Here is a 72089-nt window from a genome sequence, read left to right as displayed (position 1 = left end):
CTTTCAATTATTATATATATAACCAGCTACTATATGTAGTGTACAACTTTTTATTACAAGTTTCATTAAAATATTTCTGATTACTATTTTGGAACACTACTTTACTTAGATATTGAATTCAATAAAGTATGGCATAGCATAAGCTGAAGTTCCTATTACAATAGCATTTCAACACCCTCAGAGGCATCTTCCAAGCACAATTGTGTATAAAGTTATGTATGCTTAATTATGTAGATAGATTTGCATATATCCACATTTGGACGGATATTGGATTCCAAGAAATAGAAAAGCGCTGCAGGACCAAGCAAGAGAAGATAAATATTTATGCATAATTAGGTACTAAATTGTCCACACTTCGCAGCGTTGTCTTGTCCCATCTGATCTTTTTCTTCATGCTGTTGTACTTTTATGTCAAGGGTATGTAATAACCATTCATTTATTGCTGTTTACTTTCATGAGTCGTTAGGCATTAACGATGTGAAAAAGTCACTGACAGTGTTTAATTTGCTTGTGGGTTTTTTATTACTGAGTCAATTGATGTGATTCGGACATTTGATTTTATCATTTATTAAGTCATTTATTAAAGACGTAACCAAATCATGAATTCTCTAATTGTGGCAATAATTGGCCATAGATAAGAATTTAATTTAATTAGAAAATAAAATTTATCTTCGAAAAAATAAAATTAAATAAATTAAATTAAACATAATTAAATAGAGATGGCCTTCATACTGTTGTCTTCTGTGCCTGGGAAAACGTAGAGGAGTGGATGCATTCGAATCCCACAAAGTGTTGACTTTTAAAAATTCATTGCATGTTTTACGGTTTGTGGCTGACAACAACAAAGTATTGGTGCTAAAATATTACTTCCACAGGGACACTACACAACAGTTTTATTTTTTTCCTACGAGACTGAGAGGATCAAAATCGCATGAATTTCACGCTTGTTGAACATAAAACAATAACAAGAACAATGAAGGTGAGCAACGAGCCGAAATAGCATTCAGAAGCTTATTTTTGAAAGCGTTTTTTCTTTGTGGAGAGGTTTTAACGTTGTCGCATGTATATAGTGCTCACTGCTGCGGTTTTCACAAACAAATATTGAAAGCCACCACACATGTTTGGTTAAACAGCTGTTGCTTTATTGGCCATCTTTAGATATAATTGTATTTACTTATTGTCATTCGACAGATTGTAAATAAATGGATGTAATATAATAAAAAAAAGAAGCTTATGACAATATTGTTGAGTGGTTAGTGGTGAAATTATATACTGGTTGTTTGCTTTCTCACACAGATACATTTCAATATGCTTTCCGATGAATAAATATGAAATTGTTAGTTAGTTAATGTGGTGTTCCTTTCACACTGTGTATATACAATATAAATAGAAAAGAAATACGTATGAAATTTCTCAAATATCCTCGTATTTACCAATATATTCTGCCATAAAAAACTATAAATTTGACATATTTTTGTGCTAAGCTGCAATAAGTAATAAAAAAGTATTTTGTTGCTATGAAACTGTCATAAAATTTTAAATATTGTTGATATGTAAGTAAGTATGTCTATATCAAAATATTAGAGCCTTAACGAGTGCATTCGCGTTAGTGGTGCAAAGAGGGCTTATAGGATTCCATGTTTGGTCTAATATATTTGTGATTGACTTTCAGCTTCCAGCTATCGCTGTCATATGTGCAGCATTCATAAATATAAATTTTCGTCTATTTTGTAAAGCGCTATATACATATCCCCCTACATTTTTGCAATAAGCTGGGAAATGTTAATCTTTGGTAGGCGAGTGGGACCATAACAATGCTTCAAATATATGGAGCAAGAAAGCTCGCATGCATCACTTATAGCTTTTTTAATTGATCAATTAACCGGCCTCTGCTCGATTAAAACATACATACATTATTAATTGAATTTTAATAGACTTGAAAATGAAAGGCATCTCTGCGACAAAGATCGTATTTGTAATTATATATATGTACGTTCTTTGTCTGCGATTGGCTGCTAAAAATATCAATCAGCTGATGAAACTTACGAACTTCTTATGAAAAACAAAAACAACAAGTAAGGAAAGGCTAAGTTCGGGTGCAACCGAACATTTTATACACTCGCAATTTATTGCTATATTTTTATTAAGATAACACACAATTTTACCCATACATAAAGTCCAATAGAGAAACGAAAATTATCATATATGGTATACAAGGGCTGAGGTAATCCCTGAACCGATTAAACTCGTGTTCATCACATCAACATACCATATATCTGTGTTCATTTAATTTGGCTAAGATATTTCATATATTACCCAATTTATAAGCTATTAAGCCCCTTCGCATTTTTGAAAATCCTATAATTAGCCATATGAGAGCCAGGGGAAGTTATGACCTGATTTTAAGAATTTCTGATACAGAGACACACTATTAGAAGAATATTAGAAGAAAGGAAATCGCATTTGAATTAAATTGAGATATCTGAGAGATTTACCGATATTTCCGGTGAAAAATTACCATAAGGCACTGAGTTCTTCATATTCGATATCCCGGCCATTAAAAAGTTAACGTCCGATTTCGACAATTGTTTTCACAAAGGAAGCCAGAGATGAAATGCACTATTTGTGTAAAGTTTTATTCCGCTATCTACATTGGTTCTTTATGTATATCTTAAAAAGTGAAGGAATCAGATGGAATTCAAAATTGAGTTATAGGGGACGTTGTCGTGGTTGTGAACCGATTTCATCCATTTTCCACGCATGTCATCAGGGTGACACCCTGAAAATATTATATACGGAATTTTATAGAAATCTGTCGAGTAGTTCCTGAGATATGGTTTTTGACCCATAAGTGAGCGATGCCACGCCCATTTCCATTTTGTAAAAAAATCGGATTGCAACTTCTTTCTGCTATTTCTTCTGTAAAATTTAGTGTTTCTGACGTTTTTGATTTGATTAGATTTTGTAACCACGGTTTTTAAACTGAATTTGATCACCTCCCCTGAGTATTTAGGTCACACTATAAACCTCTCCTTTTTTCTTTAGTATGAGAACTGAATTTAATTAAAAATTTCTAATTTTGCATTCAACCAGGTGCAGAACTTGAGCTCAATATGCAAACTATTATGGGACAAAAAATAAGTAAAATATGTTTTGTTAATCAAAACTTAATGAATACCCAAAATAAAATATAAATTTTCGTTAAATATTTGTTTGTGCAAAAATGAACTTGCACTTAGATCACACTCATGCACGTAGAATATAATAATAAATAAATAAAATTGTGCAAATATTTGCTTCCAAAAGGTAATCTAATGCTGATATTCCTGGTTTTTGATGCTGCTGGTGCTTGGGGACATACTACTATGTATAATATCATAAATAACATATTCTTAACAGTGCATGAAGCATGAGTGTTGCTGAGATAAGTGAGGATTGGCGTGTGTGGCTGGCATTTGCATCATTTTCATTTTCTCAGTATTTTTTCTATGCTGCGAAAATTTTCATACGAATTTTTGTAATTTCCATTGAAATAAATTTTCATATGTGGCGAAGATCGTATAAAATCAAAGTAGAGTTATTGTTGAAAAATAAATTGTTTACCGTAGTATGATGTGTAAATATTTTGAATACTTTAGCAACTTCATATAAGATACAGACCAAAATATAATTGAAATACCCAGAGGCTTATATTAATAACATATCAACCTGCTGTGACAATTATTATTTTATTTTTATTTTACTTTATTTTTGCCTTGTTAGTTTTACTAGTGTAATATGCGTTTTATGCACATTTTATTTGCATTTTACCACTTTCAAATGTATATTACTGATACGATATTGCAAAGGAAACTCTGAAAATGAAAAGACTTTTTTACAAATATACAGTTGTGCAAGAATATTACTCAGCATCAGTTATTATACACAATAACACTTTGCACAAATACTTCTTGTGGCATCGCCTTTCTAAAAAATTCCTGAAATCGGACCATAAGTATTCAAGGCCCCATATATCGGACAGGAAGACATCAGAGCTTCAAATAAATTTTTTACCGAAAATATAGGTAAGTCTCTCAGATATTTTGAAGAAATTCAGAGGGAATATATTTATTATTAGTGAAATCGGGTCATAACTTCCCCTAGCTCCCATATTCCTAATATTAGTTTTTTCAAACTTTCAATGGACTTCATATCATATATGTATATGACGAATATGTAAGTTAAATAGTTTGTTATTTTAATAAAAGTAAATAAATAAATTGCGAGAGTATAAAATGTTCGGATACACCCAAACTTAGCCCTTCCTTAATTGTTGTATATGTAAACAACTTTTACAGTGAAAATTAACCAATTTTTAGTTAATGCACAATTTAAAAGTGTGAATGAATTTTCAGATATTAGATAATCCAATTATGTTATTAGTCTACGTCCAGTTCTTCATAAGCATACCTGCTGGCAACTTTCAATTAAACAGCAATAACATGTTAACACGTATTATGTGGTATATTCCCGGGTGCGGCATCATGTGCTAGGCACGCGTCAATATCCAACTGTTGTCTGCTAGTCATATTTGTACGATAACAAGTGGTACTTGTACGCTTATACATGTGTATGTGTGTATTCGTATATGTGGTACCCGTAAAAATACAACAAAAAAGGAAAAATATGTAGAAATAAACTAATGGGTTGAAGTGGAAGCATGTTTTATTTTGGTTTAAGAAATTTCTATGCTTTTACTATTAATATTTTATTTACTCCATTGACTTTAATGCATTTTTGTTCGAATTTCGTTTTTGCCGTAATGGCGACTAGGTTAAAATGTCTAAGTTATACGTCGTTCTCAGTATGCCAAATTTAAATAATTAAATTTTTACTTCAACTTTAAGCTAGACATCTATGTATTACCGCAATAAAAACTGCGCTGATTAAGTGAATGAATACATAATAAATAAAGGGGTCCATATGTGTAAGTAACACCTTATATTGAGATTGGCGATATTGAATAAATGTTCGCATTCAATCCGGCTCTCTTTTTCTATCCTATTGTTACCAATTCATACATACTAAGGATTAAATTTCGTTGTAAATTTCGTTGTAATGCGATAAATCGAATTGGATAATGTTCCAACCAACTATAAACTGCATTCAATTGAAAAGCTCTTATCGGCTTTACATATTTGCAGGCAGCTTAACACTTCATCAAATTCAATCCACAACTATATAATTTCTTGGGAATTTGCAAAAAAATAATACGTTTCGGCTTTGCACATGCGGTGTTTCCAACAGCAAAAAACAGGTAATTTTTTCAGACGCAAATTAATGTTCCGGCCAACATGTTTGAGTGAGTTTAAATTGGCCTGCCACCGGGTTTCTCTATTTCCACGCACATATACATATGCATAAGCCTGTGGGCAGTTCAGTGCTAAATTGCTGAATTTAATTGCTTTGTGTAAAGTTTATGCGACAAATGTTTAACGGAATTAACTTATTTTACTAACACCCGGTTTCGCGAAATTTTTTAATTGAAAATTAAGTTCCATTTGATTTTAATTTTTATTTTTATTTAACTTTTCACTTAAGTTTCCTGCGTTTCACCATTATTGACATTTGGCATCCAAAAAATTAAGAGGCAGGGATGCTAGTAAGAATAACAGCTGATTTATGTAAACAAATAAATTGTATTTCTTTGTCAAAATGGTAAACAAATTGGAATTCAGATGATATAAAAGCGTAACCATGGTAACATATGACAGTATTTAAATAATATTTAAATGGCAAAGCGTGACCATTTAAATAAAAATAAAGTCAAATGGTGAAACTGAAATTAACTCTTACTTAAGCGCATCGAAAAAATCACACAATTAGGCGCATGGGGTCTTGAGTGACCCCAAACAAATATTAGGAAATGAGTGTTAAAAGGAAATAAAATGAAATTAATTTTATAGTAATTAATAAAGTTTTTTATTATTAGTAACTTACTACTAATAAAAATTAAAAAACCTAACTTCTCTTAAAACTATTTTTTGGCATTGTCGAGATCAAATTAAAAAAAAACTAAAAAACTAAAAAGTCAGTCTCATCAGCGGATTCTTCTGTTCTGCATCCGACACAGTAAGCCCTCGAGTGTTGCAATATACTTATATAAACGAAAAGAAAACTACTGTGTTTACTTCTTCCAAAAAATTTTACGTAACTGGTCGCATGGGGTCAGCGCTTTAGAGAGCAGCGATACGTGCGTACGCGTTGGTGGTCTGGACGCGACTAATTCGCGTACCCCGCGCGGAAATAAATTTATTACTAATAAATTTCCGATTTTAATTCTGTAAAATCAGATGTACCAAGTTTCATTAATATATCTGAAGTTTTACTCAAGTTATCACTTGCAAGGTCTACCGGACAGCCAGACGGACAGTCATCCGTTATTAAATTTAAGCGTTCTATAATGTTTCGTGTCAAGTTTTATGTCTCTTGCAGAGTAATATAAAATTAAAGCTCTTCCTTCACCTTACAAGTTTAATTTGCCTTGGGACAAACACTTAAACCACAATGCGCAGTAAAACGAGCAGCGGAAAATAAAAAAGAACCAATGCAAAAGAAAAATGTACAACATGTGGTAAAGGCATCGAGATGCATTGCAGTAAAATTTTGCTTCATGCGAGTATCCTACAATGGAACGATTTGCCTACCAATTGAACCCAGTCAGCCAACAACACTGTTAAATCTCTTGCAACAACCACACCAAGGGACCCTAGGAAGGTTGAAAGGTCGGACATTAAGTTATCGATTTGCTTGTAGCTCAGGCGTGTGGCAAAAGAATTTCAGAAAAAAAAAAAAACAAAAAATATAATTGAATCTACGTACAGCATCTGCAGATATATTATACCATCCGAAAAGTGAATGGACAATCAACTTTCGTTATTATCCGTTCGCTCTTGAATGAATGAAGTAGCCTTAAACTTAACAATTTATTATACCATCTTCCATGGAATCTAAAATCGGCTTTGAGAGAATAAATATAGATAACCATAAGATAGTTGGATCTATGGCTTTGATGTACAATATAATACTTCATTTTTTATTGTAACACCAAGTTAAACTTTAAAGCATATAAAGTTTTAATAAGTATACAGAAACAAAAAAATAAGTTCGTAAAATAAAAGAAGTCCAAAAATTCAAAGCGAACTGATAAGATTTATTATCAAGAGGATCAAAATTTTACGTATTTCGATTTTTTTGCGGCAAATGTAAAGATTTACATTTCATACCTGTTGGGCGTCTCAACGTATGCACAGCGCATAAATAATTTGATATTTTGGCTGAAAAATAAAGGACGGGAATGATGAGTGACTTGTAGAGTTTGATTTTGGTCAATCAAACAAAAGACTGTGCCTAAATGTTTAAAAATTTGTGTGTATGTATTGTTTTTAAATCTGGTCAAATAGTTTGCGGATTATAGTGGTGCAAAACCTTCAATCAGTAAATTCCTAGCAGAATTACCGGAAGTGAAAATAAACAAGTCAGGAAAGGCTAAGTTCGGGTGCAACCGAACATTTTATACTCTCGCAATTTATTGCTATATTTTTATTAAGATCACACACAATTTGACCCATATATTCGGTATAAAGTCCAATAGAAAAACGAAAATCATCATATATGGTATGATAGGCTGAGGTAATTCCTGGACTGATTTCACTCATTTTCACCACCAAGGTATAATATATCTAAGATTATATACTATATTTAATTTGGCTAAGGTATATCAAATATTAACCGATTTATAAGCTATTAAGCCCCTTCGTATTTTTGAAAATCCTAAAATTAACTATATGAGAGCTCGGGGAAGTTATGACCCAATTTATCCATTTCTGATACAGAGACACACTATTGGAAGAAAAAGATTTCCGCTTAATTAAATTAAGATATCTGAGAGATCTACCGATATTTTCGGTGAAAAATTATTTTCGGTGAGTTCTTCAAATTCGATATCCGGGGCCTTGAAAAGTTATAGTCCGATTTCGACAATTTTTAAACAAGTGATGTCACGGAACATATACAGTATTTATGTAAACTTTTATTTCGCTATCTTCATTGGTTAAAGGTTAGGTATAGATTAGGACCTAACCTTTGTATGGGAGGTGGGCGTGGTTATTATCCGCTTTCTTTAATTTTTGGACTGTATTAAGAAGTGGCTAAAAAAGACGACTGCAGAAAGCTTGGTTTATATAGCTCTATTGGTTTGCGAGATATGTACAAAAAACCTATTTGGGGGCGGGGCCGCGCCCACTTCCCCAAAAAATTACATCCAAATATGCCCTTTCATAGGGCGATCTTTTATATCAAATTTTATTTCCATAGCTTTATTTATGGCTTAGTTATGGCACTTTATGTGTTTTCGGTTTTCGCCATTATTAAATTCGTTGAAGTTTGTGTGTAGGATAGCTCCTTGTATGAACACCTATTAGAAAAAAGAGATAATGGGAAAATGGACCCATCTGGTATGTATTATTTTTTTCAAAGTACATGGTAGTTGCTCTTTGTTATGAATAATATCTAAAAAATCTGTTATTTAAGAATTTTCAGGGAAAAATTCATTCATTTATTCTGTGGTTTAAATCTCGTGATAGAACAACAAACACTGTGCTCCTTAATGTCTTATCCATTGCTAAAACTGCTTCCACTGATTGTTGTAATTTGTTTTATCAGCTTTATATTTTTTATTTCCACGTCCTCACCTGCGCTTAAGGGGATTAATGCTTAAGCCAATTGTCTGCGGTGTGGCGTTGGATGTGCGCTGTGGATTCATGATAAAATATATTAAGACAATTTTATTGCAATGCTCATTTATGCGCGCAATTTGTACACAAATTTGGTGCTAATTAGCGTGATTAAGTATGTGAAATAAGAATTGGCAGATGAAGAAGAAAAGAACATACTACCTGCTCCGTCCTTGATAATTTAAAGCGAACTAAGCACCAAATAGTACCGGAATAATATTCACCAATTTCAATTGCTCATACATTAAAACGCTTTAAATAAATAAAGATAAATTTCTTCAGTATTCCCACTAGAGATGGCATGTGGAACCGTACAGTTTTGTAAGCGTACGAAGAAGATTACGTTTTTCTGAGTGAATATGAATATTCCTGTTTATCAAATTGTTTGCAATTTTAGAACAACAATTTTTTTGAAACTGTTATTATTATTGTTTAACTATTGCATTATGCGGAGGCTATAATTAGATTGAAAGCATATAGATTATCATACTCAACGAATCAATTCTAAGATTATAGTTTGAATCTTCACTTTAGTGAATATTTCAAGGAACGCATTGGGATAAACTACACAAACCAATGAATACATTATATGTTATATGTACATATCAATTGGTAGACATTTTATTTTTATATTTCTACACTAGCAGCTTACCTACAGTAATACTTAAGCGAATTTGTGTCTAAAAGCTAAAATCAGTTTACAGTAAGCAGCAAAACACAGATAAAGGCAAACGAAGGCAAACTTGCTGTATAGTTCTACCAAATTTTATTCGAGTATTCAGCATGTATTCGATAATTTTGTGTTTTAGGGTGACGCGTGCAATTGAATCACTTGTAGCCTCAGATGATTCTGTGAATATGAATGCATAAAATTACAGGATAGGGTATTTTGCCGCTTTGCCAAGTATAGTTGGCGGACAAGTGAAATCGTTGTGAGCAATGAGCCGTGAAGCAGTGCTGCAAGGGCACACAAACACATACAAATATTTGCACTCACAGCTGCATGTGATTCCATGTAAAAGCGAAGGAGGGTTACCTAATGTCTACGACTGTGGTAATATTGGTAAATGTGCTAGATGTTGAATATCGAAGAAGTGTCGACTATCGGAAATAAAAAAAAGTTAACAAAAACCTACTTGAAACGATGAAAGGATTTCGATGCTTTAGTTAATTGCTGAGACAGTTGCCTGTGTTACTCGTCAGGCAAGGAAATGGTGACAGACACAAACATTGCCAGGGCGGTTCGTAACAGATAAAAGAACTAGGCAGATGAAAGGGTTAACACAAATTTTAATCAAAGAAGTTAGAATGTGGCGAGTGTTAGCAGATTAGTGATTAATGCTTAGCGATTTTCCTACGAGGTTAAGGGGTACCCTTATTCCGACATAAAAATAGTATGTTACATATTGTTCCCAGTAGTTTAATATTATGTGAACATAATAAGTTTCTAATCTTCCATGGATCTTTGAAGGGCCTATCTTTTACCAATTCCCGAAAGGCTTCAGCATTTTGCCTGCTACACTTAGCGTTATCGTTTTCAGCATCGCCACTGGAGTAAGCTTTGTTGTGGTTTCAGCTGTTTGTGACATTTCCTCAATGAGATTTTTTCGCAGTTGATAAGTTGATACTTTAAGAATTAAATAACGATGAGCCAAAAAAAAACTGAGATGTCATTATACTTTATGTATATTGGTTTAGATCGCATGAACTAATGCTGTTGTCTGTGCAATTGTTGTTTTTTTTCGAGTTTGCGGTTCTGACATTTATTGGCATTGTAACCCAAAAATGCTTTACTGGGCGTTCGATCATCGTGAGAGCTCATTTGCTGATTGATACTGCAAGCACAACACAATAAACGATAAAAAAAAACTGTTTTTGGTTTTTAATAGTGAAAACTTGCTGCAAAGCATACTTTATTGGCAAATTAAAAGTTATTAACTCTTCTAAATTTCATATATGAAATATATAGAAAACTTATTGACCGGATTTTTTATTTCTACAACATTTTAAAATTAAAATTTTTGTAGGAATTTAAATTTACTTCACTTTAAAGAAAAGATTATATACTGTTTGAATTCCTCATTCTCTAAAATGGGTCCTTGGAGGATGATAAATGTTCCTAATAAATAAGTTCGAAAATGATGCAGATACCCAAAAAGCTTCACGGGTTTTGAATACCGACATTATAATCATGGCGCAACACAACAACAAGAATTTTACAAATATAAAGCAACATGAGCTATGATTTTGAAGCTTTCGAGCTTTCACCTTTTTTAGCAAAGTTATAGGTAATTTGAGCGAAACACAGAAAAGATATGAATAGTATTAAAAGTTTATTAAGTAGTCTTTAAAAATATGCTAACGAAAAAAATAGCATAATAAAATGTTAATATGCTAGATTAAATCAAAAGATTTAAGATTAATTAAGTAAATATATACTAAGATAGAATTTATATTTCTCTATAGGTAGAAGTTTGTTAGAATAAAGAGCGTACTATTTCCGCGTATTATGCTCTTTTGATTTTCATAAGCTTGGTATGGCAGCTATATATGTATATGAACATTATGGTCTGAAGATGACGATGAAATATCGTCGACATTAGATTTATTGGTACTGTAGTATCTTATGCTTAACCCCTATTTAGTAATCCATAGTACTTTTCAAGTACCTCACCCGCTTAAGTGTCACTTAAGTGGACTCCAACAATAAAGTGGAACAAAAGTAGCATTGCAATGGAATAATAAATAAGGCAAGTGGATGCATTAAACGGTTGAAGGAGTTACTCAGGTAAGTTAAGTACTGACAGAGTGGAAGAATGAATGTTAACCGAAGAGTAAAGAGTAAAGACTTTTACGTTTTACACCTACTTACGTAAAATGCAGCTAAATACGTTGTTGCAGACATAAATATATCAAAAGGCTTGTTGTGAGGAGGAGAGCATACGAGGAGTTTAGGAGCAAGTAAAATCAACTTAAATGTCAAAAATATATATTTAGATAATTAAAGACCGTGAGTATTTAACAAGAAAAGCACAGCTTTTATTATTATTTTCATATTATCTAAAACGCTCTGTTGGAGTTCATTGAAATTGCTTAAAACTGCATTATATTTAATATATTTATTTAATTGCCTTAAGCAGCCACTCATATTATCCAATTAGAATTTTGGTTTCACATGTTGCCTTACAGAAAACATGTTGCCCTAATTTTCAAAACTCAATTCTCTAATTAACCAAAAATGCCAATGCAGATTTAAATGCTCTAATTGGTAATCCTAGTTCAGCTAGTTTTGACCATAATGTAACCGTGAATATTCATAATATACATATGTATATGTGTAGATACGAGTGCACGTCAAGCAATTAAATTCAATTATTCGCAAACCGAAATCTTTCGATTTAATGTCTAACGCCAACTTAATAATTAGCACAAGATTTCAATTTACAAACTCACCAGCCACAACAATAACTTGACTTTTGACCTAAGTGATTTCGGGCCTTAAGACATTTTCGGACATAAGACATTTACCAAAAACCACAACTATGTTTGTAGTTACTGGTAAGCAATCACATTGTAACTTCTCCATTTTTTAATTGTTTATACGAGTACGTACAATGTAGAAGGCCAGAAAAAGTCTGAAATTGTCTGTACAAATGTTTAAACAGTATATATGTACAAAGGGTAGTCTGAAACTGTCTGCTTATATTTGCACTTCCACTATTGCGTACTCACTATGTCATCATCATGTTTGATATATTGGCCTTTAATAAAAATGTATACTCCCAAGACAATATTTAATGAGTGTTTGTTAAACTTTTGTTCCGATATCTACATTGGTTCTTTATGTATGTATGTCTTGTGAAGTCAAAGAATCAGATGGAATTCAAAATTGTGGTATCCATATGTATATGTACGAGAGTATAAACCGTTCGGTTACGTACGAACTTACCACATGAAAACGTTCTTCATATATATTTGCAATGCTTTAAACTTATTGACAACGTCATATTTTGGCATGTTACCTTAAATTGTGCCATATTTGCAGCATGACCGTCACCGTCTAGACACCAGGGCAACATGCAACCAGTACCATGGTGGAAGAGTGAACATGCGTAAATATGTACACTGCTACTGTTCGATGTGTGCATGGTCATGAAAGTATGGTTAGCGTAAATTAAATTTTTTATGTCATGTCATGTGCGTCACATGACCTACTAGTCTTTGAACAATATATATTTATGCAGAGTCATGTACACATAAATTATGGAATCTGCTGAAGGTATGGTTATATTATATCTGCAATAAATTGTAAATTGAAAACACGCTTCGCTTTAAAATGCGAATGAAGAAAAAATACCATTTTGCAATCGATAATGCATGCAGGTAGTATGTAGTACGTATAGTAATGTTTAAAAGGCGATGTACAATTTCAGAACAAAAAATTATTAAAGTGAAAGCGTCACGTATGCAAGCGTATGCGCAATTTATACAAAAATCACATTGTGACCGAAATGCAAAGGTTACGTATACAACGTGGTGCATCATAATGTGGGTTTAATTCAAAACAGACTTTCTAAATTTAATAAAGTTATTTATTTTAAAACTTGAATATATATTATATTTATTGAAAAATCTCGAGGAATACAAATATACAGCATTTAAATTTCAAATTTAACTATATTTCAATGAGTACACGAATTTCACTACATCCTACTGTACATAGTATTTCAGGAAAATGTACTTGTGAACATATTTACCATCTCATTTCTCTTCATTGTTAATTCTACTGCTTTTTTAATTTATCATAATATTTTCATCATAATTTTCCTTTCTCTTTCTATTCTCCAATATTTACATTTCGCTTTATTTGAAAAATATTTACAACTAAAACTTTAAACTCGTTAGCGAACAGTTAGAAAACTGCAATAAAATCCTAATTAAATTTATTAGGGCTGAATATGGAATTTCTGCTTGCAAAATTTAATGAAATAAAGCACACATTTATTCTTAATGCAAAACAGTTATGCATATATACAGCATTTATGTAGTTAGTGAAATCATCCAATATTTTATGTACTAATAATTAACCTCATTTAATTGAGAAAGTTTATAAATATCAGAACTGAGATAAAATTGTTATTAGTTGTTAAAAATTAAATAATGAAATAATATTTACCAATGAATAACGAGCATATCATCTCTATTGCCTCAAATAATAAAATATAAAAGACTAACCGATTAGCAGACATTTTGTAAGTATTGAAGTATATTTTACCTTACAGAGAGGACTTTTCTTTTCAATTGTAAATATATGCAGTCCAAAGTAGCACCTGTTGGCAAGTACGACTTCGAAGTTATGACTGTCAACAGTGACGTGGAAGCCAGGGCGCAAATGCGCTGACTATCTGTTTGATGACAGGAGATATTTCGACTTGTGCTCATTCATCACCAGACCCAATTTGTTATAATTGTAAAATTTTTAGAAATTCATCAGCGTTGAGTGTACGTACATAGGTCTCCCATAGGCTGAGACGTGTCAACCCGTTACACACAACCCATTCATTTTCACATTACCAAATGGTACGTTGGGCCAAAATTAATCCATACATTTCTGGATTTGAAAAACAATAACTATCCCGTCAATTGCGTCAGGCGGTTCAACATATCATTCGCGAAAATTATATGATTGAATATGCGTAAAAGCTGGCCGCTGTTTAGGTGTTTGCCTCCGAGGACCTTTCAGCTGCGCTATCTTCGTTTAAAGTTTGAAAATAAAAAAAAAACACAGATCATCACTACATCGATGTGTTGTTAAGTTCAGAAAACCGTCTTTTGAGATCCGTACTGTCTCATTAATTTTACTCACCCTCAATCGGCGATGTGCCAACACGACATTTTTATATATAATCCCCACATACGCGCACTTCCATGCAAATATTAAACAAAACTACGAGAGTACGATTAAATTTCTCTTTCGATAGTAACGCCATTGGATGATGAAACTAAATACTAATCGGAGAGGTCTCGTGCATGCACGTAATCCATCGTGTAATGCTAAGCAGTTGTGAAATTTTGCACATGTTGTGTACACATGAACCGTTTAAAAATCAGAAATGCTTTATACCCCTTAAATTAAATACAAAAAATACATTTCAATCGAAAGAAGTGCCACTACAAGAAGAGTTGTGACTAAACTTAATAACACCAAAAATAAGTGGAAAAGCTTAAATATAATGTCGTAGGTTAGTGAATGTATTTTGGTATTTTGGAAAAGCAAACTAAACAATCGCTGCATTCATACTTTATTATTTCTTTTTTTCCACACATTCGTTTCTCATAATCATTTGCCGTTTGCAGCTGTGTGGAGCAAATCCTTTTTGGTTTTTGTGCATCTTAAATGTGATATTTTTACTGTTTGTTGTAGCTTTGATATTGTTGCATACATATAATTCTGGGTACATTCTGGTCACTTGTGGTTTCATAAAATTAATAGCACACTTGTGTTGCTGTATTTATATATTTCTTCACAACGCTATTATAATATATGCCACAATTTTAATTTGCATAATAGCGCACACTTGCTTGACAAGGACATTTGTATATTATAAATATACCCGGATAGGAAGAATATTACTTTAATTTTACATGGGAGGGTCGTGTACCACAGCTTAGAATCTAAGGTTCCAACGTTACTTGTTATATTATTAGAAGATCCAAATGAGAAAATCGATTCATGCTGGAGCTATTTTAATGGGTTAACATAGTTTTTGAATGATAATATGACGCTGTATACAGGCACAGTAATTAAATTACCAACAGACGAATATACAATTTTCAAGCATGGAAAGCTTAAGTCAGTATATTTTTTTCCTACATTTACATAACGTGCCAAGCATACTTTAAGTTACAAAATACGTAAATTTCCGTGTTTATAAGTGAAACCCTACATATACCATAAATAAAATAATACAATATATGAGGTGAAATAGCTCTCGACTTATATAATTTATTAAATCGATATAGTGTTTCATGCCATTTAAATGCTTATTTTTTAAAGCTATTGAAACTTCAATGTCTATTAGAATAAAATAAAGCTCAGAAGTAAATCCTCTGGTGACATTTAAATCCGATTTAATTTTATTTATCCGAAACAATTTTAATTTGAACACGAAATCAATCACTAGCACTGTCAGTATAACAATTGCACTAATTCAATGAGCGATAAATGCGTGCGATAAATAAAGCGCAGAGAGAAAAATTGATAAATTCAATATGCAATGAGTGTTCAAATGCAATGAACAGTAGTGCAGTAATAATATTATTTGCAAATTGGCTAATCGCCTAAAAGCATGCTAGGTTTCTATTAGTGTCATTACAGATCAATGCAAACAACTCGCCAGGGATATAAAAAGATAAAATATAAATTTTAAATATGTAAAATTACAACAAATAAAGAAGATAGATTGTTGTATAATTTACCCTTGTTAATAATCAAGATTTTGCAAACAAAATTTACGTATATGTATAAATATTTGTACCACATGTATGATAGGCAATGGACCAGAGATATATTTGACTGCAATCGTATGTAATTTATCGAAAACACTTGACTATGGCATTCATATAGCAGCTGCAGCGTAAAATACGTGTTTAAAAAATTAAAATATCTAAAAAAAATTTAACATACATTTTATCAGTATATTGCCTGAAATTTATTGCATTTATTAATACAATCCTACCAATTTTACCCACCTGAACTTCGAAAACATTGCTAAATCTCTCAAATGTTTTATAAATTCGGAAAAAATCTTCGCCTTCTAATAATGTGTCTCTGTGCCAAAAATGGGTGAAATTCAAAACTTGTCTTAGCGCCAATACACTTAATTTAATGATTTTCAAACATTCGGTGGTCTTTATACCGTAATATTGATTAATATGTGAGATTCGCAAGAGTGAATATATAAGGTCCCGTTACACGTGTATAAACAATTACCATGACCTACTTAAAACAATAGAATGTTTCATTATTCCTCTAAATGTAGTTTTTCGAAAAAGTAAAATTAATTTAACTAAAATGCTTCTAAATTTATTTCAAAGTTTAGGTCTTGCCAGATAACACTACACGAGTCTCATAATATTATTGTTTTTAACCCTTCTGCACAAATTGGGTCAAAATGACCCAATTTTAAGAAACAAACGCGTATTACCATGCCTTAGGATGGCTAATTGCTTATAAAACCATTTTGATATCCTCAGTCTGAGTCTTACGATGAGTTGAACGTACACATTTTTTTTCCAGGACGAGCCAGTTTTTTTACATAATTTTTTCGTACGCGTATACAATTTGTGGGTCATTTGGACCACCAAGAAAATTTATGCTCAAATGTGACTAAACAGAAAAAGCGTGCTAGTGCTTCATCATTCGGCAGAGACTAGGAATGATCAGAAAAAGAAATCAGAAATAATACATCACTATAATGCGAGTAAAGCAGGTGTTGATGCGCTGGACCAATTACAGCAGCAACGTACACATGTGAACGCCAAACGAAACGATGGCCAGTTGCACTCTTTTACAATATGGTCGATGTTTCGGGACATAACGCATTTGTTATATGTACCGAACTTAATCCCGAATGGAACAGAACTAAAAACTTTAAGCGGCGATTATTTTTAGTATACTTGGCCACATCTTTGGTAACACCGCACATTGCACGCCGAAAGCGAATGCCCTATGGTCCTTCTGCAAAAAGAGTTGTGGAAAACATCCAGGAAGCAGTCGCAGCAGACACTCCCAGTTTATCCACGGTCGTGCAGCCTCAAGATTATCCTTTATGCTTCTTGGGTAAGAGACAAAGGTGTTTTTATTGTCCACATACTAAAAACTCCAACAAGCATTCAGTTTGTTGCGATAAATGCTTGAAATTTATATGCAAACAACATAGTGTAAAGGCAGTTATGTGTATAAATTGTCAGAATTGATGTATTTTTTACTGACTCCTATTGAAAACAATTTTGAATTTGTTAATTTTATGTTTGAATAATAAAAAAAAGAGTTTGCCATAATAATTATAATTTGTTTGCTGTACCCTAAATGGGAAATTACAAAAAGGATTCTGCAGAGTAAACATGTATACCAATGTCTTGTGTTCAGCGCTATACATACCACAAAACGAGCAAAGCAGAAAATAGGCGAAAGTGAACACATGTTGCTGCAACCAGACAAACAAGCAAAGCAAATGCCGACGCAAAACAACAGGACAGAAATACTTAAAAGGAAATGGCAAATATCGAAAAACGTGTGGTTAAACTGTGTATCGATGTTTGTGTTTTGCAACAACGAGTGGAACTTTCCACAAATACGTCACGATAGTTTCGATGAACAATCGTTGCTATTTGGCAGGTGATAGCGGTATATACGTAAGTCGCACTTGGATTATACAAGTATGCTTTAATTTCCCGTTTGTTTTATATCACTTTCAATGACGCAATCTCATGCTCACTTTAGGTTGAACATTATTTTTTTTATATATGAAAGATATGAATGCAACTTTGTACTTTTTTGGCATTTAAGACTTCCTGCCAGCCTTTCACAGATCGAGTGTGCAGAATACAGTTTAAATATTTCTGGCTAAGACAAGTTTTTTCTCCGCACTACTAAACGAAGTTTGCACGCCCAAATGCAGTGATCATCGTTATCATCTCAAAGTATTTTTCTATGGAATTGTTGTAAGTAAATTAAAAAAATAATATTATTATACTATATAAAATAATATAATGTGCTTCAAGCGTCATATGTTTAATGTTAAATTTTGGTTTAATCTGTTGATTGTTTACTATTTGCCAGTTTTTTTCCTTTACATTTAACTTTTCTCCACACTTTTGATTTTTGTTTTCACTTGCCGTTTGCCGCTCTGTTGCGCACATCGCACAGTGTTTTGTTTTTCCTTTATGTGGTCGTTATATTCCTTTTGTTATGAGTTTGCGATTGTTTTGTTGAATTTTTTCGTTATGTTGCAGCACTTGTACTACATTGTTACTAATGTTGCTAAAACTAACACACTTGTGCTGCTCCATATAAATTATATTTTATATTCGACTTCGAATTTCGAAATTTAGCTTTCTGGAAATGCCATTATTAATTATACTATGTAAATTACCAAAAAAGTAAAAATATGGGTATTATCTAAAATTCCTTTTTATTCAATTGGTATATACCATTTTTCGATGAAGCTTATATGACAGATTATATAAGCGGTCAAAGTTGGATCTTTGAAAAAAAGTTTTAAAATTATAAATTTACAAATATACTGGCACTTTTTGAAGATTTGGTATGTTACTGTTTTGTTTGTATGCATATTTCTTCTAATTCAAAGATGTATACATTTTCATTTAAATGTTTTTTCCTGGAAGATTTATATTGAAATTAACTAAATACGCATACCAGAAGAAATGTTGCTTAACGACATTTACAACCGTACAAAATTAAAAAAAAAAAAATGTACGAATGTATGTACGAATTCGATGCATGCGTTGAATGCTCATATGCAGTGAAGCGAAGTGCAGTAATAATTTTATTTCCGAATTGCCTAATCGCTTAAATGCATGCTATGTTTTTATTAGAGTAACTACAGATCAACGCAAACAAATCGATAGGAAAAGTATATAGAAAATACAATATTTTGTTTTTGTAACAATAGTGTTTTACCATATTGATGTTGGTATTTGTGTTAACAAAAATAATTGACGTTTTTGTGTATAAAAGTTTGTACTGCTTGTATATACTTAAGTTAGGCAATAATACAGAAAATAATTCGAATACAATTTAATAAAAATATTCGACTAGATGGCATTTATATAATAGTCACGAGCGTATGTGTGAGCAAATAACGTATGTATCGGGAATTTGGTGATCGTACATCAAATTGTAAAATGCCGACAGATATGCGGTCATAGAAAATATCTATATGCATCGTAAAATCAATAATAATGTGTTATTGAGCACATACGTAAAAAGCCGTGGAAGCTAAACAAATCTCAAAGCGATAATACATAATATAGCATTTAAATTTTATTCAAATTTAGGTAGGTGCAATAAAACACTCCTTACGCCAACTTGGCGCATACCTAATCATAACACATTATTAATCATATGTACTCGTTCGTGATTAAATATCTCAGAATTCAAAATTTAGCAATTTGGAGTTCAACAATTATTTTGCACGCTTCTCCAAAAATAAAAATAATTGAAATAATTCAATTTAGACTTTTCATTTCCGATTTCACCTCTTTGACACTTCAAAGACTTTATTTTAACAATAAATCGTAACAAAAAGCGATAGTAAATAATTTCGGAACACAAATAATCTACATACAACGTGGTTAGTACAGAATCCAATTCATCATTATTTAAAATGGTAATAAAACGATTTTCGTGCACTATGTTCTACGTAGTACTTAAGATTTACCTAACTTAGGGTAGCTTTCTTCAGAATTCAGTATCTGTAACAGGGCTATATATACTTAAACTCTAGATTATTGGGCCATGAAAAAGATCTATAAAAATAATTGATACGAATTATAATACTTTACAAAATCATTTATTTCACTTTATAGATTTATTTATAAATTATAATAAGTTTTAAAGAAAAATTTAAATATTAAAAAATGCATTTAAACCACATTTTATTTATGTAAGTTGCTCTACTTTATTTTGCTAAGAAAAACTTTCTCTTTTCCACACAAGTGGAGCCAATTTAATGAATGATGATCTTCAATTTGCACTGTTGTTTGCTGAAATAAAAATTAAAAGGAACTATCGGGTAAGGAAAATACGAAGCTTGGTTGAACAGCTATAAAAACAATCGTAAGTACGCCATGAAGCGAATGAAGGTTATTAAAGAGTGCCAGATAAAATGAGCTAAGGCGTTGGTGTGCCAATGAAAACGGCAATGCTATGAATGCGCAGTCAGCGAATTGATGCTGGAACTGTGAAAATAGTGAATGCCATACATATACACACATAAAGTACGACAACACAGAAGCAGAAAATAGAGCAAAAGTAATAGAACTAACACGCGTGATGTTAAAAAAAATAGATATTGTAAAATAGAGCTGCTAAGACGGATGATAAGGGTACCAATTTTACCCACCTGAACTTCGAAAACATTGCTAAATCTCTCAAATGTTTTATAAATTCGGAAAAAATCTTCGCCTTCTAATAATGTGTCTCTGTGCCAAAAATGGGTGAAATTCAAAACTTGTCTTAGCGCCAATACACTTAATTTAATGATTTTCAAACATTCGGTGGTCTTTATACCGTAATATTGATTAATATGTGAGATTCGCAAGAGTGAATATATAAGGTCCCGTTACACGTGTATAAACAATTACCATGACCTACTTAAAACAATAGAATGTTTCATTATTCCTCTAAATGTAGTTTTTCGAAAAAGTAAAATTAATTTAACTAAAATGCTTCTAAATTTATTTCAAAGTTTAGGTCTTGCCAGATAACACTACACGAGTCTCATAATATTATTGTTTTTAACCCTTCTGCACAAATTGGGTCAAAATGACCCAATTTTAAGAAACAAACGCGTATTACCATGCCTTAGGATGGCTAATTGCTTATAAAACCATTTTGATATCCTCAGTCTGAGTCTTACGATGAGTTGAACGTACACATTTTTTTTCCAGGACGAGCCAGTTTTTTTACATAATTTTTTCGTACGCGTATACAATTTGTGGGTCATTTGGACCACCAAGAAAATTTATGCTCAAATGTGACTAAACAGAAAAAGCGTGCTAGTGCTTCATCATTCGGCAGAGACTAGGAATGATCAGAAAAAGAAATCAGAAATAATACATCACTATAATGCGAGTAAAGCAGGTGTTGATGCGCTGGACCAATTACAGCAGCAACGTACACATGTGAACGCCAAACGAAACGATGGCCAGTTGCACTCTTTTACAATATGGTCGATGTTTCGGGACATAACGCATTTGTTATATGTACCGAACTTAATCCCGAATGGAACAGAACTAAAAACTTTAAGCGGCGATTATTTTTAGTATACTTGGCCACATCTTTGGTAACACCGCACATTGCACGCCGAAAGCGAATGCCCTATGGTCCTTCTGCAAAAAGAGTTGTGGAAAACATCCAGGAAGCAGTCGCAGCAGACACTCCCAGTTTATCCACGGTCGTGCAGCCTCAAGATTATCCTTTATGCTTCTTGGGTAAGAGACAAAGGTGTTTTTATTGTCCACATACTAAAAACTCCAACAAGCATTCAGTTTGTTGCGATAAATGCTTGAAATTTATATGCAAACAACATAGTGTAAAGGCAGTTATGTGTATAAATTGTCAGAATTGATGTATTTTTTACTGACTCCTATTGAAAACAATTTTGAATTTGTTAATTTTATGTTTGAATAATAAAAAAAAGAGTTTGCCATAATAATTATAATTTGTTTGCTGTACCCTAAATGGGAAATTACAAAAAGGATTCTGCAGAGTAAACATGTATACCAATGTCTTGTGTTCAGCGCTATACATACCACAAAACGAGCAAAGCAGAAAATAGGCGAAAGTGAACACATGTTGCTGCAACCAGACAAACAAGCAAAGCAAATGCCGACGCAAAACAACAGGACAGAAATACTTAAAAGGAAATGGCAAATATCGAAAAACGTGTGGTTAAACTGTGTATCGATGTTTGTGTTTTGCAACAACGAGTGGAACTTTCCACAAATACGTCACGATAGTTTCGATGAACAATCGTTGCTATTTGGCAGGTGATAGCGGTATATACGTAAGTCGCACTTGGATTATACAAGTATGCTTTAATTTCCCGTTTGTTTTATATCACTTTCAATGACGCAATCTCATGCTCACTTTAGGTTGAACATTATTTTTTTTATATATGAAAGATATGAATGCAACTTTGTACTTTTTTGGCATTTAAGACTTCCTGCCAGCCTTTCACAGATCGAGTGTGCAGAATACAGTTTAAATATTTCTGGCTAAGACAAGTTTTTTCTCCGCACTACTAAACGAAGTTTGCACGCCCAAATGCAGTGATCATCGTTATCATCTCAAAGTATTTTTCTATGGAATTGTTGTAAGTAAATTAAAAAAATAATATTATTATACTATATAAAATAATATAATGTGCTTCAAGCGTCATATGTTTAATGTTAAATTTTGGTTTAATCTGTTGATTGTTTACTATTTGCCAGTTTTTTTCCTTTACATTTAACTTTTCTCCACACTTTTGATTTTTGTTTTCACTTGCCGTTTGCCGCTCTGTTGCGCACATCGCACAGTGTTTTGTTTTTCCTTTATGTGGTCGTTATATTCCTTTTGTTATGAGTTTGCGATTGTTTTGTTGAATTTTTTCGTTATGTTGCAGCACTTGTACTACATTGTTACTAATGTTGCTAAAACTAACACACTTGTGCTGCTCCATATAAATTATATTTTATATTCGACTTCGAATTTCGAAATTTAGCTTTCTGGAAATGCCATTATTAATTATACTATGTAAATTACCAAAAAAGTAAAAATATGGGTATTATCTAAAATTCCTTTTTATTCAATTGGTATATACCATTTTTCGATGAAGCTTATATGACAGATTATATAAGCGGTCAAAGTTGGATCTTTGAAAAAAAGTTTTAAAATTATAAATTTACAAATATACTGGCACTTTTTGAAGATTTGGTATGTTACTGTTTTGTTTGTATGCATATTTCTTCTAATTCAAAGATGTATACATTTTCATTTAAATGTTTTTTCCTGGAAGATTTATATTGAAATTAACTAAATACGCATACCAGAAGAAATGTTGCTTAACGACATTTACAACCGTACAAAATTAAAAAAAAAAAAATGTACGAATGTATGTACGAATTCGATGCATGCGTTGAATGCTCATATGCAGTGAAGCGAAGTGCAGTAATAATTTTATTTCCGAATTGCCTAATCGCTTAAATGCATGCTATGTTTTTATTAGAGTAACTACAGATCAACGCAAACAAATCGATAGGAAAAGTATATAGAAAATACAATATTTTGTTTTTGTAACAATAGTGTTTTACCATATTGATGTTGGTATTTGTGTTAACAAAAATAATTGACGTTTTTGTGTATAAAAGTTTGTACTGCTTGTATATACTTAAGTTAGGCAATAATACAGAAAATAATTCGAATACAATTTAATAAAAATATTCGACTAGATGGCATTTATATAATAGTCACGAGCGTATGTGTGAGCAAATAACGTATGTATCGGGAATTTGGTGATCGTACATCAAATTGTAAAATGCCGACAGATATGCGGTCATAGAAAATATCTATATGCATCGTAAAATCAATAATAATGTGTTATTGAGCACATACGTAAAAAGCCGTGGAAGCTAAACAAATCTCAAAGCGATAATACATAATATAGCATTTAAATTTTATTCAAATTTAGGTAGGTGCAATAAAACACTCCTTACGCCAACTTGGCGCATACCTAATCATAACACATTATTAATCATATGTACTCGTTCGTGATTAAATATCTCAGAATTCAAAATTTAGCAATTTGGAGTTCAACAATTATTTTGCACGCTTCTCCAAAAATAAAAATAATTGAAATAATTCAATTTAGACTTTTCATTTCCGATTTCACCTCTTTGACACTTCAAAGACTTTATTTTAACAATAAATCGTAACAAAAAGCGATAGTAAATAATTTCGGAACACAAATAATCTACATACAACGTGGTTAGTACAGAATCCAATTCATCATTATTTAAAATGGTAATAAAACGATTTTCGTGCACTATGTTCTACGTAGTACTTAAGATTTACCTAACTTAGGGTAGCTTTCTTCAGAATTCAGTATCTGTAACAGGGCTATATATACTTAAACTCTAGATTATTGGGCCATGAAAAAGATCTATAAAAATAATTGATACGAATTATAATACTTTACAAAATCATTTATTTCACTTTATAGATTTATTTATAAATTATAATAAGTTTTAAAGAAAAATTTAAATATTAAAAAATGCATTTAAACCACATTTTATTTATGTAAGTTGCTCTACTTTATTTTGCTAAGAAAAACTTTCTCTTTTCCACACAAGTGGAGCCAATTTAATGAATGATGATCTTCAATTTGCACTGTTGTTTGCTGAAATAAAAATTAAAAGGAACTATCGGGTAAGGAAAATACGAAGCTTGGTTGAACAGCTATAAAAACAATCGTAAGTACGCCATGAAGCGAATGAAGGTTATTAAAGAGTGCCAGATAAAATGAGCTAAGGCGTTGGTGTGCCAATGAAAACGGCAATGCTATGAATGCGCAGTCAGCGAATTGATGCTGGAACTGTGAAAATAGTGAATGCCATACATATACACACATAAAGTACGACAACACAGAAGCAGAAAATAGAGCAAAAGTAATAGAACTAACACGCGTGATGTTAAAAAAAATAGATATTGTAAAATAGAGCTGCTAAGACGGATGATAAGGGTAGCAATTCATTGCACTCATATAACTTCAGCTGCACTTGTACTTCACTGTATGGTTAGTGTAAAATTAAGGACGCTAAAGGGTGAATAATACGTATGCAATTTTTTAAAGTCTTCCGATATAGAGACCGAATTGAATGAATTTAGTAGAAAATTTAATATATTACACTATACAACACTCGAGTGGGTATTGGACCAAACATTTTTTTCTGGGAGATTGAGTCATAATTAAAAAAGTGTATTCTTCAATTTTCGAAGTTAGCATCCAAAATCGAAATATTTGGATTCGAAGTTCGAAAAAATTTCTTTTTAAATAAATTATTATTAATTACCGGACATAGTCAATAAAAAATCTAAAAAAAAATTTCAATCTAAGTTTTCTTCTTAATTCAATGATGTATAAAATGTTTCCGACAGATTTATTTATTCGAAAAAAAATAAAAGCTGTATATTTCGAAAAATACTGAACCATTTTTTTAATCTGGTACGATTGTAAATGTCGTTAAGCGACCTTTAAATGGTATGTACAACATTTTCGTCAAGCTTATGTGACAGATGTTGTAAGGGGTGCAGTATATTTCGATATATAAAAGTTAAATTTTTGTTGAATATCAAACTTTGATCCCTCATAACATCTATACCGATATATATATCTATATATATATTATATTATGTATATATATATAATATAATATAATATATATAAATATTGATATAATATACATATCTTTTCGTTTTAAGATAGCATTGCGTACAGTTCTGATAAATTTCCACTTGTATAGGTGAACAATGAAAACATCGTCATCCACGGCGTATACGTAACGTACAATTATATAATACCAAATATCTGTGTATTAGTTAATCAAGGCCACTTCAGATTTATACATAATTTTATACTTTATTTTTTTGTTGTTGTAGATGCTTTATCTTAGATTTGAGCCAAACACAATAAATATGTTTTTGCCGTTGCACTCGTTGGTAAATATACACCTTTTCAAATACTTAACTTGTGTATTTGGAAGTGATTACTCCTACAACTGCAGGTCGTCTTTCATTTGTACACTTAAATATGTATTGAATTTATTACAATAACTAGAATCAGCTACAAAGAAATGACCGCGCATATATATCAAGACCAAGCGTTCGAACGTTTAAAAGCATAAATTTGTTTATAATTTTATATTCGCATACGCACAATTATATAAACATTAGATGCAAGAGTGCATACTGATACTTTCGCTTGGCCTTATATTGGTCTCTAAACGATTAGACACAATTAGTTTCCCAAATTCTACAAGTAAGTAAATTCGTGTAGGTTAAAGCTTTAATTTGAACCAACAAACGTTAGGAACTTACATTACTCACAATTATGTAAAGCAATATGTAAGTTTTGATACAAATATATATATCCTTGTAATATTAAATATTTAATTTTAATATTTAACCAGCTTAGTATTTACATAGTATTTATATGTACACTAGGGTGGCCCTTAGTTGTATGGAGGATAAAAAAAGTTTCTGGATTCTCGATCGCACCCCCTAGAAATATGCGAATAGCCCAAAAACTAGTATATACAAAGTTTTGGGTCAATCAAAAAAGGTTTAGAGGTTGCGCAAGGAGCTTGAAATCTTGAAAAATTAAGAATTTTTGCCATTTTTATGTCTCAGACTTCCATATTTCAAAGTCACACTATCTGGTTTCAACACCGTAATAAGATCTGCATTTTATTAGCTTTCCAAAATTGCCAAAATCTTAAAAATCGGTCGATTGATGATTGAGTTACAGAAATACAAATGTGAAAGTAAATTCAATGTGTTGCACGTGCATTCTCAAGCGTCGCATGCTTGTGATATACCGTTATAACTGTTCTACTGTTATTCTTATTATCTTATTACGGTATGGAAAACCAGTAAGGGATAGTGGGGCTTTGAAATATGGAAGTCTGAGACATAAGAATAGCAAAAATTCTTAATTTTTCAGGATTTCAAGCTCCTCGCGCAACCTCTAAATCTTTTTTTATTGACCTAAAACTTTGTATAAACTAGTTTTTTTGCTATTCTCATATTTCTAGGGGATGCGATCGGGAATCGGAATACTTTGAAAAATAAGGGCCACCCTAATGTACACGTTCATTCACATATATACGCAACTATACTATCGTTATTCGCAAATTCGTCTGCTTCAACGCTGATATATTCATTCTAAACAGAATTCTCATCTCCATCTTCGCTGTGTAAACTTTCGACATGTCATGACGCATTACAATGCTTATGCAGTTACTTGACCTTTGCCCATGCAAGAAAGTTCTTTTCCGCCAACGCTTTGCTAGTATTTTCCGCTTGTCAGCCACTGGTCGATATTTTGAGTTTACAGTAACTCTTCATTTCATCGTAGTAGACAAATATTTTAGTTTTTATCACATTTTTACATCCGCGGAGACTATAACACACATATACATACTAACAAAACTAAAGCGGTGTGTGAATATTGCAATTTTGTTATTTTTGTTATTTCGAATTTGTAACTGTAATAATTTATTTTTTCACTTTTTCACTTTTGTATGGCTAAATATTCTTGCGGTTTAATTGTGATTAGGCTGCTGTGAACTGGCGCAAAACTAAAACAAACTAATGAAAACTTCAAAATAGTCGCATGAAAATTTAAATTCGGGACAAATGGCAAAAAGTGTGTTGGCACTATATGTATATTCCTTTTTTTGTTTTGTCTGCAATAGAGAATATAAAATAAAATAATTTTAAAATGTTAACGGAAATGCTTGCCAAAAGGATATCCGGTATCACATAGCAAAACGCTGGGCTCATGAATAACACAAATAACCGCCACATATAATTTTGTTAGGCAACATACAAACATAATTGCTTACAACTAAACCTATTTGTGTATAGATGTGCATTTGAGAATATTTGGAGTGTTAATAGTGATTGTGATAAATTTATAATTTAATTTTGGGGAAATAAACTCACCAAAATGATGGGTGATATGATCGCGCTCCTTTGACTCCTCAGGCATACCAATAGCATCACCTTCATGACCAAAGTCATGCATTTCCATATTTTCTACACTCCTACCATCGCCGGCCAGCGACCTTCGTCGTAGTGTAGAGCGGGACGCATTTCGATAGTGAATGTGTGTCTGGTGGCACCACCAGCTTGGCGGTCATATGCTCGCAGTAGGTGAATGGCAGTGGAATACCACCAGCACCTCTGTCATCGCTAGGCCACTGCCGGGAAGCTGTTAATCCAAATTGATGCAAGTAGCAATGAAATTTTTCCGTCATTTTCATTATGTGCGTTGGCGGAGCTACCATATTGGCTTTTGCTTTCGCCTTTGTTGTTCTTGTCCTTCTCGCCGTTGCTCTCTCGGTTTTTTGTTCTGAAGACTAGAGTTGAGTAGAGTTAAATATATAATACATTAAGAAACTCGTTGACAGTAGCTAATTCATGCAATACCAAACGAATGATACAAAAGGACAAGTAAATAGAAAATATGGAGATAAGAAAATTGTGGTAAACAACAAACGTAGTAAAGGTTAAAACATGGAAACAAAGACATTTTAGTAAATTTTGTAAAGACTTGGTTGCACTTTTACAGAATTGTTGTTACAAAAATTGTATAAACTAACAAACAAAATAGGAGCGTAATAAGCTGAAATGTAAAGTTAAAATGTTCACGAAAGCATTTAACAAGGCGAAGCGTCAACATGTCATTATGTTCGTGTTTCCGTATGCATTGACAGTAGTAAAGAATGGAAGAAGAGTGGGTTCAATTAAGACCAAAAACATGTCATAACGATAAAGAGGAAGTAATTGTTGCCTATCGTGCAGTATTAAGATGTGGAGCTGTATGTGTGTGTGTGTCTGAATATGTATAAAAGTGCGCAAGAGTGAATGGTTCCGAAATTTTACCACGGAAACACTGAGAAATGGATAAAGTAAGAAATTAAATGAGAAGGATAATAACCAATAAAGACATTGAGTATGTCGAAAGTGGTGAAGAAAATAAATAGTAATAAATTCGAAGAAGATGAATACATCAATCAGAAGCAATGCCTAAAAAACGAAATCTATACATTTTAAGCGGTATTTCATTCGACGAGCCACTTAGTGGCTTACATTGTGGCTACTTATGTTTTCATTATTAATGGAGCTACTTTTATCTTCACTGATGTTGTCCTTTTGGTGCAAGTAGAAATCCTTAAATTTAAAGTGTATCCATAGTATCCACCATATTACTGCATTTTTTCCAATTCCATATTGAAAATAATACTAAAATTTAATATTTACTATATACCGTTCTTTACATTCAATTCATTCATATATTGTAATTAATTAAATCTACAAATAACCCAGATGTTTTTAGAAGCTCCACATTTATATTTTTTTAATAATAACATTTTTATACTCTCGCAACAAAGTTGCTAAAGAGAGTATTATAGTTTTGTTCACATAACGGTTGTTTGTAACACCCAAAACTAAACGAGTTAGATATAGGGTTATATATACCCAAGTGAACAGGGTGAAGAGTGGAGTTCAAATCCGAATGTCTGTCCGTCCGTCCGTCCGTCTGTGCAAGCTGTACAGTCCAAAAATGCAAGAAATCAGATGATAACCACGCTCACCTCCCATACAAATGTTAGGTTGAAAATTTTTTACGAAAAACGTCAAAAACACTAAATTTCACATAAGAAATGGCAGATCGAAGCTGCACTCAGTTTTGAAATGGAAAATGAGCGTGGCGTCGCCCACTTATGGGTCAAAAACCATATATCAGGAACTACTCGACCGATTTCAATGAAACTTGGTTTGTAATAGTTTACTCACATCCCAATGATTTGATGTGAAAATCACTTCACAACCACGCCTACTTCCTATATAACAGAACTTTGAAGACGATCTGAATCGTTTACTTTACAATATACAAGGTAAGCACTAGTGAAGATATCGGGGTAGAACTTTGCACAAATACTATGTTTATAATGTGGCACCCCATTCTAAAAATCGCCGAAATCGGACCATAGCGGGTTTATATAAGGCCCCATATATCGAACACGAGGACCTCGGTGCTTCTAACCTAATATTATGGTTTCCAACTTTCAATGGACTTTATACAATATACATATATGACGAATATGTGGGTCAAATTGTGTATTATATAATATAAATAAAGTTAAATAAATAAATTGCGATAGTATAAAATGTTCGGTTACACCCGAACTTAGCCCTTCCTTACTTGTTTTTATTTAAACCTTGTTAATAACTTCATTTTTCATCAAATGAAACTATATACCTTTCACCTTTCTTATCTCTTCCCTTTCATATATCCGTTCAACAATAAACAAAATCACTTTTCTGATTGTCATTTTACGGTTCTTGGTCTTCGTTTTGTTAATATTCGCTTGCCTGTCAATAGCACGATTAAATGAGACAACAATGCAGAAAGAGAGAGAGTGAAAGAGAGGAATACCAAGAAACAGTCATTTACTACTAAGAAAACAAAGTTGTACACATTAAAAATTATCTGTCAATGCGGCTGATTTGCAACTAGGAGATACCCAAATACAGAAGGCAGGCAAATTAATACAAAAAAAATATTTTAAATGTTTGAAGAAAAGCGGTACAAATTCTAACAAAAATTCGTAATTTTTTTTATAAACTTTTTCTTGATCATAACAACTCAAACTGACAACCTCCAATTATATTGTCTAACCAAAACGATGGTGACCAAAGTGTTTGTCATAATATTATCTTAATTCCTACTAAACATCAGCACTACATATAACTGCAAAAGATATAAGAAATCTTGATATACCATACACTGCCATCAACATTAACACCAACCGGCACAAATTTATATGTATATATACATAAATATATGTACACATGTAAGTATATTTCCATAATATCTGAGTAGTTGCACACCTTTAGCAACTCAAAATTTTCCCTTCACTCTGATAAGTAAAAGGCAAGCAAAATCAAAACACTTAACTTGGCACCGTAAGCTAACCAAGTAAAGCAAACAAGAAAAGCCGCACCAAACCAAATTGAGTAACTAACCGACCAAACCGAACTATCAAAACCAGAAATGCCAACAAAATTCTGACTACAAGACGAAGTAATAATAATTATACTTATCGCTGAAGCTGAGGTCTGGAGCAACAGTAAGCAATAATTGCGGTGAAGGAGTGAGGGAGAGATGAGAATTCGGAAAGGTAATAGAAACAATGAAATTGGTATTCGACACTATAACCACTATAGTAGGTGAATGGGCATACATGTATGTAAATATATGAGATTTTGTGTATATGCATGTGTGAATATTATTATAGTGTTGTAAATGACCACAACACAACACCGAGACTATAGCATAATACTAGGCGTTAGAAATATGTATAGCAAAATATTTGTGTAGTGCTAAGAATGTGATGGTACCATGAGCATACATATACAAAAGGAAAAAGTAAAATCATGAAACTAGAAAAGTTATTAACATAAGTTCGTATTAATAATCTCTCCCCCCTTACGGTCGCCAAATGCAACAATTATCATTATACACAGATTTGTGGCCCCTTATACAAACCATATAAATCTTTCAGCTTATTCTTTCGTCTACATTACTGTCGTCGTTTTCTAATTGTCGAGGACTATGTTCGATATTATGCACTTATGCCAAAAATAAATTGACAATTCTCTAAATCTAACATTGGTCTCAAATTCCACTTATTGTTTAACATGACTTGTATTTCTGTCATTTCCTTTTTTCCTGCTCATACTGATCTGACACATCATCTCTAGAGCAACGGCAATCGATTCGTAATAATCCGCTGAAAATTTACACTATTAGTCTCACAGGTCGTATGAGTAACAGTTGCTTTAACAATCTTCAGCATTTAAAGCGTGAAAAAAATAGTAACAATCAATAAAAAAAATCAAGTAATTATAAAACCAATAGATTAAGTAACTGCAGCATATAATACCTAGAAGAGATAATATTCTGTATCAGTATAAAATAACTAATATTATATTTTGTAATTTCTTCGCAATGTCGTTACTTCCTGGTGCTATTCAGTATCAAGTTTAGGTACTCTACTATTAATATGAAATATGATAAAGTATGTAAAAGTAGCAAACCATTTTATGCAATCTGCGCCGTTCAGCCATTTATATTCACTTTTATGAACTTAAGCCCAGACGTATGAATATGCACCAAGCTGTAGCCAACAGAGGCAAATAAGCAAGAGTGTAAGAGTGTAAAATGCCAATATGAAGACCGTTTTGGTAACTATTACATTATAAAGGCATTCCCGAGAGTGTGGTGTGCCGTAATCACTACCACGTAATGTGTGTAAAACTTCGCTAAAATTTTGAGTGGTACTTCTTTTTTCATACTATAAATGAGTTCCTGGCAAACACAGCAAAAAGTTTCTCAATTTGCCACTCAAACAGCTTTACTGTTTAATTTGATAGCAATGTACAGCAACAAAAGTATTACATAAACCAACTAAAATGCTAAATGAGCTTTTTCTGCTTGAATATGTATATCAGTGCGTGATCCTTTGCATATTAAGAGCTTTCATATCTTTATAGCCAAGTTCAAAGCATATGCGATATACGTATATAATCAGAACGGAACAGAAAAAAGGTGCGAGTGTAGGTGTAAATAAATTGTTACATAGATACTAAAATTTATAAAACTATTTCGAGACAATGTTAATACAAAAATTTCCAATCAATTCCTGGCCTTGTATCTCCAGAAGAGTCAATTATTCAATGAAAATGTTACTCACCTCTCTCCAATTTCAATTGAAACTCAAATATTTAGGAAATTGTTATTTCTTTTAATCACGCAGTACAAAAATAAATGCATATTTTATTGAACAAATTAAATTTTGTAAACATATTAATTTATAATGAATATACAATTATATTATTATTCAGCAAACTTAACTTCATCTTTTAGCATATTCCAATAGTACCATATAAAATTATAAGCTCTGTCCTATGAGTTGTTAATTAATGATTCTTCTCTGTCTCATAGGAAAGACGTGTCAAACATTTGATTTAATATCTCGTGATTAGCAAATACACCCAAACGCCGGTTGAAAACCAATGCGACATAATGTTACATATAACACTCCAGGTAGTGCTGCAGGATATAATATGATTTTAATTTGAAATAAACTCGGAACTCTTCATTCTCAAATCTTTTCCAACTAGTTAATAAGTAATATCTCACTGATATTTCCTTATATTATTCTCAAAAGGTACGCTTTCTAATAACAGCACTACTAGTCTCCGTTAGATATGTAAAACAGAGCACTTAGCTTTGTTTTTGTGTGATTTGTGGCAGTTGTTGCTGCAGTTTTCATGTTGGAGAACCACCAATTCAAACTAGATTTTATCTCCTGTATCCATCTATACAAATATTTTCCATTATTAATACGACCGAGATTCATAGAATCTTTCGCTCAGATACTGTACGAAGTGGTCATAGTTTGTGATACCGCTGTTGCAAATGCAATCCCTGTGCGTGAAGCGGCAATTAAATCTTATATAGGTGTGCGTGGTTACTGGAAAAGAAACCGATTGAAGGATCCATTGAAGTTGAACAATGAAAATCCACATAAGCCAAAATTATGGTGGAACATATATACATATAATTATGTATGTAGCTTTATAGAAGGGTGTCGATATTGTTTTTGGTTCTTTCGTTGTCTATACTACGAGTACTATTATAAAATGGAAATATTTGTAATGAATAAACTCAAAAACTACTGTGCCGATTTCAAAAATTCTTTCACCATTGGAAAGCTACATTCACACCGAGTAACATAGGCTATATTTTTTGCTAGAATTTCAACTCTCTGGAAATAATTCTCAGGTGAGGGTATCAATAAGACTCCGTGATGGAGAATCGTAAACTGAAACTGAAAATCGTCTTGTAAGTCATTCTCTTCGCATCGCAATCGCGTGCCAAGGACTAGAGGTCATAATCAAGTTATGGCTCATTGCAAATAAAATATAATTTCATGTTTGAATTTTCCTCACTTTACTTTTTTAAAATGTACCCACGCAATAAACGGGAAAGTACATACATATGTATGGGAGAGTGTGTACAAGTGTGTAAAAACTTATAACTTGTGAAATGTTTGTTTAAACCCGTGCGAAGCCGGAGCGGCCTGCTAGTATATTTATAAATAAAATTTTTAATCTGACTAAATATGTCATATCAAAAGTAACAGGACAAATAGTCAACTAACGAAGGAAAGGTTCAATTAGTGTTTTACTACTGTCCATATTTAAGAGTTTCCCAGTTTACTATAGGCCTCATCATCACTATGGCATCCTGAAAATATGAGAGTCTACTAAGTTCCAATAATAGCCTATTAAAGAAAGACTTGTTACTGCAATATTTCTATTAGCAAATGTTAACTGGCAACTCAACTTTTAAATGCAGGAGAGTAAACTTGCAACGTTACCGTTAGCTGACAGCGAGTTGCCACACGCTTTCTATTTCTTTTTGAGTTGTGCAATAATTTCCCGTCAACATAATAAAGAAGTATTGCATTTTAACTTTTTCCTTTTGCGCAAGGCAAATAAATTTTAAATTTCAATTTAAACTAATGCAAAGGAGCTAATTAAAACAGCAGAATAAGGTCCATAGAGGCAACATATATTTGTATAATTGTATACACGAGTACATTTAGAAGCATGAGTGAAAAGTGTTACAGATGGAACAATTGTATACAACGATGAATGAAATATGTATGTACTTGTGGGTAAGTAATATAAACGCAATTAAGGAATCGAAAGCAAAGTGGAAATTTAATTAAAACTGAATTAAAAAGTGAACTTTGTTTATGACACATAATGTGAAAAAGTATAAATATATTAACTTACAGTACACAATTAACATTACGCGCTTGCTGACAGAGGGTGGTATGCCATTCGAAGCGATGCATAAATGTGGGCCCATATTGAGGCGTTGTACCTTAGTGATCGTTAGATAGGAATCATTGTAGGCAATTACTACAAAGATAAAATTATAAAATAGATATGTTAAAAAATTATAGCAATTATATATATAGAAAAGTGACAGAATTTTTAAATGCATATTTCAAGTATCAAAGAAATTAGTGAGGTTATGTGATTATATGTTATTAGCGCCTCAACAATTATGAATTGAAAACTTAATTTAATAAAAATAAAAGGAAAAACATTGCATTTAAATGGGATACAATTAAATCGATTATAAAATAAGATAGCGCATTTTGAGAAGAACGGTTGGCAGTTGGAACCTCATGCAATGACTAAGGATAGAAAGCTTTCTAAATAGTCGTATCTTCAAATGTTACTGAAATAGTGGAAAAAAATAATCTATATACCTAATATATATATATATTTGGCGTAGGAACCGCTTTAAGCGATTATAGCCGAATCCACCAGAGCGCGCCACTCATTCCTCCTTTTTGCTTTTTGGCGCCAACTGGAAACACCAAGTGAAGCCAGGTCACTTTGCACTTGGTCTTTCCACCGGAGTGGAGGTCGTCCTCTTCCGCGGCTTCCTCCAGCGGGTACTGCATCGAATACTTTCAGAGCTGGAGTGTTTTCTTCCATCCGTACAACATGACCTAGCCAGCGTAGCCGCTGTCTTTTTATTCGCTGAACTATGTCAATGTCGTCGTATAAATCGTACAGCTCATCGTTCCATCGTCTGCGGTATTCGCCGTTGCCAATGTTTAGAGGACCATAAATCTTGCGCAAAACCTTTCTCTCGAAAACCCCAAGAGTCGTCTCATCGGATGTTGTCATCGTCCACGCTTCAGCGCCATACATCAGGACGGGAATAATGAGCGACTTATAGAGTTTGATTTTGGTTCGTCGAGAGAGGACTTTACTTTTCAATTGCCTACTCAGTCCAAAGTAGCAGCTGTTGGCAAGAGTGATTCTGCGTTGGATTTCAAGGCTGACACTGTTGGTGTTGTTAATGCTGGTTCCCAGATAAACGAAATTATCTACAACTTCAAAGTTATGACTGTCAACAGTGACGTGGGAGCCAAGACGCGAGTGCGCTGACTGTTTGTTTGATGACAGGAGATATTTCGTCTTGTCCTCATTCACCACCAGACCCATACGCTTCGCTTCTTTATCTAGTCTGGAAAACGCAGAACAAACGGCGCGGTTGTTGCTTCCGATGATATCAATATCATATATTAGTTTTGCAGGGATACCAAATTCAGACATCGCGGCATAAAGGCAGCTCCTTTTCGTGCTATCGAAGGCAGCTTTAAAATCGATAAAAAGATGGTGGGTATCGATTCTTCTCTCTCGGGTCTTTTCCAAGATTTGGCGCATGGTGAATATCTGGTCCATTGTAGATTTTCCAGGTCTAAAGCCACACTGATAAGGTCCAATCAGTTCGTTGACGGTGGGCTTTAGTCTTTCACACAATACGCTCGACAAAACCTTATATGCGATATTGAGGAGACTTATACCACGGTAGTTGGCGCAGATTGTGGGGTCTCCCTTCTTATGGATTGGGCAGAGCACACTAAGATTCCAATCGTCAGGCATGCTTTCTTCCGACCATATTCTACAAAGAAGCTGATGCATGCACCTTATCAGTTCTTCGCCGCCGTATTTGAATAGCTCGGCCGGTAATCCATCGGCCCCCGCCGCTTTGTTGTTCTTCAAGCGGGTAATTGCTATTCGAATTTCTTCATGGTCGGGTAATGGAACATCTATTCCATCGTCATCGATTGGGGAATCGGGTTCGCCATCTCCTGGTGTTGTACTTTCACTGCCATTGAGCAGGTCGGAGAAGTGTTCCCTCCATAATCCCAGTGTGCTCTGGACATCCGTTACCAGATTACCTTCTCGGTCCCTACATGATAATGCTCCGGTCTTGAAACCTTCTGTTAATCGCCTCATCTTTTCATAAAATTTTCGAGCATTACCCATGTCGGCCAGCTTTTCAAGCTTTTCATACTCACGCATTTCGGCCTCTTTCTTTTTACGTCTGCAAATGCGTCTCGCTTCCCTCTTCAATTCTCGATATCTATCCCACCCCGAACGTGTTGTGGTCGATCGCAACGTTGCGAGGTAGGCAGTCTGTTTTCTCTCCACTGCGGAACGACAATTCTCATCGTACCAACTGGTTTTTTGGCGTTGCCGGAGACCAATTGTTTCGGCTGCAGCGGTATGCAATGAGTTTGAGATGCCGTTCCACAGCTCCCTTATATCGAGATGCTGATGAGTGCTCTCAGAGAGCAGGAGTGCAAGTCGAGTAGAAAATCGTTCGGCTGTCGGTTGTGATTGCAGCTTTTCGACGTCGAACCTTCCTTGTGTTTGTTGACGGGCGTTCTTTGCTGCACAGAGGCGAGTGCGTATCTTTGCTGCTACTAGATAATGGTCCGAGTCAATGTTTGGTCCTCGGAGCGTACGCACGTCTAAAACACTGGAGACATGTCTTCCGTCTATCACAACGTGATCGATTTGATTGCGCGTGTTTCGATCAGGGGACAGCCACGTTGCTTGATGAATTTTTTTATGCTGGAATCTGGTACTACAGACAACCATATTTCGGGCCCCAGCGAAGTCGCTCAGCCTCAGGCCGTTTGGCGATGTTTCGTCATGGAGGCTGAATTTTCCGACTGTTGTGCCAAAGACACCTTCTTTACCCACCCTGGCGTTAAAATCACCAAGCACGATTTTGACATCGTGGCGGGGGCAGCGCTCATAGATGCGTTCTAGGCGCTCATAGAAAGCATCTTTGGTCGCATCGTCCTTCTCTTCCGTTGGGGCGTGGGCGCAAATCAGCGAATATGTTGAAGAACCTCGCTTTGATGCGGATTGTGGCAAGACGTTCATCCACCGGGGTGAATGCCAGGACTCGGCGACGTAGTCTCTCTCCCACCACAAATCCAACACCGAATTTGCGCTCCTTTATATGGCCGCTGTAGTAGATGTCACAAGGACCCACCTTCTTTCGTCCTTGTCCCGTACATCGTACTTCTTGGACGGCGGTGATGTCAGCCTTTAGTTGTATGAGGACATCAACCAGCTGGTCAGAGGCACCTTCCCAATTAAGAGTCCGGACATTCCAGGTGCATGCCCTCAAATCATAGTCCTTTATACGTTTGCCGTGGTCGTCATCAAAAGGGGGGTTTCTCATCCGAGGCCTGTGTTTCTTATTCACTGGTTATTCGTTTTTATGTGGTGGGTCCCAAGCCCTACGCACAACCGCACAAGCGGGCTTCGCCTTCTCACTTTAGCTCGCCTCCAAACGGATGTCTGTTAGCTACCCAGGGGATACTTGGTCTAAAACCGGAAGTCGTGAGCTGCTTGAGTCATATGCAAAAGAATCGTTCCTGGCCACTCCCAAGTGAATGGCAATCAGAAACTTTCCTCACTTGCGTGAACTTCTACATATGACCCCATCCCCCACCTAATGGACTCGACTTATTAGCATCAACCGTTTTGCAAATCTAATTCAATGGAATATAAAGTGCAGAGATCCCCAGAAGAAGATAAATGTAACTATCGATATAAGGAAATCAATTTGTTTCTTCTTCTATCATTTGTATAAGTTTGAGTAATTACAATATACTTGAATGAAAGTATCACATCTATGAGAGTCGATATTTTTCAGTTCGATACTTTAAAAAACGACTCTTGGATCGGTGCCACGAACTCATCATCATCTCAACATCACTGCGTTTTTACATTTATAATATATTCATATTTTAAATAATTTCCCTCATCACTCACTCACCTTCAGTATTGTTGGGTAGCGGTATAGGTTCGCCACCTTCATGTCGCCACGTTATGGTCGGTGTTGGAGAGCCCACGGCTGCACATTTCAATGTTACATCCCGTACCACCATATCGGTGCTATTGGATAATCGAGGATATCAGGTGTCACTGCTAACAAAAAGCGGACAGAGCGATTCACATAACAACAACAATAAGTTGAAACGGGGATGTGTGTGTTGTTATATCGTTGTGATTTGTTGTTGTTAAAGTTTGCATGCTTCTGTTTAAGTTAGTATGCTTCTATATACGAGTATGATGTATGAATATGTATAAAGTGGACGTGTACTCACATATGATATTTGAAGCCGTTTGCGGATTAACATTTAAGTGTACATTGAGTATACTTTCAGCAAATTTAGTGCACTGCTAAGTGTACTTATGGCTAACAAGATATACATATGAACATAAATAAGAAAAATTCTCTCCATTACATTACTGGGATTGTAAATGACGCTGGTTCACCAAACAGGTTTTCATTCATTCCACATGCTTAGCTTTGTCACTCTATAAATCCACTTTAAATTGTAGTTCATTCGGTTCTATTTAGTAATCTTCTGTTTCTACTATTGTATTATAACAGTAGAATTATGCTATTTTACTACCATTTTCTCAAAAAGCTGAATATAAAACTTTCTAACAAATGTATAATCTGTAATATGTATGTAATCTGTTATCTATAATGTGTAGTTAGTTATCTGCTATGTATGTGATTGGCGTTGCAACCGTTTAGCCGGTTATAGCCGAATCGACGATAGTGCGCCACCTGTCTCTTTCCTTTGCAGTTCGGCGCCAGTTGGAGATCCCAAGTGTAACCAGGTCGCTCTCCACCTGGTCCCTCCAACGGAGTGGAGGCCTTCCCCTTCCTCGGCTTCCTCCGGCGGGTACTGCATCGAACACTTTCAGGGCTGGAGTGTTTTCGTCCATTCGGACAACATGACCTAGCCAGCGTAGCCGCTGTCTTTTTATTCGCTGAACTATGTCAATGTCGTCGTATAACTCGTACAGCTCATCGTTCCATCGTCTGCGGTATTCGCCGTTGCCAATGTTCTGAGGACCATAAATCTTGCGCAAAATTTTCCTCTCGAAAACTCCTAGTGTCGTCTCATCTGGTGTTGACATCGTCCAAGCTTCTGCACCGTAAAGCAGGACGGGAATGATAAGTGCTTTCGTAGATTTTTCATTGGGGGGTGTTTTTATGTGGTGGGTCCCAAACCCTACGCACAACCGCATAAGCGGGCTTCGCCTTCTCACTTTAGCTCGCCTTCAAACGGATGTCTGTTGGCTACCCAGAGGATACTTGGTCTAAAACCGGAAGTCGTGAGCTGCTTGAACCATGTGGAGAAGAATCGTTTCTGGCCACTCCCAAGTGAGTGACAATCAAAAACTTTCCTCACTTGCGTGAACTTAATCTTAGTTATCTGCTATATGTATGCCATTTAACATATAATTTAAAAACTGTAATTGACGAACCGTGATTTTAAATTCTACTTTTACTTTGTTTTTACAAATATAACATTTATAAAGTGAAACTAATTACTTCAAAATTAGAATTGGAATGATCTGAAATGTAAATTTAAAAATTAAGTTAAAAATTAAATAAAAACTTCAAAAATAATTTCAGCGCTTTAAATCTATTCTCAACTTTAAATTGTTTAATTACACGGCAGACGTCCCAACTAGCCACCAGCATAATATGCTGCAAGTGCCATGGACAGGCGTAAACATGCACACTAGCATTGCTTGAGTAGGCCAAGGTCGTGCAAGTATATTCCCAATGGGGATTACTGATTTATGCGTTTTCATGTGTGTTACTTTGTGGTAGATCAGTGAAAAAACAGCAAGTTGACGCAGAAATTATACATACATATAATACAAACAATACGGCGTTGCTTTAAAATATTAATGCAGATAGAAAGCATCCAATTCCAATCGATAGTGCAGCTAAGGAAGTATTGTTTATGCTTCCGGTTTATATGATGGTTGACAGGGTTGCAAAAATAGCATCAATAAAATTCTTTAGATTGTATTCAGCGGAGATACATAACATACACGTCACTTTTAAAAATCGCATTTTGACCAAAATATGGAGGTTACGTATATAACGTGGCGTACCATAATATAGGGTATTCTCTCCATCAAATATAATTTCTCCACTAATATGCACTATGCTCTAATGCAACAAAAATTACTATCTCCTTGTTCAGATACTCTCTAAATAGCTGAAACCCTTACTTCTAGAATACATTTTCACTACTTTCCCATTTAAAATAAAACAACACTAACAGCACAACAAAAGCAAAATGTTGTCAAATGAAACGGTTGATAGTTGCGAAAGAACACTTTGCTTTAATTGGCACCACTTTCAAAATTGATGACTGCAGCCGTTTTGGAACCAATACTGACAATGATAGCGTGGCGTAGCGCATAACTTAGTTGAGCACACACGTTGACCCGGATGAAACCTGACAGTAAACTACACGGTGTGCACGTGTCATACGTGTCGTATACGTAACATTGCCAAATTGTGATATAAGCGTAACAACGTACGTACATAAGCATATATGACAAAGTACGTGTATATATATGATTTTTAAATACACCTTTAAAGCAAAAGACAAAAATTTCTGCTACTATATTTTGTTGCTGCTGCTTGTTTATCCACTGTTTGATTCAGAAATTTGAGTTACTCATCCACAACACCCGGGTAAACAACTTGACTCTTCATCGGATCCGTTTTGGTTTGGAACATGTACCAGCCTTTGTCCATCTCCTTGACGTCACGAATTCTAAATATCCAAACACGTTTCTCTGTGTGAGTTATACTCATACGATGATTTTTCGTTATCACGTGATTTTGTATCGTTAGTATTGTTTGTGTATCGACGCGTAGACACGCATTCTAAGCAGTTGATGAAATAATTATAATATAATGATAGACGTGTCAACCCGTTCGGCATAACCCGTTCGTTTTCATATTACTATTGAGTATACCGCTTATCATTTATTCATTAGTTAATTTGTATTTGTGCATATGCATTTTTATTGGTGCGTATGTGAGTGTATTTATAAATCTTAATATTGCTTTGATTGCTTCTGGCACTTGTTGGGTCACGCATGAATTAGAGTTCGATTGCTCATTTTAGGTTGGGTTATTTTTGGTGTACAAATAGGAATTGAAATTGGACATTTCTATACAAATATTTCAAAACACTTCGTATTGTTTTATTGTATTATTTGCATGATATTAATATTTCTCGAACAAAGGCATGTTTTTTAAATATCTTTTGTTAGAAGTTTAATCTATTCGTGGCATAACCTTTGTGTTACTAAGTTGGAATTAAATATTTATATGACTTTATGAGGATTAGACTTTCAAAAGACAAAATGTTTAACACCGAAATATTGAACTAATATTTAAATGTAGCATAATAAGATTAATATAATAGTATAGGTAATCGCTGAGGACGTCAGATAACGATTTATTAATTATCAATCAATTATCAATACTGTGTATTTTAGCTTTTAATAGAAATCCTATGACAGTACGTGCATAAGAAAACATTTTCTTTGTCAAGACATGAATTAATAAAAAGATATTGACTCATACTCATTTGATGTGAAGAAATTGAACACGATTTTAGAAATTCAGATGACTCATTCATTCATACTGGGGTCGATATAATAATCCTCCAAATGGAACTACTTAATTTTTCACCAAATGACGATATATGACGTTTTGCTTATGAAACCCCCGCCGTTCTTTCAAAAAATGGATCACGCTCTACTTTTCGAGTATGATATTCGTAAATGTTAAAGCATTGCGTATATGTAAACTTATTGCGTTTTCTTATCTCAAAAAAAATTAACATTTATTCCGCCCTGTACTCGGATTTTCGAAATGTGGATGAGAGTTGACCAGCATAAAATACAAAAATAGAATCAGAAAAGCCCAACGAGAATTTAGAGATTGCCTAAAAAGGCGATTGGCTTGCTGCTTTTGTCTGTATATTTCCAGATGTTTTTATTCTTTAGGATTTCGGCTTCCGTCCGAAAAAATAATGAATTCAGAAAAACAACAATTTTTCCACCTGCTTAAATCCAGACAACATCAATAGCACTTGATTGAGTGAAAATGACTCTGCTGAAAGGTGTCGAAGGTGCTAGTGTATCATAAAATATACAGACATACATACCTTCAACATAATATAATGGATTTTTTTGGAACTGTGTTACATTGAATAATTAAAAAGGTACGCAGTCACCTTGTACATGAGTGACTGAGTATGTTAGTTTTTTGTTAACTGTCGGGTGCTGGTCAACCTTAAACAATTCACATACTGATTTTGTTTGTAGGTGTTTCATCGATGAAAAATTCAAACACAACTATTTGAACTTTTCAATCAATAGCCATTTACATACGAGTATTATATGTATGTTTATTTGATCACTTATTTTGTAGGTCCGAAGATTATTGACAACACATTACATTACCGGTTCTCGTCCCATTGGTATTGTGACATTTTGTAGAGGTGCACCGAATTTTGGTAAATCTGCAACTATATGAAAAAAGAAAATATTTTCTTATCTGAAAGCATAATTTTAGGCTCTCAACATCAATACATTTTTTTATTATTATTTTTGCGAATATTTAGGAAAACTTTTTTAACTAAATATGTCAAAACATTTATCAGTGATCAACAGAGTGACGATGCTGCATATTTGACATGTATGAGATTTCAGTACGCGAATTTTAAGGTCATCATACATTACTAAGTTCAATATGATAAAGAATATGCATTGTCACCGACGAAAGGTACTCTGGTTCATTGTATTCTTTGCATATCATCACCGAATAATCCAAAATTTGATGATGAACTACGTGAGCGCCCGACACAGTTATCTTCATATCCATAAAAGCTTGAGTATGCATACCAATGAAGAGCGCTAAGTACTGCGAGACTTCGCAAAAGCGCATTATTATATATATATGTATGTGTTCCTGTTTTGATGCCACAAGTTCGACATGAAATATTTATGTTTCTATTTATTGATGTTGTTTTGAGTTAAATGCTTCGATTGTACCCAAAGTCATAGTTACAATACACGTACAGCCGTCTGAAAATTGTTAATGGTTTAATATGCTAGCTTAGAATATATTTATTTTACGTTTGGCGCATAGACAATTACATATTTAGTTACGTACAACTCAAGATTAAACCATTAATTTGAGCATAAAAATATATTGTCATGTAAAATTATTAATTTTTTATGTTATAAAATAAGTTGTATGTAACTTAGAGTGCTTCATTTAAAACGAACATTTTTGGTGTAACAAATTTAAAATGGACTTTTGAGTTAAAACCCATCTACTCGGCTAATTTCAACGTGTTGTTCAAAACTTCCGCCTTAGTCCGCTTTCAACTACTATAATAAAGTTTTACCAATACCATAAAAAGTTTCCATACCTTTGAGCAATTCAAATTGCAAGAGTGTGAAATGTTCCTCACTTGTTTATAAGCTCAATTTAATTATATAAGATTATTTTACTGCATATAATTAATTTCCTCAGATGCCTAACGAAACAAATTATAGGGAAATACAATATCAAAATGAACTACTTACTAACTGTGTCAAGTTTACATGCCTTAGGAGATGCTTGTATTTCTTGTTCTTGTTATTACAGCGGTTATGGCGCTGACAACCGTTGATACGTGTGAAATCAACTTGTGTGGCATTATTTACTATTGGGTAAATCAACAAGCAAATTCACTTGCCAGAGCGGTTGCTTCGCTAATATCGTCTCCCATTCTATATATCTACGCATGTTTGCAATTTTGTCAGAAAAATAACAAATAAAATAAAAGAAAATATATTGAATGGGTATTGAATGTATGGAAATTTATGTGGCTGTATTTATTTGTTACAAAGTATTCGAGATTTATTTTAATCTTGTGGACTTGGAAAAAGTCTAATAATATAAGAATATAAACTGCGCCAGAAACAATCAGCGAACTTCACTTAAGACTCTACAGATATCTAAGAATAAATAAATATAAAATTAAGTGACCGAAGAAAATATATTCGTAGATATGTTGCGAAGTAAATTTGTAAATTTTATATGTATATTTTTAACTTGTCTGTAATGTACAGTAAATGAACTATTGCAAATTTTTGGTTTAATAAAAGTTTTTTGTTACCCTAGTTTATTAAAACTTTTTTTTATATTTGGGAGAAGTATACATACAATATTATAGGTAAGAAATTCAAAATAGGAAAACATGAAAAGTAAAAGCAGTTATAAGCAAGTAAGGAACGACTAAGCTCTCATGTATCCTTATATAAAATAATCAGTGTTGATACAAGTGTTAAAATAAACAATACTCTCTATTTGGTGCATTTACCCAAAAGTGTCCAATAGCACAAGCACCGAAAACAATTAAAGTTGGGAGGAACAAAACGATAGTAGAAAATAAGAGCAACGAATAATGGAAAATACACAATAATAAATAGCAGAAGCCACAATGACATCAGCAGCTGTTGCAAGGAAGGAAAAAACCCAAAAGCATACAAAATGTTCTATATATGTACATACAGGTACTGAAATAATGCGCAACCAAGAGTTTAAAAAGCTAAAAAGTAAAGTGAACCATTCTTCTTTATAACAACTGCCACAAAACAAAACAAGTCCAATTTAAAGCAGATTTATTTATTGTATCATATTTCGTAGTGGCAACCTAAAAGTATGCTTCAAGTTTGGAAAACGAAAATATATCGAATCATAACAGTCTATAGTATGTATGGAAGAAAGCCAAAACAGAGACAAAGTTATAACATAAACATCTGGAGGAAAACAGGAAGAACATAGCATAACAATAAAGAATATTACATTCATACAAGTTCATGCTTATATGGATATGATTGTGAGAAGTGAATGAGAAAAGAACAACCGCACTGGAATTCCCAATAAGTCCTTATTGTTGTCGTAAATTGTGAGGAAACTCTGCTTTCACGAGTACATTGCAGACGTGTAAAGGCAGCGAAGCATGTCAAATGGGTAAAGACATTAGAAGAAGTAGAAGAAGATGCTATTGAGTCGAAGAAGCAGTTATACTCAAGTAGCTCTGGTAAGGAGTGAACCATTGCCTTTTCGCTAATTTGACTTGAAATTGATTTTTTTTTTGATAACATGAAATATTACAACAAAAGTAAGGTTTCGTGTTTGCGTAACCACATGAGAAGTCATTGAATAACGAGCCAGCAGCAATGCCAAGCAATAGACTCTAATTATGATTTATCAGTCAAACGCTAATTGTAATTTGCCGTGGCTTATACGTAACCATAAGAGAGAGGTGAAAGATTTGGTAATTATATTACTGCTTTTGGTTTCATGATTCAATCGTTTTATTTTTCAGCAAGTAAGAGACGGATTAGAAAAATGAACACGGAATAAAATTGTCTATTTTCTCCAAAGATTAAAAGCTCGCTCAATTCCCATTTTAATTCAGCTTTGATATTTGGAGAGCTAAAAGTTGTGTTACGATGTAAACTGGGTGTTCGTGCATATTATGTGTATCCAAATAAACATATAAATTCATTTCCTTCTCCTTTGTTGGATTGAATGAGATCCAAGCAATTTTCTCTACCACATAAAACATGCTGTGCCTCCACACCCAACATCTAGCTCAGTCTTTTGAAGCTTTTTTTTTGTGCAGAATAAATAAAATGGCGTTGATTTATTACTTAATCAAGGACAAAATTATTCACGTTGCTTTTATAGTTTTTTTTGAGTTGCTCCCTTCTCTTCTCCTCTCTAATTTATACTTTATATGCCGGTGCCAAAGGTTATTTTTTTAAATTGTGTAATTCGAAAATAGTAGAGACAAAGTCAAATTAATCATAATATTTTACTTTTAAAATATTTTAAAATTTTTCGAAGCAATTTAAATTGTATTATTAATTCTTTGTTTACAACTGTCAAATATTATACTCTGTAATTGAATTTTTTGTTGTTTAAAAAGTCTGTATGTGATAATAATAAGAATTCAGTATTCGTTCTTAGGTAGTGAGAATATGTAAGAATGGAGGAGGGTCTGTTACTGTCAAATAATTTGACTTTTCAATTTATCAAATATCTAAACCTAGATTAAAATTTAACTTTATTAGTATTGTATTGTTTACTTCAACTCGAAGCCTTTCTTTTTAAATAGTCATTAAAACTGTTTTCGATATAACTAAACTAAATGACGTGAAAAGTTTTGATTTCGTTTTCACTTTTAATAAATATGTTATACTAAAGTATAAATATGTTATACTGCATATATAAACTCTTATAGATACGTAAATGTATTCGTTGATTATATAAACGCCATTGTTCACTAATCTGCAGACTAGCCATTTTGATAGACAGTTGAAATTAGTTTGAACCATTTTTACAACAAAAGCTGAAATAAGTTATAATTTCATTCTACCGATGTATTATAATTTTTTAAACGCATAATACACACTAACACACTGGCAGGGACTATAAAAACATGCTCCTTTTTGTTATTTTATTATTTTCATTACATTGCAACCTTCTATGCAGACATACACACGCACATACATGTACACGATGGTGAACTTGCCACTGTTTCCACGTACCGCAGCGAAATTTGTAATTTTAATCATTTCATTCTTCACTTTTTTATCTTTTTTCAGCTATACGCTGGATTAATTGTAATTAGGTTGCAGTCGCCCGTGGAGATAGCAAAAATCGCCGGAAAACTACTACATGAATAATGAACCTATGAAAAACTGCATGGAAGTCTAAAATCACGGAAAAATGCAAGAAATGCTTTCGCTTGCATTTTTGGGTGAAAGTTGTGTTAAATTTAGAAAAATGAAATTGAATAAATTTAGAACTATTCGTTGAAATGCATGAAAAAAGTAAATCACATGCACTGAAATGAAAATAGTATATTTTTCACAGTAAATAAAGGTTAACTAAATATCCAACAAAAGCGCAAATAACCACCATAAATAATCTCACAAGCTTCCGCACAGTTAAACATGTTTATACTTATGTAAATATGCGCATTAGAGTGTTTGCAATGTAAAATTTATAATTTTATTTGGCGTTAGGGACACTTACCACAATGATGGGCGATAGGATCGCGCTCCTCTGACTCCTTCGTCATGCGACCACCGCTACCAACATCACCGAAGCCATGCGTTTCCATATTTTCTACACTGCTACTGCTTCTGTCGTCGGCCTCGCGACCATCGTCGTGATAACCATCGCACATTTAAATGGTGAATGTGTGTACGCAGGCATCACCCGCTGCGGCAATCATATGCGCGCAGTATGCAAGCGGCAGTGGACCACCAACAGCACCTCTGTCATCACTAAGGCACGGTCCGAAGCTGTTAATCCAAATTGCTACAATTATCCATGAAGTTTCCGGCAGTTTACTTTTCCATTTCATTTTCATTATGTGCGTTGGTGGCGCTGGTGTTGTTCTCATTTTTCATGTAATTTTAACTGTCGTTCTCGTTGCCTTGGCGTACAGCGTTCGTTTCATGCGCTGCGCAACAGCAACCGTAGTCGCCGATTTCGTTTTTTGCAATTATATGTGGGTCATTCCGGTTTTTATTACGTTATTAATGCGCCGAAAAGCATGTGTCGTTGCGCGCCTATTTCCGGTGTTGTTACATAGTGTATATTGTCTATATATTTTGTGCGTTAGTAGTATTATTGCCGCAACCGTTAGTATTATGCGTATGTATAGATGCCATTATTCTTTAGTTTGTTGATCGTTGCCACCGATTATAATTTAATAAAGCTCCGTAGGGGAATTAGCTTTTGGTACTATTTGTACATACAAGTCAATATTTGAATTTCGTATAAAAAGTTTATTAATTTTTTTGTGTTCAAATTAAGGACGAATATAACAGAAACATTAATTCTACATATTATATGGCTATTATATATATAAACGCAAAATTATTCAATACGATAAAAATAATAAAATAACTCGAAAATTCATTGTTCAAAAAAGTAGTAGTATTTCACATCTGTTGCAAAAAGTATCTGAAACATAGTTAAATCTAAAAACTATGTATAGATACAAAGAAATGGGGTTCAATACTTGGCCGAAAAGCCCCTATTATACAAAACTGTCTCACAGGGATGTGGCATATAGATGACTAGGCCTTCATAACGGGTTTTAGGTATTTCTTCCCCAGAATCCTTCACTATTACCCAGAGTTCGCGATTATTGCTTTTCTGAATATTACCCCATAGATTATCTATAGTCGGACCTTAATCCTTTTGATACGAAACCACTCCTTGTCTAGCCGACTTGTATGTTTTTGGTCATTATCCTGCTGAAAGAGTATAAAGTATAAAGTAACAATGTGCTATTAAAAAAATTAACGTAGACATGTTGATATATGACAATGTAGATTCGATATATGGGCCCAAACTAATATATTTGACTGGGGCTAGGATGCTACTGTCATGAACCTGTGCCTTCAAAATGAACGTCTTTACTTTCATCTATAATATAATTTCTAATATATTTCATCTATTTTCCAATTTGAATGATAAGCATACACACTATTATTGTTTTGAACACAACTGTATGTATTATTTCACTTCCATTTCCCTGCATTTTGCAATATTTGTTATTGACGTGTAAAAAGATTTCACGAAAATTAAAACCAGGCACCGAAAACTTCATTTGCAAACGACACATTCCGTACGCAGAGTTTATATTGCCAATATATCAGATTTACCAAAAATTATATATTTTCTACTTGTGTACTTTAAGGAATTATATGCGTTTCACGGCTTCAAAAAATCGATTTTCTTTGTTCTCTTATTTAATTCCACAACATCTCTAGAGTGAAATGTCCTAAAATTCTATCTTCTTCTACTCCTCAAGTTTAAAACTGCATTTAAAATGAATTCTTAGTAAGTTGTATGGAGCTAATGAAGCTGCAAGATAAAGTCTTATTCTTTTGCAGAAAAGCATTAAGAACCAATGCAAAATAGTCTAACTTTCATATAATATTAGCATAGGTCCTGATATAAATTGTAAAAGTATTTTCTCGCTTGGATTTAGATATTTTGCAGCAAATTAACGGTTGAGTTCAATGCAATACAGGAAAAACAATAAAGTGAAATATTTAGTTAATTAGAGCAACAATTGTGAAAGTTAAGTAGCAGCCAAGGAGAGGCAATACATTACTCACGCACAATTAAGTTCAAACATTTATTTTATACACATTAATTTACACATTTAAAAAGCTAAAAGTCGGCATTTAAGTTGAGGAAACGGCTTAGTGGGCACTAAAGTGAATACTTATGTTATCACCTTTTTCGCAGCTGTTTTTCTTTAAAGTGGAAAACTTTTCAATCTGTTAATTTCAAGCCTGAAAGCGTGGCCATAGTTCAAGCCCTGCGACAGGCGCACTGCGGCAGAAACATCAGTAGTGAATTCGACGCATTATGCTCTTTTAGTTAGAGACTTTGCTTTGTCTCTTTTACTTCCAACTAGCTGCCAACTATTGTACTCAGAAAGTACCGTTAAATACATTCACTGGTTCAGTGATATTCGAGTTTTATTGCTGGATTAATATAGGTTTTTACAGAAAATACACTGAAAGACATTTTAATAAGATTAGAGATGTTATAATATAACGTTTGACCACCAGCAATGTGGTTTTCGCAGCAAGCCTAACATAGAATGTGCAAACTATTTTTATACTATGTGTATCTTCTGTGAATAGTATCTACATTTCTCCAGGCAGCATTTTCATTAAAATTATCATTATTATTTAAGGATTCGTCTTAATATTTTCTAGACTTTCAAAAACTCATAAGAAAAGATGTTTAAAATTATTTGAAATATGCTAGAGAATGTTTATAACCGAACTGAATAAACATAATTAGTCTTAATGTGCGACCAAGAACGGAAAGTATTCGTTTACTAAAATCCATATCAATAATGAAGTATATAGCAATATATGCAGTAATCATTTGAGGTCAGCAAGAAGGTAAATTTAATGCAATATATTACTCATACGCACCGGAAAACGAGCTTACATGCTGCATATATACGTGCTATGTATAAAATTTTCGACCGCACATATAAATACGTATATACCGTTATTATACCATATTTTTGAATGTATGCTCCCTGTCATTTGTATTTGCTACTATAATCGGTTTAAATTCACACGCGTACAACTATCAAATTAGCATTCAACTAACTAAGCTTCTGGTCGATTTTCCAATTCACTGTAATGTGTAAGCGAGCATACGCATTAAAGGGTAAACAAATGCTCACTAACACACATGCGTAGGTTACATGCACTGAGCACTGTCATTTAGTGTTAATTAAATGATTTTGTTTGTGCCCTATGCATTTTAGTTCATGTACACCAGGTTTATTTCTGGTTGATCGCCCTGAATTAACAAAAGATTAAAAAAGCTTAAATAAATAAAACTATCTGATACACAAATTCAGCAAAGTCTATATACAGCAACTGGTATGCTTCCCACTATGTGTTCTATTTAAGTAATCAGCTTGCAAGATTAATAATAAATCTACTTTGGGTTACTGTTGCACTTTGAAAATTGTGTTCTTTGAATGATCGACATCGTGGATACTTTACGATAACACAAGAATAGAAAAAGTTTAGAATGAAGACCAAACTACTATGGAAACCAACACACGTGTTCCTTCATTCGGACACCTTAAATAAATAATCCAAACGAATACATTATCATTTTATTACACTTGTATGACTATGTAGTACAATATTGCAATATATGTTGATCTATTATACTACATCCAATTGTATATCCACCAAGAAAGTATCATTCTAAATTAACAAACACCAATCTAAGCCAATTTCGTAGTATAACTCATCAACTATTCGAGTAAAGAATTGCATATTTTGCTATCCATTCAGCCAAATCAGACGAGATCGTCATGCATTTCAGCGAACAAAACGTCGAAGTTTACAGTCAGCGCTTTGATTATTTGACAGCATTTTCCAATGTTATTTTCAACAAAAACGAAGAGCAAGCGCTGAAAAGAAATAAAGTTCGTCCAAATAAACAACAATAAATTTTTGTTGTGAGCAAAATCAGCTGCTGAAACAAATATTAAAATGCGACTTAACAGCGATGCGAAACGCTTGTTGACCTCACGCTGCTTGGAGTCACCAAAGTTTTATTGACAGAAAGCTATAGTTTGTACATACGAAAAACAAAGTTAAAATAAATACAATTTTCATGAGAATAAAAGCGTTTCAGTTTCAAAGGCAACTTTCAGCACTAAAAGTTTTTCATATAACTGCAAATTCTCAGTGCCACTTTTTGGTGTATTTATTTTATTTTATTTTCTCTTCGCTCTTTAAGGAAGTAATTTACTTCATTTATTATTTCAATTTATCATTTTTTTATTTTTTATATTACCTTTCGGAATTGTAACTAAGAACTACCTTTTTATCATCATTATTTATATCATTTATTTTCTCTACATACACAACAATAAAAAACTTGCACGATTACGTTACAGCTGTTTAAGCGTATTCGTGCAACAGTGTCGAATTCGATTTCCACCAATATACATATATATTTCCACCTTCAACTTTGGAGTGCGTCACTTTACCGGTTCTATAGTTATATTCGTAATAATAGCTACTCGAACACCAACAAATGTTAAGCGCGATTTCGGTAAAATACGCAACACCGCTACAGAATCATTAACGGCGAAGACTGAAATCAAACTAAACCAATTTGTTAACGATACGCGCGATTATGAATGTGAATCTCATTGGCGAAGCCATCCTATCGGCCAAGTCAACCAGTCTTTCCACGAAGTATTTAGTGACAGCGCTGCTTAACGAAACTTCGAAAGTCATAAACGAATAGTCAACTGGCATACGTTGTTACATCTGCGTAAGTGTGTGTGTGTGGGAGCATTGTTAATTTAGGAGGTTGTTTCGGCAGCACACATAACAGAGAATATATTCGAAAAAGTAGAGAGCATGTCTAAAGTTTTAGCAACGGAAGGACTAAGCTAATAAAAAATTGATGTTAAGATTTTGTAAAGTAAACTAGCAATAAATAAAGATTATTTTCGAAAGAGTCTTAAATACTTAGCTTTAACATTTCCCGATATGTACAGAGTATACGAGATTTAAGCAGGCGAGAATGATGTGAAATTATCAGCGGATCAGTGCCTTCTCAAATTTTTTAAATGTTTATTTCTATTATATCTTCTTTACATATTAAATATTAAGCCTTATAACAATAAATTTCACTTTGGTTGTAACAACTCAACTCGACACCGTTAAAGAGAGTAAATTCATCATAAGATGGTATATAGTATGTTCGAAAAAGTAGAGAGTTTAGCACCAGTAGGTTTAAACTATTACACAACTTAAACAGAGATTTCGAATAAAAGTTATAGAAACGAGGATTAAATAAAGAGTATTTTAGAAAGGTTCTTAAATACTTAGCTAAACATCTTCTCTTTTATTTTCCTAAGATTAACATTGCACTATATGTACGGAGTATAAGAGAGTTAAAAGCCGAGAACGATGTGACATCTTCTATGATTTTTAAATTTCTGGAGTTGTTAATGGCACTGGTAGTGATAGCAATTATTTAAAAAATGTGCATATGTTCGAAAAAGTGAAAAACATGTAGAGTTTAACAGAAGTAGGAACAAACTAACATACGCATACAGAGTTTGCTTATAAGAGTTGAAATACAAGAGTTGGAGTTGAGAGCACTTTGGTTGAGTCGTTAATGGCACCAGTAATGAGAGGAATTGTTTGATAACAGAGCATATGTATATTCGAAGGAGTAGAGAGCATGTGGAGAGTTTAGCATTTGTAGAAAAAACTAAACGAATTATACAGAGATTTCGTATAAGACTTAAATAAAAATGTTGGAGTTGAGAGCACTTTGGTTGAGTTATTAACGGCACCATTTGTTTGAGTAATTCTTTGATAACAGAGTATATGTTCGAAAAAGTAGAGAGCATGTAGAGAATTTTCGCATTGAAAGAAATAAACTAATAAACACAGGTATTTTGTATATGAGTACGCGAAACAAGATATAAGTAAAGAGAACGAATATATTCTAAATGTGCTTAAATACTTAGAAATACACCTTCTATTCTCTATTTCAAATATTATATTATCATTGTCCGATATGTACAGAGTCTAAGAGAGTTAAACAGGCGAGAATGATGTGGCATTATCTGCTCATACCATCAGTATAACATCTTTATATATTACCGGTAGTGAGGGTAATTGTTTAATAACAGAGAATATGTTCGAAAAATTTGTAGAGATTTCGTATAACTGTTAAATAAACGAGAAATTAATAAATATATGAAGAGTAATTTCGAAATGGGCCTTAGTACTTGGCTAACTATTACCTCTCTGTCTAACATTAACATTGTCCGACATGGAGTCCTACACAAGTTAAGAAGAGACCAATGAAGTGACAATATAATTTATAAACCTCTCTTCTCACCATTTCTTATTTATATTTTAATATATGTATTAAGAGATTCAAAACATACTTTCCAAGTATGAATGGCTTTGACGAAAAATGTATGGTAATCCCTCTAAAATTTTTGAGCGAATTTTGTTAACATCGGATATCAACAGGTCCTCCATGCTGCATAATGGTGAATTTATAGTAAATGTACTCAAAACAGTATATACACATAAGTAAGCGTAAACAAGCTTAATGTAGGTCAGTTTTGTTTACTGCGAGTTTGAGTGACTAACATACATATAATCCAATGAGTGAACGACTGCACAAAATTGCCGCAAGTGAATTGCGTTCTACGAAATTCGAACTCATCACAAATCTGAAAGTTTTCTCAGAGTATTAAACGAGGGAACGCTCAAGTAAGTTACGCATATTATTGAAGTCAACACTATGTGATATGAGCTATTGAGTGATAGTTTGAGACTTTACAAAGAAACAATACTGCATCATTATATGCCGAACTCATTGCCGCCTTTTGCCATAGTAGGTATAGTCCATTTTTTTTTTCATACATACAATACAATTGAATATTTATGTATTTTGCAGTTAAACTGCGGCAAAAGTTGGGCAAACGACCAAACGCATTTTACGAGTTAAGTATAAAGAGCCACTGCAAATAGGTGACAAATATCTAAAGTACAGCTTTTCCTCCGTAAATTTTATTGCTAAGTACAAATAATTCGCTCAGTAAATATTAAAATACAGTAAATTATTTGTTATGATAATAATGAGTCGCGTGTTATACATTAGTTTTCATGTTGGCAACGAATCGACTAAAACTTTATGAAGTACTTAAAAGTAAGAAGTAAATTTAATAGTTCATAGAGTGCATTGAATTTCAAGAGACTTTAAATAACAATCAATCAACGCTAAATTTCTGAGAACTCAAACTCTATGGAATTTATTTCAAGAATATTCCCTTCAAAACAGGTGAATGATATAAAAAATACATAAGTATGTAATTTATACTTATCTTGTTATTTGTGTTAAACATTACTTGAGATTTTGAATGAGTTAGAGTTGACTGTCTCCGTGAAAAAATGTCCGTTTAGTAGGTCTGCATCTACTTAACAAAATATCTGCTTAGTACATATTTCCTCTAATATCCCGAAACAAGCTTTGACGTTATTTTGAGAAATTGTATCAAACTTTTTAAAAAGTAAAAATTAAAAAAATTATTAAATTTAGACATTGTAGTGTTGAATACGATTACTGGTTTCAGAGCTTCTTCAACAAATTTTGAAATTTAAAATTCCGAGTAGTCTTGCTTACCTTAATATAATGCTATAATCAAAATATTCGATTCCTCCTCTCCGTATATTCCAAATTTAATTTAGAGACAAGTATGTTTGCTTATCTTATATATTTCGACAGATATTTGAATGGCAGCTGTTCAAATACTTTCGGTTAGATTGCATAAATGTTATTAATACAAATCAGTTGAATGACAATGCCATTGTAGTGAGTGCCTTGTTTATCAGCATGATTTCTGAAAGCTTAAGTGAGCAAATAGTTAGATAGAGGAAAAAATTAGCTTAAATTTGAGTATTAAATTGACAAATTTAAAGTATTCGATTCCATGTAACTTTCAGCTGGGAAAGCAAAATCATTTTTTTAGCAGTTCTTGTCTTAAACACCAAACTCTTTTGAGACGTTCTTTTATTTCTTTAATTTTTGCTTAATAGTTCTTAAGCCCTTAAGACCAATGTCATTTGCACTCAAAACATTGAATTAAATTATTCAGCGATGCAAATTAGAAGAGGCAGTAACTAAATACACAACAAAAAGGCATGAATAAAGCATTGAGACAAGTTGCTATGGACAGGGTAAGCATGAAAACAAACGGAAATGGAGAAATAACACTAATGCAAAATACTTATATATTTTACGTAGCGAACGGCTAAAGATGTAGTGTTACGAAAAGTGAAAAGGGAATATTTTAAGGGGTTAAATTGGTTTAACCCTTTTGTTGACACCCAAAAAAAAATCACACTATCTGCCGCTCAGGGTACCCGGGTACCCGTACGCAAATTCGTGCGTATAAGTGCGTTATACGTAAAAGTAATTGAGTGCATTCTATTAGGATCTGTTTATTGACATCTTAGAAAGGTATTTCTGCTTGAAAGTACCATATAAATTATGAACAAAGTATTGATATCTGCTGGTGCAAATAACTCAAACACAGGTCATGTAAATGAAATGTGGATGAAAAATGCTTATCGGTTATATCGTGCAACAATGGGACGAATGCGTTTCAGTCGCTTTTACGGTTCATACATTTCGATGATTATACAACACGCCCGGCTCAAGTAGCCAATGATAAAGCTGCGTCTATTTCGGCTAAGTTTACTCAGTATATGCCATCCAAGCCCGCTAAATACGGTCTGAAAGTGTTTTGGTTGTGTGATGCAAGTAATGCCTACCCACTGAAAGGGATTTTGTATACAGGTAAACAAGGTAATATTCGAGAAGTCAATCAAGGAGAACGAGTTGTCAAAGACCTGGTCAGCGATTATAAGGATCTTGCCGAAATATAATCATGGACAGATTTTTCACAACTTTACCTTTGTCGGAGACGCTGTTATCTTGCAAACTTACTATCGTCGGTACATTGAAAAAAATAAGGCGTTTATACCTCAAGAAATTAAACCGTCAAGGTCTAGAGAACTACTATCAACTCTTTTTGGATTTAATGAAAAAGCTACTATCTGCTCGTACGTTCCACAGAAAAACAAAGCTGTAATACTTCTTAGTACGATGCACTATGGTTATGAAATTTCTGATGCAGCTCACAAAAAACCAGAAATGATTTTGATTTATAATCAAACAAAAGCTGGAGTTGACATCATGGATCAAATGTGTTCGAGATACTCTACCCATCGGCGAACGTGTAGATGGCCGCTGGCTTTCCTTTTCAATATCCTCGACATTGCAGGTGTAGCTGCTTATGTCATCTACTATGAAAATAACAGCATGCTTCGTTAGAAAACAAACAGACGAAGACTTTTCCTTCGACAATTGTCAGAAGAGTTAGCAATGCCGATGCCGAAACCACTCTACCAAAATCGCAGTCGAAAGTTTCTTTGAAAGGCCAATAGTAGAGGTGGTACTCAGAAATGACCAACGTCGAGACGCCACTAGGAGAAGAGCTGTTGTTGGATCTTGTTACATCTGTAACGAGCAGCCTATTCGCCAACGCCGAAAGACACGGAAATCCTTCGTTACAATAAGTAGTTTTTAATTTTTCTTAATTTTTTAATTAATTCCTCAAATTTTATAACAATAATAATATTATTTTGCGACATGAAGTTAAAAAAATTAATGAATTTTTTGCTTTTTGCATAGTGAAATATAAGTAATAATTTGAACAAAAAAATTGAAAAATTTTGAAAAAAATATCAATAAATAATTAAAAATGAACATAATTTGTTATAGTTAGCATATAGATACTTATTTACTCCTTTTAGATATCAAATAAAATTATAATCATAATGTATTACTTTTTTAGAAAAAATATTATTCAACAAAATACACTCCAGTGGGTACCCGGGTGGCAACACTAGGGTTAAACGAAACAATTTGTATCTCGAAGACCTGTGCAAAATTTCATTCAAATCAGTTGCGTAGTTCACGAGAAATCTGGAGCTCTAAACTTCTTCAGAATGTAAACCTCGGTTTGATTTGAAATTTTAGAACTATATTCTAGAGAACCCCCTAAAGAAGACTATAACGGTAACGTTCTAAATTGTTTTGGCATATTATAAGAAACACAACCTCTTTGAATCTGAAATACTAAAATATATTAAATGACTGATTATAAATTAAAAAAAAAATGTTCTTCGTAGTTAACCACCTTTTAAGATTGGAACATGTAAAAATGAAATCTTAAACCTAAAATCTATTCACTTTTCATGTAGAAGGTTTTACAGAGACAAATCGATCATTTGTCGGATTATTCAGTTTCATACTCAATTTTTTTCTCAATATCTCACATATACACTTACAAAGTACGGATTCATTCATGATGAATAGATACACATTTTGAGACATGCATGTATTTTTTATTCCTTTCGTACGTGCATTCATTGTTTGTGACCTTTTCCTTACTACTCCTACTGCATTTTTATTGTTCTTATATGGGTTACATATTATGATACCGTAGAACCACTCATTTGTGAAACGTGGCTTTGAACTTATGAATGCACCCATTTTTGCATATATTTATATGCATCTACGTGTTTTGTATTAAATTTTTAGAAAAATTACTTTAGGTTACGATATAAGCCTGTTGGTTATTTCAGTTATCTGAATTTCTGTCTGTTCGTGTTGATATTGATGTTACGTTCGCATGTTAACTAGTGCTTAATCTGAAATGGAAAAGAAGAAAAAAATAAAGCAAAAGTGTCTGTTTGCTTGAATGTAATATACACCCACTTGTCATGGCGGAAAAGGCAGTAAGCGTAACTTGTTTGCCGTGTCTGATTCCTTTATCGGTTTATATAATTTATACACTTAGTTGAGAAAACTATAAATAGACCAAAATATCGGTATTAATTGATCTCATCCGGGAAAAATAGCATTCATTTAGTTCAAACTTTAAAAGTTCACGTTTTCTCTCATGGATTACTCAAATACTTTAAGAAAAATATTTAAAACACCGCCATGACGTCACATTTCCGAATGCACCTCAAAAAAGGAGTAGCTCTATCTGTTGGTTCTCCTTGGTACTGCTGCAGCATTGCAATTCACAAATATATGTTTTCAGTAAAAACTAATTAGGGCCAACAATGGAGGAGCACAGTGCTAGTATATGGAAACGCAACAGAAAAAAGTAAAAAACAACAAGACCCAAATCTTCGTTAGGAAAAAGTATGACTCAGTATGCTCGTGCTAATTATTGCAGCACAAATAGTAATTTTTATAATTAATGGACGACAATTGAATCAAATTTGGTGGCAAAAGCAAATGCAAGCGACAGTAAATGGCAGACAACAAGGGTCAGAATGGCGTTTAGTTAAAATTGTGAGATTTTTCGACAGGTAACTGGTGTGGCCTTTCATGGGTATTTTATATTTGCTTAGTCTTTACCAGCTGAATCGTGCAAGAGAACTGAAGTGCATGAAAAAATAAAGGAGTTTTACTTTTATAAAATCGGAAGATATAATAACAGCATAAATATAGCGCATATAACATTAGCAGCGGTCTTTGTGTTGCTATGCGTTCATGTGTGTAAATTAATATAATTGCTGCAATTGTGGCTGTCAGCTGGTCACTCAGCAGTGCAAATACCTGCTATTGGATACCCGAATGCATAAAGATACAGTTGAAGAAAACACGACGTTTGTATGAACCTCAGGGTGTTCATTTATTACTGTTAATTCGCCAGAATATTGCTCCTCTATAATAAAGCATTGTAAATAGTTTATGATCTTCCAATTAAACTTACCATCGATCGGGTATCTAATAAATAATTGTTTCACCTTTTAAAGTGCAGGCATATTCTATCTACAACTAAGGGATATCCAAACTTTCCCAAATATTTATTGCAATATGTTCTTAGACAAATTTCATTCATTTGCACAACTTCACCATAGTATTATTATTAAATTATTGCCAAAAATAGTACAAAAGTTCATGTAAATAAACATGTTTATGCAACAACATGTGGCATTTATGTTGTTATTCAGTCATCAGTGTGTTGTTTATTGACATATCAAAATTGTGCACTACTATCAGGGTGACCTAGTAAGTTTGTCTTTACCAATACACATGCTTATATAAATATCTATTTAATTTTACTTCTCAATTGTTCTTTCGTGGTATATTTGTTTATTAAAACACACTTTTCAAAATATTAAAAAAAAAAATTAATTGCATTCATAAAATCATAGAAACCTGCTTTTTCTCATAGTTGTATTTTTTATGAGTATTTGGTAATAAAATTTAGAAGTTCTCACTGTTACAAAACAAATTTGACATATTTGATAAGCATTACTAATGTATAAAGAAATGCATAATATATTTTATAATAATTACAGAATAATTCCTCCGAAAAATTGATTATAAAGTTGGCTTGCTCCTACATACAAAGACAATTTCGTTTACAAATATCAAAGTATAAAAAACAAAGTCGCAAATCGAATTTTTCACTTTTATAAATTGCTTTTACCCTCAACCATAAAACGCAACCGCATTCCAAATGTGCTCTTGAGCTTTCATCCGCCCGTAGTTGTGAATTTTCGAATGAAAATCTAACAGCTTGCCAGTTTTTCTTTCATATATACGGATATATGGCATACATTGGTATCGCATATTCATAAAAAGGAAAAAACAATTGTTTGCGATAACAACAGTAAATATTTCTAATATTTTTCCGCGCACAACAACCCAGTGTGGCCTATCAATTGAAAATAAAGAAATTATTTCCATAAAAAAAACCACAATACGCATGAAATAAGTTTTGTAACTTTCTATTTATCCTGCTACGAATTGGCTTCAGAATATTTCACCACTGTCTTGTACAGTCCTATGTGAAATATGATAAAAAATTTAAATTTGCCGACTCTTGAGGCCATTTCACCTCCTGTCGATTGCCAGTCACATGATTTCACAAATAAAAACGACAAAAAACGTTAATATTTTGAACTCTTGTCGGCTTCCTGACTCTCGCAGCTGCCAAAATCGCGGCAACAAATGCATGGGTTACATATTCTATTTCCTCAGCTAGAGAGTATTATAGTTTTGTTCACATAACGGTTGTTTGTAACACCCAAAACTAAGCGAGTTAGATATAGGGTTATATATAACAAAGTGATCAGGTTGAAGAGTGGAGTTCAAATCCGAATGTCAGTCTGTCCGTCCGTCCGTCTGTGCAAGCTGTAACTTGAGTACAAATTAAGATATCTTGATGAAACTTGGCACACTTATTTCTTGGCACCATAGGAAGGTTGCTTTCGAAAATGATGCAAAATCGGACCACTGCCATGCCCACAAAATGGCGAAAACCGAAAACACATAAAGTGCCATAACTAAGCCATAAATAAAGCTATGGAAATAAAATTTGGTATTAAGAATCGCACTATGAAGGGGCCTATTTGGATGTAATTTTTTTGGGGAGGTGGGCGTGGCCCCTCCCTCAAATAGGTTTTTTGTACATATCTCGGAAACCAATAGAGCTATATAAACCAAACTTTCTGCAGTAGTTTTTTTTTACCCACTTCTTAATACAGTCCAAAAATAAAAGAAATCGGATAATAACCACGCCCACCTCCCATACAAAGGTTAGGTTGAAAATTACTAAAAGTGGGTTAACTCTTTAACGAAAAACGTCAGGAACACTATATTTCACACAAGAAATGGCAGATGAAAGCTGCACTTAGATTTTTTTTACAAAATGGAAAATGTGGCGTCGCCCACTTATGGGTCATAAACCATATCTCAAGAACTACTCGACAATGAAACTTGGTTTGCAATAGTTTCCTTACATCCCAATGATATGCTGTGAAAATAGGCCAAGTCGCTTTGCAACCATGCCTACTTCCTAGAACTATTACTACAACTAGAACTTTGAAGACGATCTGAATCGTTTACATTACAATATATAAAATAAGCACTAGTGAAGATATCGGTGCAGAACTTTGCACAAATACTATGTTTAAGTGTGGCAGCCTCATTCTAGAAATCGCCGAAATCGGACCATAGGTCTTAAAGGCCCCATATATCGAACACTAGGACCTCGGTGCTTCTAACCTAATATTATGGTTTCCAACTTTCAATGGACTTTATACAATATATGTATATGACGAATATGTGGGTCAAATTGTGTATTATATAATATAAATAAAGTTAAATAAATAAATTGCGAGAGTATAAAATGTTCGGTTACACCCGAACTTAGCCCTTCCTTACTCGTTCTGCATAATTCTTTACAATTTCAAGCAACCATATACTGTCACGCCTTTATTGATATATTCTTCGCTTAGTTGAACTTTGTACGTGTTTACAGCACTCAAACAAAATTGTGATTATAAAAATGTCTTCAATGCTTTTTGTAAGAATAAAGAAAATATTCCGTTTTATGCTGTTAGGCGCCAATGTGCCTGCCCACAGGCTGGTGTTATATAAACGCGTGTTAGGATAGAACGATTTGCATTTCGTTATTGAATTTTTCCGCATTTTATTAGCGAAGGGTGCCAAAACGTAAACGGTTAAAAATAGGTTATGTATTTGCAAAAAAGAAATTGCTTATAAATATTTTTTTAACGACAATAACTGATATTCAATGTATGATTCTCAGCGTGAATTTTTGAATATTTTGTGGAGATTTCAATATATGAAATGTATGAGGTATGCCACAACTTCAGTGAGTGGGTTTGCATGAAAAAATACAAAACATCAAGGCAGCATGGGCTTTGTGCGTTTGTTACGTAGTAAAACTAGCAACATCAGGATAATTGTTTTTGTAGTTCAAGCTTAGAAATAAGAAATATTAAAGGCTTATTTGTGAGTATGTAAAATCCAAAATATGTATTTTAATTTACAATATATGCATTTTTAAGTTAGTCAAAAAAATATTTAAAAAATTATTTAATTTTATTACCTTAAAAATTCAATCCTTATGGTATACTGCTACAAATTTGATTGGTGCCAAAACATGAGTTCTAATTTCTATCCTTAAAAAAAAAATATAATAGTTTTGTTTACATAACGGTTATTAGCGTTTCACTACTTGATACCTACTCGTAGTTTTCTTTGCATTTGTAGAGCAGTAAATATTAGGGCAATGAATGAGGAGGAAAATGAAGTATGTTTCCCTTAGCTTTTATGACTTCTGCTGCTAATTAAATCACTTTTAAGCCATCGTTAAATGGTAATGGTAGTTGACACTGCGACGTAATAAAATGGTAGAATAGCTATTACATATTGGAAACATTTACAAATATCTAACTAAAGTTTAAGAGTGCATTCTCCTTATGCTATATTTACCAAAAGTATACATATCAGAGCATAAACTTAAGCTTATCACAGCTTTATCTAAATGTTGAAGAAGATTTTATCAAGAGCTATTATGAAATTACGTATACGCCATGTCGTACCCTCATATTTCTCTCATTTTGGTACCAGTTTACAATAAAGAGCATACATTTAGCACAAGTATACTTGGTTGGACGTCTGACTGACTCTCAACAAAAACGTTGCCGTGCAGTCTTTTAACCAAAAATCAAACGTATTACTTTGGAAAATTCCATTGAAATAAAATGTTGTTAAATAGCGAACAACAAATCTTTACTTTGCACTTCTCGATATGCACAGTGCACTTGTAACTCCAATATTGCAGGCGATTGCCGTTGACGATACAATAATCATGAAGACAACTAAATCTGAGGGAACTGCGTGTATTTCCTGCTAAACAAAAACACCCCGGGGAAACAACCGACACTGCAAATTAAACTCGCCTAATGGTTTCTGTTGTTTTAATTCACTATGATTTCGGCACAATCTGTATTGAATTCATTGTAGTCTGCACAACAAGCATTAAATGATTTTATTGTATTTCAAATGCAAGTGTTGAGTTGCCAGGGAATAACAAATATAAAGCAATTATCGCAGACAACCAGCACTAGTAAATATTTGGCAAGTATTCTATAAGAGCGTTGAAGCGCACAGAAATTCTTTGAGGTGTGTTATTATATATTGTGCGGCGCACTTTACTCTACAAGTCGATACTAAGTATGCAGTTTAAGGATATGCGTTGTAGGATTTCATTTCAAATTTATTTTCCAAAAAACAAATAAATTATACACAGATTGGCAATAAAAACCCAAATATTCAAAACATTCTCTACTAAACACTACTACATTAACAGCTTTAGCTTTATAATACTGCGAATATTAATGTGATTGAGTATAAATACCAGACAGCGTCCCCTGACGGAAAATATTAGGTTGGGAAAAGAAATAGAAGTAGTAGGTGTTAACAATTATTGAACGGTTATTTCGAAATTAAAGTATTGCATTGTCAACTCAACGGGTTATATTATTTAAAAAATAATTTTTCATTCTCAACTTCTTATTAATTGTTCCTGTTTAGTCATACATATGTTTTATATATAATACATATACATATCGCTTATTTACTTGAATAGTGTCACAACTCAAAAAAGTCGATTTTTCAGATCAGGAGAGCAGTATTAAGTAAGAGTAGGCTTTCAATATTTCTCACAACAATATTAGCAGTTTCAAGAATATCATGTTAATATTCTTGTTTTGCTAAAAGCCTTATTCCATATTCGTTGGCTGTATGATGGTGGATGAGGCAATTAGTAGTGCAGCCCCAGCAACAAATACGTCGATGTTAGAACAGCTGCGGTTAGCACAATCAAAGCCGAATTTTCGTTGTTATTGTTTAGCTAGTGTTATGCTGAAGCTCTAAGTACAGATACATATGTGAATTGAATACAAAATCCTTATACTCAACGGATGGAATTTCCTAAGTCTGCTGAAATGCAGCAACATATCGACGGCGCGTAGGAAATATTCATAGAGATATTAATGCAATTGCCAAGGAAAACAGAATAATGTATGCCAAATTGCGCAAGGGTATGTATAAGTACTTCCACGGCTGCTGGTAAATGCATTATCTGTGTATTTGGTAATGGGATAGTTGCAATTAACTAAAAACAACAAAACCTTAACAAGGATCACATTTTGTGTGGAATAGTGTTGTAGTAGTGCAGCAATATTTTGGAACGTCAAATTTGCGGTTGATCCTAAATGCCCATGTTGACAAATATGAATTTACTTAATCGTAAATGTACTTAAGTGAAGCCATTAGTTGAGTAATATATTTATGTACTTAATACTTATTTTTTAAAACTGCTTTCTACAGCACGAAAAGGAGCTGCCTTTATGCCGGAATGTTTGAATTTGGTATCCCTGCAAAACTAATATGGCTGTGTAAGCTGACGTTGAGCAACACCAAAAGCTCCGTAATGATTGGGAAGGACCTCTTCGCGCCGTTCGATAACTTGATGCTGAAAAAAAAAACGAACTGCAGACCTAAATAGAGAAGGTACAATCTGTTATAAGAGTGTACAGCTGTTGGCGTACGCTGATGATGTTCTGCATTTTCCCGCCTGGATAAGGAAGCGAAGCGAACGGAATTTTCAGTCGGCGACCGAGTAGTTGCTTCAGAATGCGATGATTCCAAATCAAAGGGAACTCATAATTTGCATACGCTTAATATAAATCGAAATTTCTAGTGCTCTGTTGCAGAGTTAAAAATTTAAATTATGGTACTTTTATTTTCTATTGTATAAGGAGAAAAATCAGCGCAGAACAATTTATATAAAATATCTAAACAGTTCTAGCAAATAGTGGCATTAATTAAAACTGAAAAAAAAAATAAAAGGCAACATATGCATATGACTTATGTTCTTTAATGGCAAGCAAGTGGAAAAAGGTGAGCTTGAGAAGTGACCAGGTGCTGATTCTGCCAAAACGAAGTAGTTAGCAAGAAAAAAAATGAAATAGCAAAGGATTGGGACACAGACAATGTAACAATGATGCAAACGTTGGCAAGTATAATAAAGTACGACAACATAAATTCTTTCCCAAATTACCCAGTTTTCTAATAAATGTTACTAGATATTTTAATTAAGTACTAGCTGTAAAATTGTTCAATGAAATTAGGCGTACAGGTCGTATGAGTAACATTTGATTTCTATAGCCTTCTGAGTTTAAAGAATTTGTAATTGCGGCTAGTTATAAATTAACTTTGTTTAATAAAAAACAATAAAATAAGAAATTGCAACACAATACCTCCTCGGAGCAGGTAAAATTCTTCAGATTACTATTAAATTATTTTTTATTTTTTCTCTATTTTTTTTCACTTCACTTCACTTCTGGATTTATTTCTATTACACTTAAATACAACAGCGTGTAATTGAATTGTTTGCATCCTCTTTAACTGTGAAAATCACGTCTTATAAATAAATTTCCTAAAGCCACAATAAAAGTCACACACCAATCAAAAGCTTGACAAAAACGAGACTAGGTATAGACAAAAAATCACATATTGAAAGAAATAAAATACCTACTCACACAGTGTACAATACATACCAAATTCAGCAAGCTGATTTGCTTGCACATCTGTTCTAATCACTTAGGAAATGAACAGACACATCAACAAAGCCTGTCAGCCACAAAAAAACCAGCAGGTCATTTAGTTGGTAGGCCAAACAAACACATTTCATTCTCATATAGACTTCCATTGGACATTGTGAACACACAGACTATGTCTGACATCGTCTATACAACTGACAGACAAAGCATAAAACTCTAACTTTATATTTAAACTCTATACATGTACGTAAAGAAGCCTTGAACTTACTCTTCTTACATTATTACGTATATATAAGTTGATATGGCAAATAAAATTTTGTTATAATAGACATGTGTACATAAACAATATTCCAACTTTTATTACTACTATCATAGAATGTCAAAGTACAACAAGTGGTTTGGTTCAAAGTAATTATAATTTATCGCATGGTTGTGTATTAAATGGTTAAGAACATGTGTGCGATAATGTAATTTACCGAAAATATTGGACTAGGATATTCATATACTAACTAGGACTGTATGCGTAATAATAGCTATAGTAATACTAGCTTTCGGTTATTTTGTTATTCAGGAGCACAAATTATTTACTTATAGAACACACACATAATAGTCCCAAATTTTCAATTAGTTTGGGAGAAAGCAAATGTATAAATCGAATATGTACTCACGTATAACCAAACTGCACACACTAGATGCTCTAGTACTTCTTATACTCTATCAAACATAGAGCAATCAGTGTAATTGCATTACCTTTGTGGCAAAAGCAGTTATAGAAGGTGTGTCTGCATACAGCCGAAGTTGTTTCCATGAAAATATAGCATGTATATAAGTGATTTATATTTAAAGATATATATCAAGTATAAATCACTTAATTTATATAGAGGTGTTTGTATAGAGGTGTTTCTAAAGGGTTTGTCGTACGCTTATGTCTAATACTAAATTTAACTTATACTCCACTCGGGCGTGAGCGACCACAAGGCATGTATGTAGATCCATGGGGGATCCACATATATCACATAACATGTATGGTAAATATATTGGTTGGCTAAAAGTCTATTCAATACTTTCATACACATACATATATGTCAGATATTGCTCCTGCAAATGCAATTCGTCTCTGTTGGTATCTTCCATGTGTGTAGTTTCGTATTTTGGGTATTAATAAGTTTTCGCTTCAAGTGGCCAAATATGCAATCACTCCCACCCATAAAAGCAAACATGTGAATATCTATATATGTACAACTATATAAACACGAGATGTACAATATGTTTATGAATACTATATTTAAAATTGTTGAATTTTCATATGAACACTACTATTTGTAACCATTTGTGAACTTAATATTTGTATACATTTCACTTTATGTTACTTTATAATCGGTTAGACACAATTCATGCATAAACAGACAAATATTTACTGTCCCAATGCACAGTGATTCCGCCATAGGCCAAAAATCAAAAAATCCATCTCACGTTTTTTCGACAAAATGTATACCGATGGCCTCTAAATTGTCTACACTTCCTATTTGCAAACCGGGTTTTCCTAAAAATCTAACGGTACTTTCTAAAAATAGCGTTAAATGCATGAACAACCGGATTTTTTTTAAAGCACATCAGAATTTTTTTTTAAATTTCGCAGAAACAAAGGACTTCCATTTGTTCTAGTAATTGTTCAGGTTAACGAATCAAGATTATTTTTAATGGATTTTGAAGCTAAAGGTATTTATGAAATTAACTTATGAAATTAATTAAGACTAACGAGATTTGTATTTTTTGTGAAATTAGTGTTTTATATCACCTATATTTTTTGGATCTTTTTTCTGCGTCTTCAATGTGTTTACATAAAGTTTTAATTGTGTTCCCCCGCGGTTCCCCTTTAATTGTATTTTATATAGTATTTAGCAGAGTCTTAAGGTAATAAAAGTGTTAAAGTTAGGTGCGGAAAGTTGCAGATGTATTTGCAACCAAAATAAAAATGGCCTTTGAATTAATTATTTTTAAGATCAAACTCATTATAATTGGGATAAGGAAGCTTGGAAAGAAGGATAAATCGTCTTTATTTCAATCTGTGTACGGTTTACTAGAGGATACGTTATAAGTTTTTGTTCTAATTATAATGACTGTTGAATGGCAGTGAAAAAATGAACTGTACTAAATTGGTTGTTAATTTGCTTTTACCCTACATTAATTATACTCTCGCAACAAAGTTGCTAAAGAGAGTATTATAGTTTTGTTCACATAACGGTTGTTTGTAACACCCAAAACTAAACGAGTTAGATATATGGTTATATATACCAAATTGATCAGGGTGAAGAGTGGAGTTCAAATCCGAATGTCTGTCTGTCCGTCCGTCCGTCCGTCCGTCTGTGCAAGCTGTAACTTGAGTAAAAATTAAGATATCTTGATGAAACTTGGCACACTTATTTCTTGGCACCATAGGAAGGTTGCTTTCGAAAATGAGCCAAATCGGACCACTGCCACGCCCACAAAATGGCGAAAACCGAAAACACATAAAGTGCCATAACTAAGCCATAAATAAAGCTATGGAAATAAAATTTGGTATGAAGGATCTCACGATGAAGGGGCATATGTGGATGTAATTTTTTTGAAGAAGTGGGCGTGACCCCGCCCCCAAATAGGTTTTTTGTACATATCTCGGAAACCAATAGAGCTATATAAACCAAACTTTCTGCGGTCGTTTTTTTTAGCCACTTCCTAATACAGTCCAAAAATGAAAGAAATCGGATAATATCCACGCCCACCTCCCATACAAAGGTTAGGTTGAAAATTACTAAAAGTGGGTTAACTCACTAACGAAAAACGTCAGAAACACTAAATTTCACATAAACAAGTAAGGAAGGGCTAAGTTCGGGTGTAACCGAACATTTTATACTCTCGCAATTTATTTATTTAACTTTATTTTTTATATTATATAATACACAATTTGACCCACATATTCGTCATATATATTGTATAAAGTCCCTTGAAAGTTGGAAACCCTAATATTAGGTTAGAAGCACCGAGGTCCTCATGTTCGACAGAGGTTTTTGTCCGATTTCGGTGATTTTTAGAATGGGGCTGCCACACTATTAACATAGTATTTGTGCAAAGTTCTGCACTGATACCTTCACTAGTGCTTACTTTATATGTTGTAAAGTTAACGATTCAGATCGTCTTCAAAGTTCTGGTATATAGGAAGTAGGCGTGGTTGTGAAGCGATTTGGCCTATTTTCACAACATATCATTGGGATGTAAGGAAACTATTACAAACCAAGTTTCATTGAAATCGGTCCAGTAGTTCCTGAGATATAGTTTTTGACCCATAAGTGGGCGACGCCACGCCCATTTTCCATTTTGTAAAAAACTCTGAGTGCAGCTTTCATCGCTTTGAAGACGATCTGAATCTTTTACTTAACAATATATAAAGTAAGCACTAGTGAAGATATCGGTGTAGAGCTTTGCACAAATACTATGTTTATAGTGTGGCAGCCCCATTCTAAAAATCGCCGAAATCGGACCATAGGGTTTTAAGGCCCCATATATCGAATACGAAGACCTCGGTTTAACCTTGTATTATGGTTTCCAACTTTCAATGGACTTTATACAATATATATGACGAATATGTGGGTCAAATTGTGTATTATATAATATAAATAAAGTTAAATATATAAATTGCGAGAGTATAAAATGTTCGGTTACACCCGAACTTAGCCCTTCCTTACTTGTTTTTTATATGATATTATTCTTATAGGTGGAATATGGGGGTTGGATGAGGGAAACTATAACGACAAATCATGTTCAGCTTTTTTCTCGCTTTCTTAACTTTTTTTCCTTAGCCTTATTGAACGTTTTGACGCTCCAACCATGGCCATGAGAAATATTTTTGCACATCATTGCCATATAATAGCAATTACTGTTCTATGGGAGCTATAGGACCTAGTAGTCCGATGGGGCCAATTTTTTTAATATATATTTATTTTTCTAGATTTTTGGTGAAAATTTCACAGCGATATCTCAACGGGAAGTATTTATGACCGCGCCTTCATACAAGCTGAACCACTGTGCAATGTAGGAGTGAATTGTGTAGGTGAAATGTTTACCACATTTCTTTGATATCTCAAATTTTAGAAGTAAATAAATTTAAGTTGTTTAAAACTTAAGGTTTTAAAGACTAAGACGAAAGGCTTAAAGCTCAAGTGTAAAATCAGAATGATATGTATAAAGCGTTTACTACAGAAAGATAAATGTTTGGTTTTAACATATATGTATGGAAAATAAATTTCATTCACACCCGTGTTAGAAGGCCGTGAGCATTTCAGTCGTTGACAATCCGTTTGAACGAGTCATTGAACAGTTCAATATTAAGTGTTTACCTCTTGCTTTGAAAGAAAGGAAGACGATGTATTATTGTGACTCTACAAACTTTATGGCGTTAAGAAATGTAGTTGAAGTTATAATTTAGACGATGTAAATAGATCATATCGACCAAATTACCAAAAATAAACCAAGTTATCTAAAGTCCACCGCGAGGTATTTTTTCGCCTGAAAATTTTCTGAATTCGTCGTGACAAATGTTATTTAATACTATTAAATAAGTATTATCGAATTTTGTCGATTCAATATTTATAGGTGCATTATTTACTAACGCATAATAGTTGACAAAAAGTATATAACTCATTAAATAATTTTTTAATATTTTTCGGTGTTACATGTGGAGTTGTATTGCTCTGACCATTAATCTTTCAGAGCAATTTAATGGTTTGCTGCTTATTGTAAGTGAGTGATAATGTCAGTTGGTTCTCATTTGAATTTGACCTAAAATACTATATAAGAAACACTTTCATGCACTCGATTTTGTTCTTATAAATCTGATAGACGTTGGAATGGAACACAAAAAAGTCGATTTTTCAGGAGATCGGTTTAAAGTTTTCAAGTGTCTCTTATTTAGTAAATATAGAAAAATGCCATAAGTGTATTGAAAAAACTAATGGCAAGTAATATATTTAATAAAATGCTGAGCATAAGTGGACTAAAAAGAGTGTACTGAAGCTTTGCCGTAAGCATAAACCCCTTTTGAATTATGTCTTTATTTGTGAAAAATATAAATCAATTTCGCTGTCATAAGTTAAATTTGTTGTTTTTGTTGAAAAAAGCAAAACGAAAAATATAATTCTCTTTTCACAAATATCTTCTAACACAAAATTTAAAGTTATTTCTTTAAAGAATACCAACTTCACCCTATGACAATATGTGTTTTTATACAA

At 33.3% G+C, this 72089-nt stretch overlaps 1 long non-coding RNA gene across 2 annotated transcripts; it reads left to right on the top strand.

The window, feature by feature from the left end:
- Window positions 1–22108: 22108 nt before the first annotated feature.
- On the top strand, window positions 22109–32405 carry LOC128920406 (uncharacterized). 2 transcript variants are annotated; one of them, XR_008470453.1, is made up of 3 exons: window positions 22109–22897; window positions 30734–31205; window positions 31286–32405. It is a non-coding gene; the product is annotated as an uncharacterized LOC128920406 (long non-coding RNA). The 2 variants fall into 2 exon arrangements; XR_008470454.1 differs by having other exon boundaries at window positions 31280–32405.
- The last annotated feature ends 39684 nt before the right edge of the window (window positions 32406–72089 follow it).

The sequence above is a fragment of the Zeugodacus cucurbitae genome, chromosome 3, assembly GCF_028554725.1.
Source record: "Zeugodacus cucurbitae isolate PBARC_wt_2022May chromosome 3, idZeuCucr1.2, whole genome shotgun sequence".
NCBI lineage: Eukaryota > Metazoa > Arthropoda > Insecta > Diptera > Tephritidae > Zeugodacus > Zeugodacus cucurbitae.
The sequence above is the reverse complement of the archived record's forward strand: the minus strand, read 5'-3'. Positions and strand labels throughout refer to the sequence as shown.